Raw genomic sequence first — 72,089 nt, forward strand, 5'->3', positions numbered from 1 at the left:
GAAATTTTAAAAAGTGAGAGAGCCCATCAAGTATGGGAGAGAGGTGCTGGTAACTCCTACACTTGAGACTGGGACGCTGAAGGCTGCATTCCAAGCATAGGATGAAATGGAAGTGGAATAATCCTTGTTAAAGGGTGCCTCCATGGCTCAGTCAGTTAAACCTCAACTTCGGCTCAGGGCATGATTTCATGGTACATGAGTTCAAGCCCCTCATTGGACTCTCTGCCGTCAGTGCAAGCCTGCTTCAGATCCTCTCTCCCCCTCTCTCTGCCCCTCCTCCTCCTCTCTCTCTCAAAAATAAACGTTAAAAAAAAAAAAAAAAAAAAGAAGAATCCTCATTAGCGATGCAATCTAGCTTTGAATCACCATAATCACTGAAATTGGATTAAGGTAATCCTGGATTATGAGCATTCCTAGGTTCCCTCTTGGAGCAAATGGAATTCCTCTCCAGAGAAAGATTGAATTATAGAAAAACCTCACATTACTTCTACGATTTTTTCAAATAACAATGTCTGGCACATGATAAAAAAAAATAACCAGGTATTATGGTGACAGATGGTGGCTACATTTGTGGGGAGCATAACATATAGTATATTGAATATATAGTATATTGAATATAGTATATTGAACATATAGTAATATCATACGCCTAAAACTAATGTAACGTTGTGTGAACTATGTAAAAAAAGAAATAAAAACCCAGGTACTTAAAGAGACAAGACTATATGACCGATAACAACAAAATGAGGAGAGAAAGAAACAACAGAAACAAACCTGGAGGGTTCTGAATATTGGAGCTACTGGACATAAGCTTAAAAATAACTATGCTCACAAGGTTAACAGAGACCAGAGGCAGGCTGAATTTCAAGAGGGGATCTGAAAATATAAAAAAGGACACAGCAGAGTCTGTTTCTTTTTTCCTAGAATTTCTAGAATTCTAGAGTTTCCAAAAAGAATTCAGGATGTCCAAGGATTAGGAAACTGTGGGCTGACTCGTGATCATGGAGAGAGATTTTGAGGTCATCCCCACCGAAATCCCAGGACATGGGTTCTCCTCAAGAAAGACGAGTAGAGACAAGGAATGTCGGGTCACCAATAACAATCATTGCCCACCCGAAAGCTTTATAATGACAGTGACAGAGAGTGGATAGCTAATAAAATTAAATAAGGGGACATGGAAACTTTCAGGAAGTTTCCAAATTAAACTCATCCCTAGTAAAGAACTTCAATGACCTATATTTTCCTCTCTACTTAGCCATGTTTTTTTTTCCTACACAGCCCCTGCTTTTTGTTTTCTGTTTTTTGGTCTCTGGAAATGCCAGACCCCGTCTGCTCTCAACTGCTGTGCACTCAAAACCTAAGCTCCCACAACTTTCCCACTGAGTCATCCAGTGGAAGGAACTTCTGACTCCGCAAATGAGTTGATGGAACAAGCCCCTGGGCACTCTCTCCCACCCCAGGCCCAAAGATCTGAGGTTATTTCCTCACCTCTGGAAAGAGCAGAACACATTTCTACTCTTTCCTCCTCCTCTCCTTTCTTCCACTGCTTCTCTCCACCGCCCCACACCCACCAAGGGACACAAGGACTGAAGGCGCGCAGAGAGCTTTCCAAGGCTTCTGTGAGGCCTCTAACATTTAGGCGTATGGAGAGGATCTCCTCCCATCTCCTGAGGGAAGGAAAACCCCATAGGGCTGTGCTTGAGAGGAAAGGGGACTGGGTCCCCCAGGCCACAAGTTGGGGACATAACAGAAGCTCCTCAGCATGATGTGGGTATTTAACTTTAAAAATGACCCAGGTGGTATTGTAAATGTATATTTCTTCCAAAAATATCTATATAGAGGTGAATACAGAGCTAAAGTTTAAAGGGCTTCTTCACTCTCCCCACCCCCAACTCATTCCTACTCCTCAGGGATATTCGTTTCTAAGATTAAAAAAAAACAAGCCCTCTCCCATATGTATGTGCATACACGTGTTTATCTCCATCCATACCTCGACGCTACCATATCTGACGAGTGTCAAACGTGCGTTTACTTATTTCTTTCGAGAAGTTCCAGCTACTGCACTATTAGGCTACAACAGAAAACCACTTTTAGTTCTATTGCCATATAACAAACCACCGCGAAACTCAGCGACTTCAAAGCAACGACAAACTCACCATTTTAGCTAGTTCCCGGTAGGTCGGCTGTGCGGGGCCAGACGATACATCCCCGTGGGCAGCTGGTGGGTGACCTGAAGTTCTCATTCACATTTGGCCGGTTTGCGGGCTAGCAGGTGCAAGGGCCCTCAGTCGCACCAGCTTGTCCCAGCTCCACGCGGTCTCACGTCCTCCAGCAGGCTAGCCCAGGCTTCATCACAGGGCGATCTCAGAGTTCCCAGAGGCAAAAAGTGCCAAGCTGCCTAACGAGGGCTCTGGGCTTCCTTCCACGCACATCGTGTTTGCTAACGCCCCATTGGCCAAAGCAAGTCACACGACCAAACCCAGATTCTGGAGTGGAGAAACGGACTCACTGCTTGCTGGGAGGAGCAAAATTACATTGCGAAGGAGTGTATGGACCCGGAGGGAGGGACTTTGCAGCCTATTCAAGCCACCAGACTCCCTGAGGGTACATGGAGGGTACCTGGGAATTCCTCGAGAGGTCTCTCCTGGAAGCTGGATCTTCTGGTCAGAAGCACAAGCAGCTCCGATGTCGAGGGGAAAAGCACACCCTTCCTCAGATCCTTTGTGCTCTGGAAAATGTCTCTCAAGTGCCAGACTCAGGAGAGAAGGCTGACAGGAGTTCTGGGTCCGAGAGGTGGTGGATCCTGGGACCTGGTCTGGGGCCGTTATGACGGAATGAAGGGGCTAAGAGCTGTATGTTTATGAATTTAAGTAAGGGGCACTTAACCAGGGAGTGGATTATCCTCTCTGCAAAGCCCAGGGAGGCAGCCTCTGTCAGGTGAGTTAATTTCAGGGCTTAAGTGATTAACTGGGAAAAGAAAATGTGACCATTTTCACACCAGGTTTGTGCAGTTTATACTAATTATACATATTTTAGTTGACTTTTCATCATTAAAACTTGTCCTAAGGGCACCTGGGTGGCTCAGTCGGTTGAGCATCTGACTTCAGCTCAAGTCGTGACCTCATGGTTCGTGGGTTCCAGCCCCACGTCGGGTTCACTGCTGTCGGCACGGAACGTGCCTGGATCCTTTGCCCCCTCTGTCTCTGACTCTCCCCATCTCTCAAAACACACACACACACACACACACACACACACACACACACACTAAAAAAAAAAAAAAAACTTGTCCTGAAGGGTTTACTTTGAGAAATTTGCCAAGGTGTACACTTATCATTTGTACACATTTCTATGTGTATATTTTAATTACAAGCTTGTATTTTTTAAAAATTGACCCTAGGTTGAGCATAACAGCGCTAAGGACATTTTTGTGTTTTTGTGAAGATAATATTGCCCTGGGAGCCAGATGACTTGAGTTGTGGCCTTCATGTTGCCACTAACTAGTTCTGGGAGGAGAGAAACCACCAAGCTTCTCGGAGCCAGAGTTGTTCACCTGTAAAGTGAGAGATTATAAATCATACCTGAAACCCATTTAATTTTATGTGATCCACCTCCTTTTATTAAAAACCTACTAGGCCATCAGGACACATCGGAGGATAAGACAGATACGTTTCCTGCCCTAATGGGACTTACAACTTAGTAAGTACAGACAGAGAAGTACACAAGCAGAAACTGCCTGTGATCCGTATCATCTCCTGAAAGGAGTAGCACAGGGGAATGGGGGGGTGGGGGAGCCTTGTGGAAATCATGAAAGATGAGTGAGGTGAGTGAGCTAGGTGAGGCACAGGGGAAGAGCACACGGGTAGTGGGAACAGCATGCTACGGGTCCCGAGAAGAGAGAGATGACAGGACGCATCTAAGGAACGCAAAGACGTTGGGTAGAACCTGAATGCGGAGTGGGTAAAGGTCTTACAAGACACAGCTGGAGAAGCAGGGCCCTGCAGCTCATTAGATTAGCCTGCACCCGAACCCTGGCTGACCCGTTCGCCAGCAGAAGTCCCTCACAGGACAGAGTGAACATGTAAACACCACCCAGAGACCTGAAACACCCTCAAAGGATCTCTTTGATACAAAGTGGCCATATGCCTTACTCCCCACCCCCCATTAAACCCACAGTAGGAAATAAAGCAAGATTTTGAACCCCATGGCAAGCTACTGCTTGCATGTGTAAGGCCTGATGCATTATCAACAGTTACTTGAGTCAACGGATGAAATAAAAATGGTAATCCAAAAAATAACGAGAAAACCTGCCCATATCTCCCCTGCTCATAGATGTTGTACCTCCACAATTTTCCTGCATATAACATTCATCTAGGGTCAGCTGACATTTATTAAGTCGCTCATTTGCTAAAAACCACTGGGACAGGAAGGAACTAACGAGTGGATGAGAGTCTGATCCAACAAGCAGTTTATTATCAACCTGCCACTTCCTTCTCAGGCCATAAATACGCTTGAGTATTTATTATCTATACCTTTAAATCTCTCTTTTCTTGACCTCAATTATTTTTCAGATCACTGACAAGCTTTGAAAGAGGCATCTACATGACTGCCCCCACCCACAAGCTGTTACTGCATTCTAATTGCAAGACTAAAAATGTAAATAGAGGGGCGCCGGGGTGGCTCAGTCAGTTAAACATCTAACTCTTGATTTTGGCTCAGGCCAACATCCGGGCTCTGAGCTGACAGTGCAGAAACTGCTTGAGATTCTCACTCTCTCTCTCTGTCTTTCTCAAAAATAATAAATTAAAAAAAAAAAACTTTAAAAAATGTAAATAGTTAATGCAATATTTACAATGTGCCAGGAGCTGTTCTAGCTTATTACATAATTAACTCATTGAACCCTCATGACTGGCCTATAAAACAAGTATGAAGCATATTAGCGCCCACTTCATGGGCTTGTCAGGAGGATTAACGATCACTCCTGTTAATAGTTAACAGTCTCCGTGTGCAGACGGAGGCATGGAGAAGATAAGTGTCTTAGGTCACGCAGCTGGTCAGCTCCAAGGCGATGGTTTAAACCCAAGTAGTCTTGTTCCTCGAATCCATGCCCTTAGCCATTTTACTATTGTGTTTCTCAGTAACACCACCTGCCAAGTGTTCTGCGGAGCTCCAAAGAGTCCTCTAAGAAGGCCATGCCTAGGTTCCAGGAAAGGAGTCAGGGGGTATTATGAAGGGAAGGCAGACTTAAGCACGGCCATGACAGCCATGAAAATGCCCTGCTCACTCCCTGCTGCTAAGCGAGGGGTGGAGGGTGGCAGACTGATGGCTCCAGCTGCAGCACTGTGAATCCCATACCACAGTCGTACCTCCCAGCCAAAGACTGAGTGCAGTAGGGATACCAGGACAGGCCTATTCCTGCAAGATGCAGACTGCCTGACAGTCAACATTGGCTCGGGGACTCCCGTTGGCTTTGCCGAACTTCCAGAGAATTGTACTGCTGGCTAACAGTCTTCCACCTAGCCTGCCTGCCTTCCTTCCCCATCTCCTGCACAGGGTTCACACCTGCAATATAATTGGATGACTCTCCCAGCCTCTTCCGGCTCCTTCTCCCCTTTTCTTCTCGGACCTTTCCCCATCTTGCTGTTTACCTCTTGGAGAATCCGAACGAACACAAAGCTCCTGAAGGATGAGCACACTTGTGCCATGTCCCTGAAACTGCCCTTACAAACATCAGTAATCTAGTCACCAAGATCCAGTAGTCTTTTCTCAGGCCTTGGTCACCACCTCTGGCACAACGGCTCATCCGAAATCTTGGCTCCTTTGTTTCCTTCAAGGTAGATGTTGTGGACTGAATATTTGTGCCTTCCCCAAATCCCTATGCTGAAGCCCTAATTCCTGATGGTATCTGGAGATAAGGCCTCAAAGGAATCAAAGCTAAGTGAGGTAAAAGGGTGGGGCCAGGGTCCAATAGGATTAGTGTCCTTATAAGAGGAGACACCAGAGAGCCCAATCCCACTCCACTGTGCTCACGCAGCCAAGAGAAAAGGCCAAGTGAAGACCCGGGGAGAAGCAGCCATCTGCAAGCCAGGAAGAGGGCTCTCACTAGAAACCAAATTCGCTGACTCCTTGGTCATGACTTCTAGCCTCTACAACTGTGAGAAAATTAATTTCCGTTTTTTCAGCCAACCACTCTGTGGTATTTTATTATAGCAGCTCTAAGTGACTGATATGGTGGGAAAACCTAGTCCTCCAGTAGGTGAGAGGAGAAGGCTTTCCTTTCACCCAGGGTCAGAAGTCTGAAATGAATCTTCGGGACTAAAGTCTGCCATGTTGGCAGGGCTGGTTCCTTCTAGAGGCTCTAAGGGAGAATTTGGCAAAAATAAAAGAGGATGATGTGATGGAGGCCTGGGGGTGGCACTTGAGGTCAGACACGAACAAGGAGGAACCACACGTGCAGAGAGCTGAGGGCAGGGTGAGAGCAAGAGCCCGGAGGAGGAAACAGCTTCATGTATTGGTTTCCTGTTGCTGCTGTAATAAATTACCACAAACATAGTGGCTTAAAAGACTACTGATTTACTATCGCACAGATGGAATTGCTTATTCTTTTTTTTCATTCTTTAACGCCTTCTTGTAACTTCCTTCCAGAATATAAACTTCATGAAGGCAAGGGTCTGGTCGGTCTTACTCCCAGCTGTATCCTCAGAGACTAAAGCACCGAGATCAAGTATTTGTTGGATAATTCTCTAACTGGATGCAAAAAATTAGGGAGTCAACTGAGGTACATCTACTTGATGTAATATAAAAATTAAATGATGAGAATGTTTATGACATCATGTTAAAAGGATGGAAAGCATGATACAAAATTATGTATACTCACAAGATGTAAAACAAATATATGAAAAAAGGTGACCGAAAGAAAATACCTCTAAATGTTAATAGTGTTTGTTTCAGGTTGCTAGAAATATGGATAGGATTTGTTCCCCCTTTTGTTTTTATTTTCTGCATTTCCAGATTTTTCTGTAGCAGCATGTATTATTACTTCTCAAATATCTGGGGCTCTGGGTTAGATATAATCTACCAGGTCATACCGGGTAACGGCTGCCTCATTCCCGAGTGTCTCCTGATTCCCCTCCCCTTGATCCCTACCCAGGAGCAATCTGGTCAAGCTCTAGGACATCCTCTGTGCCTGTCTGGCAGTAGGCTACTTGTTTCAGCTTCTGGTATAGTTATTTGGGAACTTGTCACATCTCCCCTCTGTCTCTCCTTCCCAAAGGCAGAAGCCTGCCTTACTCGTTTCTGTATTCCCTGCAGTATTTCTTTGGCCCTTGGGCTGTACTTCAAACATACTGCCCATCACCATAACCTTTTATCTCTCCTTTTTCTCTTCTCCCTGATCTTGCTCTCCCATAATCTGTAGAGTCTAGCAGTCTAGTCTAAATGTAACCACGCCTTGCTCAGAGCCTCCAATGGCTCCCCATCTTCCTCAGAGGAAAAAGACAAAGGCCCTTAACAATTGATCACTTGCTTCCTTCACTCCAGCCACACTGCCCCCCTCCCCTCTCCCCACGCCTGAAACACTCTTCCCCCTCTTTCCAGAGATCCCCCTGATAGCTCCCTCGCTTACCTCAGGCCTCTGCCCTTCTAGAGAGGTCTTCTGTGCCCACCTCCATAAAAAGGCAACTATCCCTGCCCACAACTCTGCACCCCTCCTACACACATTCACTTTGTTTCTCCATAGCGCTTATGACCTTCAGACATACTATTTATTGTACGGTCCTCCTCAATCTAAGCACCATGAGTGACAGCAGAAACCATCTACACCGCTGCTTCCCCAGGGCCTGAAACAGTGCCTACTCTACAGCATCCCCTCGATACATATTTTTTGAATGACTGAATTACTGAGTATACTGAATGAGAATGAATGAATGGATGAATGGGGAGTTGCGTAGGAGGCAGGAAGGAAAGGGATGGCCCAGGAGTGGTTAGTTTCACCAAGGAAGGGCGTCTCCTGCCCTGTAACTGCAGGGACAGTCCAGAGACAAGAAACAAGAAATAGAATTAGGCTTACAGATTGAAAGGGATGGAATCAAAAGGGCTATAAAGCCAGGCTTGACCTCAAAAGAACACAGTGAGAAGATATGAAGCCAGGGAGGAGAGGGCAGGAGGATTTAGGGACTTAGGGGTAGAGAAAGTGTTTGCTACGGCACATTTCCCAAAGGCAGTCTCTGCAGCATGCATAGCAATCGGGGAGAGTGTTTGATATAAAATATTAAAGGGAAAGATAAAGTAGACGTCACTGCTAATTAAAAGGCATTAAACATGCTTTCAGAAATCATCTTGTGAAAGGAGCTTGTGGGAAAGGAGGGGGATCTGACATTTACAAAGATGCCCCTCATAGCTCATTATTATGGTCTGAATGCTGTGTGCTCCCAAAAGATCCTATGTTGACATACTAAATAAAGCCCAATGTGATGGTATTAGGAGGTAGGGCCTTTGGGAGGCGCTTGGGTCCTGAGGGTAGAGCCCTGGTGAATGGGATTTGTGTTCTTATAAAAGAGACCCCCACAGAGCCCCTTCCCCTTCCAGCACCTGAGGACAGAGCAAAAAAATCAGAGGTCTATAAACCTGGAAGCTGGCTCTCACCAGGCACCAAATCTGTCACTGCCTCAATCATGGATTTGCAAATGTTTAGAACTATGAGAAATAAATTTATGTTGTTTTAAGCCACTCAGTCTGTGGTATTTTGTTATAGCGGCCCAAATAGACAAAGACACTAATCAGCCCTCATCAAGGCTGTGGGTCTTTGCTATTGTTCCTTCACTGTGAATGAGAGCGATGCTTACCAAAAGCATTCTGAAGAGACCCTGTGCTTTCTTTCTGAACTGAGAGCTATCTTTGCATGCAAATATTGTTTGCACTGGGCAAAAATTCTCTCTCTTGCCTTTCTCAATGTGGATGTATTCATGGCAGTCTTCAGAGACACAATGGTAAATAGAAAGAGAAACAATATACCAACTGATGACAAAAGAGAACAATTACATAGAACTATATACTTTTGATAGGAGGAAAAAAAGTTTTAAATCAACTTAGCATTGGAAGCACCTAAAACATTTTAGAGATTACATAAAAGTGACAGTATTTTCTAAACAAAACTATGGGGGCCCGTAGGTAAAATACAAGATTCGTTCTTAATAAGAAAAATATTTTAATGATATGCATGTAATATAATAACAATAATAATTAAAGTTTATCTCAAAATAGCTCTGTGAATAAGGCAGATCAGAAATCTCAGATCAGGGGACCAAAGCCGAATAAGCTGAGTCAGTTAGCAAGGGGTGGTGCCTGGTTCTCAAATCCCAAGCCCCCAACTCCAGTGAGGAGGGGGGGAAGGGGAAAGGGGGGAGGGGACCAATAACGGCTCAGTGTCATCTTGTCTCTGATTGGCCAAAAGAGGGAATGATGTTTCATTACAGAAAATAAATTGTTCTTTGTAGAGTAAGTGGATCCAAGGGAAGGGATTCCTAAGACTTTCAGAATGGCCTTAACAGAGGGTCTACATATGGCTTCCTTAAAAATGAATTCACTGCACAATTGCAAAGATGCTATAGCAGCCACAGAACCAAGCTGGGTGGGGGGGGGGGGGGCAGACAACTCATCATAAGTGCAAGCGCTTTTACCCTTGCTCTCTCCAGCCCCGCAGCCACACCCACATACTGATTTCCATTCTGCTCTCTGAGGACCCTGGGAACAAACAAGCTTGCCTCCTCTAGAACAAATCACTTCCCCATGTACAAGTAGCTGGTGAATTTCATGACCTCTAAGGTCCCTTCCAGCATCAAAATGCTTTTATTGCCCAGAAAGGGTTGGGCTTTTTTTTCTTTCTTTCTTTCTTTTTTTTTTTTTAATACCACTTAACTTATTTGTACCTCGACCTCTCTACCGCACCTCCCTGTGCTGGCCCTCTTTCCCTGCCCTGAGCCCGGTTGGAATGCTTTTAAATGCTTCTTCCCTCCTCTCCAAACACCCACACTTTACCCTTCCTTCCAGAGCAGCTCAACTGTCTTCTCTCATCTGTACCAACTGCTCTGCTAGCCTACGAGATATCTCCTTCTTCCAACAATATTCTGTGCATTTTCTCTCTGACTCTCTAGAGCACATGGTTGGTTTTGTGCCTTCACGTGACCTGCTCCGCCCCAGCGCCCCACAGCTGGCCAGACTCCTGCTACATGCACAGGTACCCCTAGAGGTAGTGAAGAACCATGCCTCTCCCATTCACTGCCATGGCCTAGCACCAAGCAGAGGGCTAGCTCATAGTGCTCATGAAGTATTGGACAGTCATAAAATATTGCTCAGTGATTGCAGACACCTAACTTCTCACTTCCTGCTCCCTTGAGAGCCCTGTGAGTACAAGTCTTCTGGGCTGGAAAGCTCACACATAGAATTCCCTGATGCCATGAACCAACCCAATATTCACAGCTAGATCTCATTATTATTACAAGCTGGTCTGACACAGCCAGGCCATTTGGTTTTCTTGTTGGACAGAAACACTCTTGAAGAATAACAACCTCAGACAAGATGCTATAGTCTGAATGTGTCCTCTTAAAATTCTTATGCTGAAACCTCATTCCCATTAGGTTTGGTATGGTTCCCATCAGGTGATGGTATTTAGAGGTGGGGCCTTTGGGAGGTGATTAGGTCAGATGGGCAGAGTCCTCATGAATGGGATTTGTGTTCATATAAGAGAGGCCCCAGGGAGTTTCCCTTGTTCCTTCTGCCACCTGAAGACAGAGCCCAAAGACAGAGGTGTATGAGCCAGGATGCAGATTCTCACCAGACATCACGTCCACCCGATCTTGTTCTTCCCAGCCCCTAGAATTTCTGTTGTTTATAAGCCACACTGCCTATGGCTGCTGTAGCAGCCCAAACTAAGCAATACACAGGTTACTGGGACACCATGATAAAATGAAACAAAGCCACTTCATAACTTTGTCTAAGCATAAAAATAAGGTCACTGTGCCACGACCAACACTCCATGGTAGAATTGCCCCCGCTTTGACAGCATCCAACTTAGAGCAGAACCCTGCTTGCTTAGACCATCTCCCAAATCATCTAACCAAAGTCTAGACCCTGGAGGTTCTTTCTACCGTTTTCTTACTAAGACACCTTGCTGTAATAGGGGATAACTTATTTAGCTACCTGTGTGTTCCTGGTGGTCTTTGGCTGAAATGCAGTGACAGTTGTAGGCTGTCATTTCACATTCACGGATACCCACAAGCAAGTTAGGGGCCAAGTTGTACTAGTCCCAATTTACACAGAGGGAAAGCGAAGCTGAAAGACATCAGGTGATTCAAGAGCTCATACAAGGAGACTTCTAGGCCTCATACTGTTCACTTAACCTAAGAATCAGTCCAGGCCCTTTTTACAACACCCAGATATCTTCAGCCACAGAAAATCTTTGCTTTCTTTACCTTAGAAGTGAAGTCAAACATCAGCAACACAATCCCTCCCGCCAGGGACATTTCTCAGTCTTGAAAGGCCTTTGAAAGGAAGTTGAACTCTGCACTGAACATGTACATTCCAGTCTGGGTGGTAAGTAAACAGATGTCCATTATACCTTATACTGTGTTCCTCTTTGTGTGTGTACAAACATTTTAACAAAAATACAGTGAACTGGAAACAAAGACCCAGAAAGACACAGGTGTTACCTAGGTGCCAGATGTCTCAGGCCTTGCAACAAGCACGACTGGGTCTAGAGGGAGACACCCATCTCGGGCACAGAATTTAAACAGCATCAAAAATCTCATTAATCAAGATAAATAATGAAGGCAATGTCTTAAAAAAATCAAATCAGCAAACTCCCACCCGTGCCTGGTCTTATTATAAAGTTTTATCGTTAAGTTTGAATAAGCATGTGTCTACTGGAAAACCAAAGTCCAGCGTCAGCAATACCAACTGGCCTAACAGCGTCCATCTCTGGTAGCCTCTACCCCTACCCCAAAGAAACAACGCTCCAGAGGAGGGAGGAGGAAAGGGAGATCAGTTCGCCACATGCTGTGAGGGGTCTCCGTGACCCCGGAAAGGAGGTGAGAAAGAAGCTTGCAGAGGTCCTGGCTCCTTAGCGGCTCTCTGCCCCGACGCCCCGGTCCCCAACCCTCGGGTTCTGCGCTGCCGCTTTAAATCCCAGAGGTTTGGCGGCGCGCCGCCGGCCGTTGCCCGGGGAGACGGGAGACGCGCGCACAGTAGGGAGCTCGACACCTGGCTGGGACTGGCGGCTGCACCTGCCTCTGCGCTAGCGGCGACCCTGCTTCCCCCCAGCCATGGCCAACCCGCACCCGCGTCGCGGCTCCAGAAAGCCGGAGAAGGAGGAGGTCCCGGAGGAAGAAGAGGAGGAGGAGGAGGAAGAGGAGTTGTTGGTGGAGGAGAAGGAGGGGGAAGCAGTGGAGGGGAAGACAGGGGACGCGGAGGAAAAGACGCTGGAGGTCCAAGGGACGTTCAGCGAAGAGTACTTCTGGAAGATGATGGACATCGATGACAGCAGTGACGAAAACTCAAAGGCCTTCCTTCCCCGATTAACCAGCATCACCAGCCCCAGCCTGAGCCCGACCCCCACGTTCAGCGGGACGCTGTGGAGCGAGACACCGATCTTGAGCTCACACTCGAGCGTCTCCTCCCAGAAAAGTACATCCCCTGCCCGCCCCTTCCTCTAAGGCTTCCCTGGCCCTCGGACCGCTGGTCCCGCCACTCCAGAGCCTTGGTCTACCTGAGTGTCTGGTTTCTAAACACATGCACCACCCCCCACACAACCCAGTCTATCTTGGTCCCTTTATTCAAAGGCACTGAAATCTTGGCTGAGCGTTCTGTTGGCTCACGATTTAGGACATCGGTGTAACGCTTGGTGAGACTGGAAACTTGGGTAGTGCTTCACCGAGTGCATTTGCAATACGTCTATGTGCATTCAGGTCATGATGCTGTTCCCTCCCTCCGTCTCTCTCCCCCCACCCCCTCCCCTCTGTCTAGGCCTCTCTCGCACCTCCCTCTCCCTGGGTCTCCCCCTCTGTTCCTGTCTCCCCTTCCCAGTCCCTCTTTCTCTCTTTCTCAGAAACACACACAGGAACATGCCGCTCCTGGAAGAGCAGTCCCTTCAGGGTGTTGTGCTACCAAGATAGTCCCGTAAAAAAAAAAAAAAAAAAAAAAAAAATTGTGTTTAGGTTCCTATGCTAAAACCACTTCAGTCACTTCCTTAAAAAGAAAGACAGCACTTATGTTGAGTGTTGACACTTCCATCAGGACCATCTTTGTTGAGTAGAGGAAGGTGGGAGGGGGTGTCCCTGGCATTATAGGATGTTTACCAGCATCCCTGGCCTCTAGCCCTGGCTGTGCTGTGAGCCCCCACTCTGATCTGGGACAATCAAAAATGTCTTCAGGGGCGCCTGGGCACCTCAGTCGGTTAAGTGTCTGAATTTGGCTCAGGTCATGACCTTAGGTCATGATCTGAATTCGACTCAGTTCAGTTCAAGCCCCGCATAGGGCTCTTTGCTATCAGCGCAGAACCCACTTCCAATCTTCTGTCCCCATCCCCCCCCCCACCATCCCCGCTCACGCTCGCTCTTTCGAAAATAAATAACCATTAAAAAGATAAGAAAAAAAAATCTCTTCAGAGTTGCCAAATGTCTCCTGGGGGGCAGAAGTTGTCCTTTTGAGAACCACTGATATAGAAGGAATGGCTAAATTTGTCAACGTTTCATTCAACAGGTTTTCCTAAGATATTCCAGACATTTAGGAAAGACATGTCTGAAGCGGATTTAGATAGGTAAGAAAATGTTTTCTTTTCGTATAATTTCTTGAAGCTGATGATGTTTACTTTTACCTCGTGGATAAATATGTCTGGAAGTAGAGTAAAAGTAATCCAGGGCACTTACAACCAATTTATTAAAAAAGGATTTTTAAAAGTCTATTACTGTTAGACACTTTGGGGATAGAGACACAGTCCCTGCCCATCTGCAGCTTATTATCTACCTACAGAGAAGGCATGCCCACTTGATATAACATGAAATAATAACACTATACAATAGCAAGTGCTCTGAACGTTTAGAACATAGGTCTCTATTGGCGAAATGAGACCGTGATTAGACACACCTCCTGTGAAGGAAAGTGGAAATTATGGTCTTATTTTTTTCCTCTCTCTTTTTCTTGTTGTTATTGCTATTAGCCACCAAGCACAGGAAGACACCAGAGAAATACCTTTTGGAACATCTTTATAAATCTTTATAAAGCTGAGTCCACGATCTTGAATTACTGTTCACTTAAGCTTTGCTTTTACAAGCAACTTTTAAAATCCTAAGCATAAACAGGATTGTTCTGTCCCGCTCTTATGTTTTTATTTATCCTTTTAATTCAACTTAAAAAATAATATATGTACATGGTTCAAATATTAAAGTATACAAAGGTGTAAAATAAAAAAAAAATTCCATGCCCTTCTTCACCCCCACACTCCCACCCACCAGGGTTAACATATTGTTAACAGCTTATTTTGTTTCTAATTTTATGTTTATTTATTTTAAAGATTTTATTTTTAAGTAATCTCTACACCCAACCTGGGGCTCGAACTCACAACCCCAAGATCAAGAGTTGCATGCTCTACGGATTGAGCCAATGCCCTTCTACTTCTATCTTTCCTCTCACCCTTTCTTCTCCCAGTTAACAGCAAATTATATATTTTATAAATATATGAATAATGTATATTCATATAAAGTCATATTACTTTGCCAAGTTTTATTGTATTTGCATTATGTTTTATAATCATAATTAACTCAATACAGGTTAATTCTGAAAATTGAAAAACAATCAACAATGCTCACAATTTCATGCTAAGAAGCCAATAATGTGATTGGATTCTGCACAAAACCCCAGATTCCTATGTCCATAAAACTTGACTCCTAAAAGAAGAACTTTTCAACTCTCAGTTTTTAATGGTCTTCAGCTTTCCTGATTGGGGTTAAATGGCCACGCTTTCCTGATTCCCATATTGCTTTCTTTCTTTTATTCCTTTTCTCTTTGCTGGAGAAACTCCACAGGTGATTATTTCATGTAGATCTCATGGGTAGTCAGATTCCTGAGTTCTTGCCTGTCTGGAGATTTCTTCATTTTTACCATCATACTTAATTAATAACATAACCTGGCATTAAAGAATACATTTAAAACCATTTTCCTCAGAGCTCTGAAGACATTGCTTTTTTGCCTTCTAGTGTCCGGTATTGCTGATCAGTCGGATTCTGAAACACTTCTGATGTTTATTTCCTCCCCTTCATGTGTCTTCTTTAGAACTCCTACTAGATGGCTATCGGCCCTCTTGGATATCAAGATTTTTTGTATTTATGGTAACATGCAGCCCTTGTACAAAAGTTTTGATTTTCGTATTCATATTTGTAATTTCCAAGAACCCGTTCTCATTCTCTGATTCTTTCTGTTCAAATAGTTATTTTTAAATCTCTTTTAAGGGTACTTTTATACTAAGGTTCTTTTTTGTTGTTGTTCTTTGAAGTTCTTTTTTCGGGATTAATTCTGTTTATCTTGGTCTTTCTCTTTTATGCTATTGATTGCCCTTAAGTAACTGGCAATCCTTCATTATCAATTTGTGTTTATAAATGAATGGCCGGTAGGTAACCAGAATGGAGTCCTTCTGCAGCTGAGTAGCTCTTAACAGGGTGTATCTGGAAGGCTGACTGTGTCCTATGTGGGTGGATGGGGGATGTCAGAGGCGGCAGCTTGTGGAGCGTTGGTAGGAGGCAGGCAAGCTGCATACCCCACTATTACTGGAGTTTGGATAAGGACACTTCACTGTGTGGTTGGAGTTCTTCACGTATTTCACTTCTGGGCGGGATGTCCCCTCCTCCTTTCTCATCCAGGCCTATTGGGCAGCTTCTGTGTAACCTCATACTATGCTCTGCTTCTCTTTCACACCTACAACCTCCTGAGATAGGCTGACCACTCTTTGTAGGAAGCAGCTTGGGGGGCTTTATCTAGAAATAAAAAAGAACAGCTGCCTGGCCAGCTGCTCTGAGGTGACTCCCTGAACTCCTCTGATTGCAGTCTCCAGTCCCCTCCTCTCTGCATTTGGTTGAGTCTGAGCTAGGGACTTCCCAGAAGAATTTTACTTACTTCTCTTGCTTTGAGCTGTGGTGTTCTCCACCCTGGTTTTCCATCAAACTAAAGCCATTTATTTTCGTTCTTTTGGGACTTCAATATCACTTGTCTACCAATGACACCTTTCTTATTTTCCAGGGCTATTTGTTTGTTTGTTTGTGTTTGTTATTTCAGTAAGATCTGGGAAAGGAAGGGAAGGAGAATTGGGTGCTCAACTGCCATCTTGACCTGGACTTCCTATTAATATGGGAGCCTCTCTTTACTTGATCAATTACTTAATTTCTCCTCATAAATCTTCCTAAGATGCTTCTTTTATATTTCAAAGCATTCTCTGGTGAATTTGGTGAGATTGTGTTTTGAAGGAAACCTATCCTTAAATGTCATAAAAATACAATCAATATTGACTCACCTTCTATGTTTTATTGCCCTATTACTATTCTGGTTGAAAATGGGGCCAACTATACATGGCAGATAAATACGGAGAAACACAGGTTTTGAAGCCAAACAGGCCCAGGCCCCATTTGCATCTGGCACAATACCATTTTTCAGGGGTTCCCTAGAGTCTCAGTTTCCTTGCCTGTAGAGGAGGGAAGATGGATACATGCCTTGATTAGTCTTTGTTAATATCAATGAAATCATGTGAAGAAAGCAACTACTACGAATGTACCACTACACAGTCAGTTCTCAGGAAATGTTCATTTTGTTAGCCTCCGTCATCTCGTCATCTGCCATCCTTCCGCAGAATTTCAGAAACAATCTTTGGTGTCGGTTTAAGGAAGGCAGAGAGACCTAGAGGAGCCATGTAGGTCTGATTTTGTTAACCACTGAACTGGAAAAAAGGCCAAACGTTCAGTGTTGTCTAGGGATCGCTCCTTAATATTCTTTTTTACCCTCGGTCCCTGTAGCTTGTTTGGGAAGTTAGACAAACAGGACTCCCCCAGAGACTTGCACAGGTGGCTTTGGCTGAGTCGTTCTTCGCTTATTACAAGACAGAGTCATTTTGGAACTAAAGCACCCCGCCGATGCAATGTGCCAAGGAACAAAGCACCAAAAAAGGAAGGTGGAGAAAGAACTAAGAAAGGTGAAAAAGTGACAACCCTAAAATTGATTTAACCATTTGAAAAAATGTGATAATTTTAGAAGATCCAGCAAATCAACACAATTTGCTAATTGTGCAAAATAATTGAAATTCAAAGAGGCAAAGGAACTTGAAGCACTAGTTATTATTTACTTGTTACCAGTAACAGTCATTGTAACTAGTAAAAATCAGTACGTTTCTGCCTTCCTATCATGTCAATGACAACTCAAGTAACTGAACGACCTGCAGAAAGAATAAATAATACAAATTGTTTGATTACAGCGCATTTCACTTCAACTCTTAAAAAAAAAAGGTTTGGGTTACTTTTAGGCTACTTAATTGGGTCACCTGGCTGGTTTAGTCAGAGGCACATAGGGCTCTTGAACTCAAGGTTGTGAGCTCGAGCCCCATTTTGGGTGTAGAGATTACTTAAATAAATAAAACTTAAAAATACATAAAAATAAAATGAATAATATGTCTCATTTAAATTCAAGTATATGCTTAAATACACACACCATCACCACCACCATCAACACACATGCACAGACATAGTGGTCATAATTTACTCCCTGGAGGGAAAAATATGGTATCGGGAGACTCAGGGACTTAGAAAGGAGTACTTTCCCTATAATGCAAACACACTGTGCCTGACTTTACTGAGAGGCAAGAATGGAGGAAAATATTTCAAAGAAAATAGAAAGCCGGATCTTCTACCTACGTGTGTTACTTGATGGTTAAATGTGCTATATTTGGAAGAATGGCTAACAATTATGTAGGCACACTCACAATTAAGATTTTTGTCTCAACTTCAGGACTATGTATCACAGTTTGTATCCAGGAATTCCAACGTCAGTACAAACAGAAGAAAGCTGGCTTCAAAAATTTTCTGGCAAAAGGCAGCCAAGTGAGTAGTTTGATTTCTTAGCTTTTGCTCAGAGATGGGATTGCACATCGGAAAGAGCATGGCTGCAGGCACTGGGGGAGAGCCAGGTTTGAATCCCAGCCCAACACCAACTGACACGGAGATGAGGGCCTCATGGAGTCCCAGGTTCTTCCCCTGTCAGTAATAATAGTAATACTTCTGTCACAGAATTTTTATGAAAAGCAAAATGAGATTAAATATCGAAACCCTTCAGCATTTCGTCTGTAATAAATGCTGTTTGTGTTCTCATAAAAAAAAAATCTGCCATTCTATTTTGATGCATATCTTCATTTTTTTATCAAAGCAGTAACATGCACGCTGTAGTCTAAATGTCAACCATCAAGAGATAGATAATACAAAAATTAAAATTTTAATTTATCCCAGTATAAGGATTTATGAATAGACTTTCCTGGTAAGTTTTATATTTGTTTTATGTCACTTACTCATCAGATGTTTATTGAGCGCCTATCATATGCCAAGCACCCATCATAGTCCAAACCCTGTTCTAGGGAAATGGCAATGAAAAAACAAAAACAAAAAAACGAAAACGCCGGTCCTCGTGATCTGGCATGAAAGAGTGGAGGGTGGAGGTGATGGTGAGAGAGATCATAAAAAATAAGGAAAATAAGGAAATATATATAATATATAATTAGGTGATAATATACGTATTATATATACATTATATATATTACATATAATACATTAAGTGCTAAGGAGGAAAAGCAGAGGAAAGGATGGAAAATGTTGGGTGGGAGGGGTAAGTTTACACAGGGTGCTCGGGGAAATCCTTACTGAGAAGCTAAAATATTTGAGCAAAGACCTCAAGGACATGAGACAGTGAGCCAGGATGATCTTAGGGAAAGATTATTCCAGGCACACGGACTAGCAGGTGCCTCCCCCTAGAACAAGGAGGCAGTTGGTGTGGTTGCGGTAAAGTCATCAGGAGGAGAACTGAGGGGGGATAAGTTCAAAGGACTAACTGAAGACCAAATCTTTTTCAATGGGAATGAAGTAGAAAGATCCCTGAGGATTTGTACAGAAGAGTGACAAAATCGAACGTAAAAAGGGACCAAATATTAGGAAGATGCTAATAATTCCCAAATTAATCTACACAGTGTAATTCTGATGGGATGTTTCAATGGAATTTGACAAGTTGATTTGTCGCCCTTGCTTCGCAGTGTTAAAAGACAAACTGAGGTATTTTCAGATTTCTAAATTTGAGCAAACATGAATGGAATGGAGCAATGCCAAACTGGAAATAGGTGGGAGGGCTTCCCAGACAACAGTAAGGAGATTTTTACAGAGAAGACACCAGAGCAAAACGAGGAAATTTTTTGATTGGCTATGGCTTAAGGGGTTGTATTACTTGGGAAAGCCTGGTTGGCTGTTTGTGGTTGGCTGTTCCTAACCTTGAGGCATTTACAGAAATTGACTCTGGCTCAGGTTTCAGTTTGCTTTCCTAGGCTACACACGAAGGCATTAGGGTCACCTCATCTGATGGCCACTTGATTAACAGCAGGAACCTAGTGTACCTCTCCATTTCTTTCAGACCTTCTTTTATGGTCCCCCCCCCCCCCCCCCAGTTCTTACTAGTTTATAGTCTTGTATTGATGTAACAATTGGAAACTTTTTTCCTGTTATATTTACTAATTGATTATTGTCAACAAGAAGGAAATTATTGATTTCTATATATTAATCTTGTATCAGACCCCCTTGCTGAAATTTCTTATTCTAATAGTTTCTAAGTTGGAAGTCTAGGAAACAATTATATTTCCTGTAACGGCAACTTTATCTCTTCTTTAATTCTTTCACTTAGCAGTGTATCATGGATATCTTTCCATGTCAGGAAAGATTGATCGAATTCAATGAAACAACTGCATAATATTCCCTTATATACAGTTATTATGGCTTATGTAATAAAACGGATTGCTAGGTATTTCAGAGTTGGTGTGGTTTGATGTTTCGAGCTCGTCCCTATAACAAATAATGCCTTAATAAACATCTGTGTGAGTTAATTTTTTTTTTTAATTTTTTTTCAACGTTTATTTATTTTTGGGACAGAGAGAGACAGAGCATGAACGGGGGAGGGGCAGAGAGAGAGGGAGACACAGAATCGGAAACAGGCTCCAGGCTCCGAGCCATCAGCCCAGAGCCTGACGCGGGGCTCGAACTCACGGACCGTGAGATCGTGACCTGGCTGAAGTCAGACGCTTAACCGACTGCGCCACCCAGGCGCCCCGCGTTAATTTTTTCATACCTATACTGGCATTTCTGTTGGACAACATGCCTAAAACATATTCAAAATTTTTTCAGGTACTCCACATAGGAAAGCACATCACTTTCTGAAGCCCACCTCTTTCTCCAGTAGCAGTCCTTGCCGCCCATGGCTCTGGGAGGAAATGGGCCAGCTCCCCCCCCTTTACCCCTGCCCCCACTGTAGGTTGATCTCACTGGTTTTCGTCATTCCAATTCTATCAGCTTAAATCTCCTAGACGGTTATTCCAAGTTGCTGATGTCCACCTTCCCCACTTCTAATACTGCCCTGGAATCTGTGGAGGGAATAATCCTCCTGGTTGAGTTAACAGTCTTGAATTAGAACCTCTAGCACCCTTCTACCTGAAAAATCTTTTACAAAGTAACAGGTAGAAGGTAGACAACATAGTACTTTTAAAAACCAGAAAATGGAACACCTCGGTGGCTCAGTCGGTTAAGCATCCGACTCTCGATTTTGGCTCAGGTCATGATCTCACAGTTCGTGATATCCAGCCCTGCATCAGGCTCTGTGCTGCCAGTGTGGAGGCTGCTTGGGATTCTTTCTCTCTTGCCCTCTGCCCCTCCCCAACTTGTACTCTCACACACACTCTTTCTCTCAAAATAAATAAGCTGGAAAAAAAAAAAAAAAGCAGAAAACATAAGAGTCTGCACCAATGTTTATAGTCAAGTGAAGTATGCATCTCTGTAGTATGCTAGGACTAGAAAGGAACAGGGAAACCTTTTTCGATGTGATAGATCAGTGGTGCCTTCCCTCTGTTCCTTATTGTTGATAAAATGTTATTTGGAAAGAGCAAAAGAGTAAAAGGTCAAACAAACACAAATAAGGGTACTTACTTTTCCAAAAGGCATATTTTCTTTTGTATTAAACTTCTTTTCTACTTTGTCAGGATTGATGACAAGTGTATGCTCGTTTTACAGGGAAGAAAGCACCCTCTATAATTAAGGAAGCTGAACATGAAAATCTGGCTTCTAAGTTAAGAGGTAAATAGATAGAGTCCTTCCCTCTGCCGGCAAAGGCAAACCAGCCTTAACTCAGACAGTGCACACCCCCTCTAGAAAAGCCCTCCCCTAAGAATATGCTCAAGAAGGTGGTGAAAAGGTTTCAGGGCATTTAAACTGTGTGTGTGTGTGTGTGTGTGTGTGTGTGTGTGTGTGTGTGTTTGACACGGGGTAGTGGGTTAGGAGAAAATGGAACACACTGTACTAAGGTTTTAAACTTCCTTTCTAAATCGATGCTTTTCTCTGCAGAAAAATGGGTAATTAATCCAGAAGAGCGAAAACTGAATGTTTTATGTGAGTTGGAGGTAAGAAATGTTTATCAGTCCAATAGTACACAGGGTTCGTTGTAAATACCACTTATTCAAACGTCGATTCTCTCTCTCTTTTTAAAAATGTAGTTTAAAGAAGACTTCATAACACTGTTTGAGCCAGCTCTGAAAACACTGCCCAGCATTGGGCCACCATCCATTCTGAAATTCAAACAAGAGAGTTCCAATATAGGCATTAACTTCAAGGTGATTTTAATTCATATTATTTTTAAATTTGAAAATGTTTTTTATTGATAAATGATGTCATAAGCCACATGATGATTTGCACACAAGACAGTGAACATGCTTTTTAAAAAATACACGAAGAGCTCATTTATTTGGAATAGCACTTAGGGTGGCTGTGTTTGTTTCCTGGGGCTGCTGTATCCAAATACCGCAAACTGGGTGGCTTAGAAACGTAGCAACTTGTTGTCTCGTCGTTCTGACGGCTAGAGGTTCAAAATCAGTATGTCAGCGAGTCCAGCCTGGAGGGGAGCATCCCTCCTTGCCCCTTCCTCGTTCCAGTGTGGCCATCAACCCTTGGCTTTCCTTGGCTTGTGGCTTCTCCATTCCGATCTCTGCCTCAGTTGTCCTGGCGTTCTCTGCATCTGTTTCCAAATGTCCCTCTTCTCCAGGCACACCACTTAAATTAGATTATGTAAATTATGTAGATTATGTAAATTAGTTACAACTTCAACCTATCTTTTCAGGGGACAAAATTCAACACACCAGAGCAGTGGGGGACCGAATGGTGGTATGATTATTTGGTCATGCTCCCCAGATTGGCACCCCCTTATTTCTTCTGGGGTCTGCTAAAGGTGCAGGCTTATCCACTGGAAATAAGAGCCATCAACTGTGTGAGAGCTGCGCCCCACAGATGTGTACACAGGGTCGATGGGAACGCTGTGTGGACACAATAACGTGCTGCTCATTGCCGCTTTGTGCAGCACATTAAACTATGCAAGTCTCACAAGGAGTTGCACACTAAATGTCATGTAGTATCAGTCAATATTTGCTCTTTATATCTGTCCATGTTTCTAAACTTTATGGCCACCCTATAGACTCTTCAGGCTGAAATTCTTTTATTCAAACCTAGCTCCTTTCTCTTTCTGAACCACAGAAGTTTGTAGTCAAGGAAGTGTCTCGAGGGGCGCCTGGGTGGCGCAGTCGGTTAAGCGTCCGACTTCAGCCAGGTCACGATCTCGCGGTCCGTGAGTTCGAGCCCCGCGTCGGGCTCTGGGCTGATGGCTCGGAGCCTGGAGCCTGTTTCCGATTCTGTGTCTCCCTCTCTCTCTGCCCCTCCCCCGTTCATGCTCTGTCTCTCTCTGTCCCAAAAATAAATAAACGTTGAAAAAAAAAAAAAAATTAAAAAAAAAAAAAAAAAAAAAAAAGGAAGTGTCTCGAGTTTTCTTCTGCTGACACCCGGAGATGGTCCTAAACATGAGGAAAGCCTTGTAGCCTTTCTTCCAGGGAGTTGTGCCTGCATCGGCACCAAGGCAGGGCTGGCTTCTCCTGGATCTTGGGCAGATCCTTCAGGTCTGCCTAGATGGGGCTTTGACACTAGTGTAGTTCAGGGGCGGCAGTAGCTGGCTCGCCAGCTCTCCTCTCCAGCTACACACTCTCCAGGAGCAGATTCCAGCCCCCCTCATGGTCTTTGGAAGAATCTCCACCTTGCTTCCCCCACAGGTGAAGGGGTGAAGGGACCATGGGCTGAGGAGCTCATTAGCAAGACCCTCATATGGAAGGGTTGTGGATGGCCTGGAATTGCCACACTCTTTTTCTGCCTGCTCCGTCACTTAGGTGACAAACTACATGTGTCACCGCCATCTCTCTATGGTGGGGCTTTACTCTCCAAGGGTTCTGCTGTCAGCGATGTGTAGTACTTGCCATTGGGTAGTTTCGGTAACCTCAAGATATGGGCCATCACTCTGGTGGTGAATGCCTGGCTGCACAGGCCCCCTCGCCACCCTTTGGCCCCACAGTGGCCATTTTGCTAGTCCCAGAGAATGGCAAATTACAGCTGGCTTGCTAGTGTTCGTGACCTGCGACTCATACATGATGTGGGTTTTTCCTGGAGGCCTGTGCTAAGGCTGCTTGCTTGCCCAAGAACCCCTGCAGTCACAGTCGTGACCTCAGATCATAAACATGGCCATAGTGCACCAACCCTTGAGCCCCTAACTCCCCTGTGTCCTGTTGCTTCTCCGGGTCTCCCCCACCCCTTCTGAACTACCTTCACAGCACAGTCAGGAGAATCCAGAGCCCCAAGCTGGGGCTAACGCGTTATCCTCTGTCTCGTGCCTCTAGTTACACGCCATAGCGCCCCTCCCCCACGAGGAACTCCGCTATCAATAGTAAAGTCATTTGTGCAACTTTCTTCTTGCGATGAGGAGACATCCTAAGGATCCACAAGCTCCTGATGGGCTCAGCTGTGCTCTGGTGAACGGTGCCAGACAGAGGCCCTCAATACACCACCTCGGCCTCTTCAGTCCTCACCAGCCCTTGAGTAGAAATAATGTCTCATTACTGGAATACACAGATCTTGCTGGCTTGGTGCCTTCTGGTAGAGGATCTTAGCCCCCTGAAAGTTCCCCACCAGCTAGTTCAGGAGGCCCCGAGGGATTCCGGCAGGAGTTCTCAGGCAGGTTGGCACACAGCCCACCAGCCCTGCTCTCCTTCTGGACTTTTGCTGGCCCTGCCCAGAGTCCCAGCAGCATCTACTGCTCCCAGGGGCTCTGGGCCCTCTTGTGGGCACTCATTTATTCTTGTTTTCCTCTCTCTGAAGGAAGAAGAGGAGGAGAAATCACCCACGTGTGAATTTTGTGGAGGCGATCTAAAATCATTTCTTTCCAACATGGATGTTTACTGTGACGATGATAGCTCTAAACCAATAGAAGATGTGAGTTCTAATGCAGGTTCACTGAAGAAATGGTGTTATTTTTAAACACACGAAGTGTTTCCTCCCGCACTGCAAGTCTTAAAAGAGTTACATGTTAGCTGTTGGAGAAATGCAAATCATAAGCACAATGGGATACCATTCCATACCCACTAGGATGGCTATAATCAAAAAGACAGATAATAACAAGTGTTGGCAAGGATGCAGAGAAACTGGTACTCTCATATACTGGAAAGGGGGAATGTAATATGGTGTAGCCACTTTGAGAAACTGTCTGGCAATTCCCCCAAAAGTTAGAGACATAGTTACCTATAGCCCAGCAGTTACACTTCTAGATATATACTCAAGAGAACTGACAACATATACCTACACAAAAACTTAACACACAATGTTCATAGCAGCATGAGTCCTAACAGCCAAAAGTGAAAACAACCCGAACATCCATCAACTGATGAATGGGTAAATAAATGTGATGTATCCATACAATGGAATATTAGTTAACCATAAAAAGAAATGAAGGGCTGATACATGCTACAACATAGATGAACCCTGAAAACATTAGGCTAAGCAAAAGAAGCCAATCACAAAGTACCACAATTGTATGATTCCACATATATGAGCTGAACACAACAGGCAAATGTATGTAGACAGAATTTAGGTTAATGGTTTCCAGAGGCTGAGGGGAGAGATGGAGAGGGTTAACGGATAAGAGTTCGTGTTCTAAAAGTTGGCCGCAGTGATGGTTTTGCACAACTCTGTGAATACACTAAAAGCCATTGACTAGTACATTTGAAATGGATGAATTGTACGTTATGTGAACTCTATCTCAATCAAGCTGTTACTAGGTAAAAGCTACCATAGAATTGTTATCCAAATTTCATTAGCCATTTTTGCCCCCTGTAATTATCTTCCTCTAGGACTAATGAGATGAACATGACCTCTTTGTTTTCCAGGTCTCCTGTTGTAGTTATTTTCAAAATCTGATTGACTACATCTATGAGGAAAAACAAAAAACCCAAAGCTCTAAAGCTGAATTAATCTGTATTGACCCTCATGCAGCCCATGGCAATGAAGTTGATAGACTGAAGGCAAAGGAAAAAGCCCTGCGGAGGTAACATTGAGCCTTTGATATTGAAACTCAGGCCCACTTAAGCTTTTTGTAAATGAACCTTGTTTTTTAAACAATATTAAAATTAAATATTTTGGAGATGTGTTCTCAGTAACGAAATAAAAATTGGCCAAAGCAAACCTATAAAAATTCCTGGTGGGGGCGCCTGGGTGACTCGGTTGAGCAATCGGCTCTTGATTTCAGCTGAAGCCAGGATCCTAGAGTCATGGGATAGAGCCCCACGCTGGGCTCCAAGCTGAGCCTGGAGCCTGTTTGAGATTCTGTCTCTTTTCTTCTGCCCCTTTCCCCAATTTGAGCTTTCTCTCTAAAATTAAGAAAAAAATTTAATTTGTTAAATAAAAATAAAATAAAATTCCTGGTAGATGTTATTGAGATTCAGAAGTTCCCGGAAACTCTGGAAACTTACCAATTCAAAGTAGAAATTTACCAGGGTGCCTGGTTGGCTCAGTCAGCGAAGTGTCTGACTCTTGATTTGGGCTGGGGTCGTGATCTCACGGTTGTGGGATCAAGCCCTGCATCAGGCTCTGTGCTGAGCATGGAGCCTGCTTAGGATTCTCTTCCTCCCTCCCTCTCTCTGCCCCTCCCCTGCTCGTGCTTTCTCTCTCTCTGAAAATAAATAAACATTTTTTAAAAATAAAAATAAAATAAAGTAGAAATTTACCAATTGTGGGGCGCCTGGGTGGCTCAGTCGGTTAAGCGTCTGACTTCGACTCAGGTCATGATCTCACGGTTCGTGGGTTTAAGCCCCACGTCGGGCTCTGTGCTGACAGCTCAGAGCCTGGAGCCTGTTTCGGATTCTGTGTCTCCCTCTCTCTCTGACCCTCCCCTGTTCATGTTCTGTCTCTCTCTGTCTCAAACATTAAAAAAATATTAAAAAAAAAAAAAAAAGAAATTTACCAGTTGCAAATTCTCAGGGCAATTTGGAATTCCCATATTGGAGAAGTTTGTTGAATTTGTTGCCTGAAGAGAGTAGAAACTTCTATGTATGGATTAAATGCCTGGATTCACAAGTAATAATAGATAAAAATAATAATGGATAGTATGCAAACAGTTAAAATTTGTACTAAAATTCTGTTTTAAACTTCAAACACATTTTGGATTTATACAGCATATTTTTTAATTTTGTAGAAAACAGGAGCAACAAATGGCCAGACAATTTGCACTAATGACAAATGAACAGACTAATTTATCTGAAGACGGTGAGTTCCTCAATGCTGGTGTTATGGGTCAGTTGTTCATCAGAAAGCTCAGATGTTTGACCAAAAGCTACAATTGGTATTTAAAAAAATATATTTAAAATGTTCATTTCAGTCAATGTAGCAGTTAAAATGGCTCAGAAAGGCTGGTGTTTCAGGTTTCTGGCTTTCGAAGTTTTTAGTCTTCAGCTTACTATTGTTATTGACCGAAATAAATTAGCAACATCTATAGAACACTTTACAGATAGCTGAAAAGAGCTTACTGAATTCATTGTCTCTTGGTTTATTAAGCACACATTCCCTTCTGTTTTCAAGCTGGGATATGGAAAAATCCGTCAAAAATAAACCGCAATTGTTTCCTCATATGTGGACCAGTATGGCTATAGTGTGGGTGAAACGGAAAGAGCACTGATTTTTAGAATCAAGTTCTTGATTTATGTACTTGCTTTTCTCCTTAGAGGCTGTCCGATTTGGGGCAAAGTATTTAATCTTTCTGAGCACAGGCTTCTCCTCTACCACTCAGAGCTATTGAAAAGTACTTAGAGGGGCGCCTGGGTGGCTCAGTAGGTTAAGTGGCTGACTCTTGATTCCAGCTCAGGCCATGATCTCATGGTTCGTGAGTTTGAACCCTGCATCGGGCTCCAACTGACAGTGCAGAGCCTGCTTGGGATTCTCTCTCTCTCTCTTTCTCTCTCTCTGCCCCTTCCATGCACTCTCTCAAAATAAATAAACTTAAAAACAAACAAAAAAAAAATTAAAAAAAAAAAGATACTTAGGAAAGACGGACATTTGTTTTGGTTTAAACTAAATCCCTGGTATAAAGTTCCTTAATATTCAAGTATTTCCTACTAAACACAAGGCCAGAAAGTTCCACTTAATGAAAATCATCATTCTTTGCTTAACAAGGGAATGTATTTTTTAACAAAAGAACACACTCACTTCAATTTAATGAAAAGCCTCATTTTTCTGCCATTAAAAGAAGTCTGATGAATCAATACATTTGTAATAAGGTTTGCAATTTCATTTTAGAAGAGAGGTTTTGGAAAATTTAAAACAAATATGTGATTCTTTTCCCATTAGAGCCAAAGCACTTAAAAACAATTTCTTACCAACTTTCCGTGGATATTCCAGAAAAAGAGCTATTTGATGACAGACTACTTGATTTCCAACTAGAAAACAGAAACATATCCATTGTTTGTTGTGATGCTAGAATAGCATGTGGAAAGGTAATTATCTTGCCTTTATTTTTTTTACTTGCTACTCTTTAAAATCAGTTTTACCTGAAGTTGTAAAAGCTGTCATAATGAATATAACAGGTTGGCTACATGACACATTTAACTCTTTGTCAAGAAGAAATGGTACAGATGTGGCTTTTTAACTTCTACTAGACTTTAAAACAATGCTTTTACATGTTTTATGGTAGTCTATTTTGGTTAAAGCCTTTTTATTTTAAAATGTGATTGTTGTACATTAAAAAATGTTTGGAATGCTTAAAAACTAAAAAAGAAGGGGAGAAATATCACCAAAACCTCAAGCACTTTCCCAAAATCATTGTTAATATTTCAATATGAACAAACTGGAGAACACCAAAGGAAAAAAAAACCTTAAAAGCAGCACAGAAAAAGAAATTCTGTTTATATTTAAAGGAAAAGAGTTAGAGGGCTGCCTGCGTGGCTCAGTTGGTTAAGCATCCCACTTTGGCTCAAGTCATGATCTCATGGTTCATGGGTTCGAGCCCTGTGTCAGGCTTTATGCTGACAGCTGCGAGCCTGGAGCCTGCTTCAGAGTCTGTGTCTCCCTCTCTCTCTGCCCCACCGCTCACACTCTTGTCTCCCTCTCTGTCTCAAAAATAATAAAACATTAAAAAAAAAATAGAGAAACTGTCAGATAACCTCCCAACAGCAACACTGGAAGTCAGAAGACAGTGGAATGTCTTAAAGAAAATAGTGGTCAATCCAGAAGTTGATAACCAGCTAACATATTTTTCAAGAAAATATGGCCCCCCAAAACACTGTCTGGTAAAGTCAAAGATAATTTGTCACTAGTAGCCCTTCATTAAAGGAAATTCTAAAGAATGTACTTTGTGTCACTGGATGGTCTGAGATTCAAGAAGGATGAAAAGAAAGTGGTACATAGTTTTTATGGATAAAACTAAAAGTTGGCTAATAAAACAACAATAATAATAGCTTGTGGCACTTCAAAAAACAGAAAAGAATAAAAATACATTTAAAAATAGTACATGATGGGAAATAGGTTAAATGTAATTATGGTACTATAAAGCCCTTGGTTTGGGAGAAGGGCAAATATTAAAGCTTAACTTCAGACTTTGATAAATTAAGTTTGCTTGCTGAAATTTCTAGAGTAGCCAGAAAAAATAACAGAAGCAGAGAGTAGAAGTTCCAAATGCATAGAGACAGAACAGAAAATAGGATTATATATTTTAATTACCCCCCCTCCAAAAGACAAAATTGCATAAGGGAAAAAAAACACATAACAGGGAACATATAGAAAATATCAAGGAATGTTAGTAATTATATGTAAATAGACTAAATATTCCAGTTAATAGACAAAGAATGTCAGATTAGTTCTTTTTTTAGGGAAAAAATTCCAACTAGACAGTTTATAAGAGACACATCTAAAATATAAGGATACAAGAAGATTATAAATAAAAATGATATATCATGAAAATATTAAAGAGTATTACTAGAGATAAAGAAGATTACTTCATAATGGTAAAAGTTTTAATCCACCAGGAAGATACAACATTACAAAATATTTTTCCCAGTTTAAGATAGGCTCAAAATATGTAAAGCAAAATTTCACAAGAGGAAAAACTTTTAAATCCATAATTATAATGGGATATTTTAGCCTACCTGTCTCAAAAATTGCAAGGGTTATTAGATAAAAAAAGTAGTAATACAATAGAATATTTGAACAATCCATGTAATAAATTTGACCTAATATTTATGGATTGAAAGATTAAATATTTTAAAGATGACATCCTTCCCAAATTGATTTTTACATCCAATGCAACTGCAGTCTGTTGAAGTATAATTTATATACAGTAAGATTCACCTTTTTCGGATGTACAGCTCTATGAATTTTGGCAGTTATGTAGCCACTACTACAATCAGTATATTGAATCTTTCCATTGGGCAAGAGCTGGTTTGTAATCTCCTGTTTTGTTTTTACAGTAAGATGTGAATAAGGTAAAAATTAAAAAAAAAAAAAATTCAAACAGGTATGTAATGTCAGATCCCTGCCTGAGAACTTTTATCAAGTTATCTGCAGGGGTTAGGAATACTCTTTAATGATTCCTAAGGATTATTCCCGGTCACTGTTGCAGGGCCAAACATTTATTTATTTAAAAAAAATTTTTTAATGTTTATTTTATTTTAGAGGGAGAGAGACAGAGCGTGAGTGGGGAAGGGGCATAGAGAGGGAGATACAGACTCTGAAGGAGGCTCCAGGCTCTGAGCTGTCAACACAGAGACTGACACAGGGCTCAAACCCATGAATCACAAGATCATGACCTGAGCCGAAGTCAGACGCTTACCCAGCTGAGCCACCCAGGTGTCCCCCAAAAATTTAAATTAAGAAAAACTTTGTATCACTGTCTAGCAAGCAAAGGATGCTTGTTACTATCATAATTGATGTGTTATATCTGGAACAATTAATGGTTAAGGGTCCTTTCATTTTTCATGGTCAGATCATGAGGAATGAGCTCTTAGAGAAGCACTACAAACATGGGAGCAAGTTTCTGACTTCATTTCCAGATGGAACAACACAAATATTGTATCCTTTCAACAAGTTATTTTTATTAGTTTTATTTCTTTACAAAAATGATATAGAAAAAATATATAGAAAACTATAAAGAAAAAAATAGTTATACCCCAAATCCCACCACCCAATGAAAAGCTATTAACATCTTATATAACTTTCCTATTTCTTTCTATGAGCATATATATATATATTTCATTTTTATTTATTTATTTTTGAGACATAGAGTGTGTAAACAAGCAGGGGAGGGGCAGAAAGAGAGGGAGACACAGAATCTGAAGCAGGCTCCAGGCTCTGAGCTGTCAGCACAGAGCCCAATGTGGGGCTTGAACCCACAAACTGTGAGATTATGACCTGAGCCAAAGCTGGACGCTCAATTGACTGAGCCACCCAGGTGCCCCTATATAATTCTTTAAAAATCAATTCTTCAACTAGCTATTCATATTTTATAACTTTCCCTTTCTGCATAATATGTAATAATGTTATGAGTATATAATATGCAATAAATATAGAGATACACCGCCATTTTTATAACCATAAAGTATTTAATAATGGGGATGTATTATAATTCATTTAACCTAACCACAAAGGTTGTTTCACTTTTTTTTTTTTTTTTTGCTACTATATACAACAGCTAAATGAACAGCTTTGTGCAGACTTCTTTGTGTACTTATCACTTATTTCCTTGAATTAAATGCCTAGATGCCTAGGGGTAGAAATTCTGGGTAAGAAATTACAGATATTTGGGGCGCCTGGCTGGCCTAGTCAGTAGAGCATTTGACTCTGTATCTCAGGGATGCGAGTTCAAACCCCACATTGGGTGTAGAGGTTACTTAAACACATACACACACAAACAAAAAACCTAAAGAAATCTGAATAAATTATTAAAAAAAGAAATTACAGGCATTTTAAAACTTTGGTAGACTTTCTCCCCCCAGAAAATATGTACCGATTTACACATCTGTGAGCAGCACATTATTTTTTAGTACAAAAATTCAGTATCTGTTTTATGAAATGCTAAGTGATTCATCACTTGAACTTCTGCCTGATGGCCAAGCCATTTGCTATTCTGACATAAAGGCCATTTAATACTTTCAGGAAAGTAAAAAACAAACAAAACTATAAAATGAGGTGGGCTTTGTGGTGACTAAAGGCCCCAATTTTTAGGAGAAAGTCATGTTTAGTCATAGTTTCCTAAAAGTCTAGTCAAATCCCAATAATCAACCAGAAAAATAAACTTTCATGTCATAGGAATTATAATGAAGTTTTAGTCTGTAGGCCCTATGAGAAAGAGTGTAAGTTTTGTTTTAAATAAATACATTTAAATAAATACAGTACATTTTAAATAAATCCCCCCTTCTTTTATTATTATTATCAGTTAATTCCCTGGCTTTAATTCTTGAAGGCCATGGCTGCTTTTCAAAATGATTCAGAGTCAATCTTGTGTTTACTTCACCTCCGGGCTTCTGATCAGCTTAGATAGGACTGAGTATTAACGGTAAATTATCCTCAGTAGACTTTATTCTTTTTGATGCTATTGTAAATGGAATTATTTTCTTAATTACACTTTCAGAATGTTCACTGCTAGTATACAGAAATACAATTTATTTTTATATGTTGGTCTTGTAGCCTACAACCCTGCCGAACTTGTTTGTTCTAATATATTGTTTTGTGGATTCCTTTGGATTTTCTTTTTTTTTTTTTTTATTTTTTATTTTTTCAACGTTTATTTATTTTTGGGACAGAGAGAGACAGAGCATGAACGGGGGAGAGGCAGAGAGAGAGGGAGACACAGAACCGGAAACAGGCTCCAGGCTCTGAGCCATCAGCCCAGAGCCCGACGCAGGGCTCGAACTCACGTACCGCGAGATCGTGACCTGGCTGAAGTCGGATGCTTAACCGACTGCGCCACCCAGGCGCCCCCCTTTGGATTTTCTAAATACAAGAGCATGTCATCTGCAAACAAAGTTTTACATCTTTCATTTGCAATCTGGATGCCATTCATTTCTTTTTCTTGCATAAAATTTCCCTGGTTAGAACATTTAGTGTAATGTTGAATAGAAGTGGGGAGAATGGACATTTTTGTTTAGTTACTGATCTTAGCAGGAAATCAGTCTTTCACCATTAAGTATGATGTTAGCTGTGGGTTTTTGTTAGACACTCTATTAGATTGAGGAGTCTCCCTTTCATTCCTAGTTCACTGAGTTGTTATCATGAAAAGGTGTAAGTTTTTGTCAAATGCTTTTTTTTCTTTAAAAAAAATTTTTTTTAATGTTTATTTATTCTTGAGACAGAGACAGAGCATGAACAGGGGAGGGGCAGGGAGAGAGGGAGACACAGAATCTGAAACAGGCTCCAGGCTCTGAGCTGTCAGCATAGAGCCCGACGCAGGGCTCGAACACACCAACTATGAGATCATGACATGAGCTGAAGTTGGACACTTAACTGACTGAGCCACCCAGGTGCCCCTCAAATGCTCTTTCTGTGTATACTGAGATGATTTTTTTTCTTTTTATTCTATCAATATAGTATATTTCATTGATGGATTTTTAGATGTTAAGCCAACCTTGCATTCCTGGGATAAATTCCTCTTTATCTAATACTATATAATCCTTTTTATATGTCACTGGATTCCATTTACCAGTATTTTGTTGAGGATTTTTGTGTCTTGTAAATATACTTTGATCCCATAAAAAGCATAAAATCCTTTTTGTAATAACAGTAACTCCCATTCTAGGATGGTTTCAAAGGGCTCTCTCATAAATTTATACCCAGAATAGTCAAGGACCATTAGAACAACTCAAATAACCTTATCTAATCTCAGCTACCCATCTGGAAACCTAGCCATCATCCGAGTGCCCAACAAAATAAATGGCTTCACTTGTATAGTCCAAGAAGACATGCTCACTGAGCCTGCAATTTTAGCATTGCTAGATTCTTCTGGCAGAATTTCCTGCTATCATCCCAATGGAAATGTCTGGTAGGCTTCTAAGTTTCTCTTGCTGCCATTTGGCTGGGGCGGGGGAGGGGGGCGGTGGGGGTGTTGTGAAATTTTATTTTTTCTTTTATTTTTCCCAACTCTATTGAGATATAATTGACATTCAACATTGTGTAAGTTAAAGGCATAAAATGTGTTGATTTGATATACTTGATATATTTCAAAATGATTATCCCATTGCATTATCTAACATCTCCATCACATCACATAATTACCATTTCTTTTTTGTGTTGAGAACATTTAAGATACACTCTCTTAGCAAGTTTCAAGTATATATACAGTATTACTAGCTATAATCTCTATGTTGTACATTAAATCCCTAGAACTTATTCATCTTATAACTAGAAGCTTTCTTTTTCCTTTGAAATGATAAGAATGGCTTTAAGATTTATTTAAGTTAGTCTTTGGCAGTAATGTTCAACTCAGAGAAATTTTTTATTTATGTCATTCCATTTGCTTCCCAGTGGAAAAATCCCAGGCAACTATGTAAAACAAAGCTCATCATATTCTTTCTATAAACAGCAAGAAACATGAACTATATGATTTCAATATTAGAAAAAAACTCTCAATAAACTATATGGTCACCCTAAGGATTTGGGATATGAATCTAGTGATCTTCCTAGAGCCTGTGCCCTGATAATGTTATACTGACTCATCTATGGAAATAATTTACAATGGATAGCTGCTACACTGTGTTGTTATAGTTTGTGTTTGTGTGTGTGTGTGTTATTATAATTTGAGATATATTTGTAACTGTTCCTATATTCCTATAGCCACAACCAACAATAACATACAAACAAAATCTCTAAAGAAATTAAGATCCTGATCCAATTTTGACCTACTAACTTATATACTCTATGACTTCACATTATTTCATTTAACCTGAAAAAATGAAATTTGGGTCTTAATTTCATTTATTTTTATTTTTTTAATATTTATTTATTTGTGAGGGAGAGATAGCGTATGAGCAGGGGAGGGGCACAGAGGGAGACACAGAATCCCAAGCAGGATCCAGGCTCTGAGCTGTCAGCACAGAGCCCGATATGGGGCTCAAACCCACAAACTGGGAGAATATGACCTGAGCTGATGTCAGATGCTTAACTGACTGAGCCATCCAGGCTGACCTTCAAATGCAGTTCAAACTCTTTGAGTTTTCAGAAAGAGATATTCTCCCCCCTTTAAATTATTTACAGGAATAGCAATCTCATCTTGAGAAATTCTGTCAGTAATTGACAAAATTTGGACGTTCTGCCAGTATTTGAGAAACTTAGGACATTTGTGTTTTTTTTTTTTAATTCTTTTTTTTAATGTTTATTTATTTTTGACAGAGACAGAATGCGAGTGGGTTAGGGGCAGAGAGAGAGGGAGACACAGAACCTGAAACAGGCTCCAGGCTGTCAGCTGTCAGCACAGAGCCCAATGCGGGGCTCGAACTCACGAGCTGTGAGATCATGACCTGAGCCGAAGTTGGACGCTCAATCGACTGAGCCACCCAGGTGCCCCTGTGTTTTTTAAGTCCAAAGCAGCACTCAGTCCATTATCCCTATTTGTATTACTGGAGAATTTCTACTCATCCTTCCGGGTTCAATAGCGATGCCTTATTACGTTTGGTGAGGTACTGTATTGTCACCAAATATTCATTGGTTTCTAGGACTTTTCCCTTGTCTGTGAAGTCCCCTGATCCAGCAGCTCAATTCCTGGTGCTCTGATGGAACTTCCACATCCTCTCACAGACCCCTTCTAGCTGCCTCTTGTGCAGCAAGCCCATCCCCCTGCTGGACCGATGTTCTTTGCTTTATGTTTTTTAATTATTTTTTAACATTTATTCATTTTTGAGAGCCAGAGAAAGAGAGAGAGAGAGAGCACAAGCAGAGGTGGGGTAGAAAGAGAGGGAGACACAGAATCTGAAGCAGGCTCCAGGCCCTGAGCTGTCAGCACAGAGCCTGACGTGGGGTCAAACTCATGAACTATGAGATCATGACCTGAGCGGAAGTTGGACGTTTAACTGACTGAGCCGCCCAGGTGCCCCTAGAAGGATGTTCTTTGAAGCCACATTCTGAATCCTTACCACTACCAGCATGTGTCTGCACTCACAGAATATTTATCAAATGAACAATCTATGTAAATAATTTTAGCCAAATATTATTTTCATCCCCATTTCGAGATGAAACCAAGCCTTCCTCCTCCCAGATACAGTAAGATAATTACCTCAATTTCTCATTTGCACTTTTGTTATTAGATCACTACCACTAATCAATAGTGGGGAAAGAAGATGTTAGTTATCTTACTCTAGGGGCCGTCATGGCCAACTCATCTAGTTAAAAAAATAATAATTTGTTATCAAATTCAGCCAACTCTCTAAATACCCAGAGCTCAAGAAAGGGGTGGTGATCCAAGTTGGAAGAAGGTGAGAGAGCATGAGGTAGAAGGGCAGTCATTAGTGCCACCAGATCGCACACTTGGTCAGGCTTGATATGTATGTAATGACGTAAAATGTAGTGTCCACTGTGCTAAGAGACTGGAGAGGCCCCATTAGTCTAACTCCCACCTTGTGCTCCATCACAGGGCTTTTCAGCTGCGCTCTGAGCCATCTCAGAGATGTTCCCCGAGCCACTCCTGCCCACACCCGGCCCTGATGAGAGCCCTCCTGGAAGGACTCCGGGCTCCCAGGTGCTGGGTACTACGAAAACACACCCATCCTGTACTGAGGCCAACTAGGCCTTCCCCCGCTGCTCTGCATTTCGTCCTGGAGAAAATCCAAGCACTGTTCTTCTCCCCTCTTTCAGGGATCGCCTAGTGTCCTGTATGTCTGCTCGTCCAGACTAATCCTTTCCTGCTTCCCCTTCATTCTTCCCAGCGCATAGTTTTCCAGACCCCTTTACTATCCTGGTTCTGCCTTTTGGACCCAGTCTGGACCCACTACTTCAAATTAGCATAAAATTCAGTGGCGGTATCACCATGCCAAAGGTTACCTGCGGTTTTGCACTCTCCATACGCTACTGGCTAGCATGAACTGTAGCTCCCCTTGGCCAGCAAGTGACAGGGCTAATTTCAAGGTTGGATCATAACGTTATCGTTTATAATTTTTAATTTCCTTTCTGCCCAGGGTATACATCAATATCTTGGGAGGTCAATATTCAGATCAAGCTGGCAACAGAGTAAGGGCTTGGAATTGGTCCAGTTCTGCCCCTACCTCACCCTTTGTGTCATTTAAACCTGTCTTTCTGGCTTTGAATCATTACATTGGAGTTCGCATCTTAGAACAAGACAAGATTTCAATCGCCTTTCTGGCAATGGGCCAACAGGCAAGAATCAGTGTCGGGACCAAAGTGAAGGTAGGTACATTTTTGAAAACAGTTCAAAGCACTTAGAATAATAAGAGTAAATGGCTTTTGTCGGTGTTATTACTCAGATTATACTTGCGTGTAATCTACGGCCTATTAAGAGTTTTGGAATTCGATGAAAAAAAAACACATAGTGAAAATTTCAGGTGGAGATGAGGCAGCCTTATTGTTTGTTCTTCAGAAATTCCTTTTAGTTCACACTTAGATCCAACTAACATTTACTGTGTTTACTCTGAGACCAAGTAGTGTTGCTTTGGGGGTTTGGTTTTAGGGTTTTGTACTGTGTTTGTTTCTCCACTGTGCTATAGTAGAAAGCCCTGGACCGAGTCAGGAGACCTGGGTTCTCACCATGTGCAAGACCACACATACGTGCCATCTCCTTGGAGACGCTTCCCAGACCTCCTAGTCCTTTGCCCAATCATGGCCTTCTCTGGGTCGTGCACGTACTGCCCTTGGTCCCTATGCTCACTGAACCGTGCTGCCTTACCTGCCCTTATGGCTGCCTTTCCTACTGGATGGTGAGCTCCGGAAGCACAAAATCTCTGCCTTACTGATTCCTCTATCCTACCCAGGGCACGGCTCAGAGGACATGCTCAGTGACTGGCAATGGTTAATATCCTGGTCTTCGGGTTACGGCGATGTAGTTTCATACCTCAACCTTGCCACTTAGCTTAGTGGGTGAACTTGAACTTCACGGCCCTTCTCTATTAGATGTGGATAATGCTTCCCACCAAATAGATGGCTGTGAAGATTCAAAGGGAATGCAAAGTACTTGGTGTGGTGCTTGGCACCAACAAAGTACTCAGAAAATGATAGCTCTGTTAGTCAATTATACCTCAATAAAGCTGAAATGTAGATAGATATAAAGAGATCTATGGGGGACACTGGGTGGCTCAGTCGGGTAAGTATCCGGCTTCAGCTCAGGTCATGATCTTGCAGTTTGTGGGTTTGAGCCCTGCATCAGTGCAGACCCTGCTTGGGATCTTCCTTCTCCCTCTGTCTCTCTGCCCCCCTCCCACTGGTGCGTGCTCCCAGGCTCTCGCTCCCTCCCAAAAAGAAACATTCAAAAGTATGTATTTATAAAAAGAGAGATCTATGTAGCATATCTAGTGTGCGGCTCCAAACACGCCCCTTCACCTCTGAGGCCTTTCATTTCATCAATGATTAAAGGAAGAGATTGCTCCAGACCTCAAAGGTGTTGTCAACCTCTAAAAATTCTACACTTCTCGGTAAGTGGAAACAGGACCTCCCTATTCAGTACAGGCAGGCCTATCTCATCCACACCAAACAGAAGGGAGACTTCAGATCCAGCCAACAGGGACTGAGGATCTACGAAGTGCTCAGCACTATCCCCGCCACTTGCCATCAGTCCGGCCACCGCAGTCAGCTGTTCAGGCTCCCAACTATCCAGCGGCTTCTAATCCTACTCAGAGTAAAAGCCAAGGTCCTAGAAGAGACCTGCAATCCTGTACAGGCTCTGGACTTCCTTAATGTTCCCTCTGTTCTGCTCTCTCCTCCCTCGGCGTGCATCAGCCACGCTGGCCTTCTCACTGTTCCTCAACAACACCAGGCATATCCCTGCCACAGGGCTTTTGCACCTGCTCTTCCCTCAACCTAAAACACCCCTCCCCTACTTAGCACACAGCTGCTGCGCCACTTCTTTCAGGTTTCTGTTCAGAGTCCTCTCTCCAGCACCCAATCTAAACTAGTAGCGCCTCCTCCCCACCCCCACCCTGCCCTCTCTGTGCCTCTCTGGCTGTATGGAGTCCTCTGGTTTTCTTTCCCTTCTAAATAGTTTGTCCTATCTACTTTGGTTTCTTCAACTCCGTAGTTAATTGCATTTTCAAATAGATTTTTACAATTTGCCATCCTTCTCTTGTTCATTTCTACATGATCAAGGAACATGGCTTGCACTGTTTTCCCTGCTGTTCGAAATGTATTGATCATTTTTATTGGTGGCCGAGTCCAGAATTTTTGTGACTGTTCCATGTATATTCGACCCCCCCAAAAAGTGCACTGTTGTCACAAGCTTGTGTATGTCTAATGGTCCCCTTGACACTTCTCTATCCTTTTCTTTTTATATTATTGGCTTACTTCTGAGCAACGTATGAAAGATGATTGCGAACTTGTTCATTTCTCCCACTATTCCTATCCGGTTTTGCTTTCTGTATCTTTAGAAATATAGGTTAGGAAATTACAGATGCTGACCATCTTCCTGGGGTTTTCCTCGCTTATTTGCTCTTCGGCTGCGCCCATTATGTGAGTCAGTGTATCAGTGAAGGTTTTTCTTTTTGACAACAACAACAACAAAACGGTAACATTATCAATAGGTGTTATTCCCAATTTCCCTCCTGGTGACCTTTGCCTTAATGCTATTCTACATGGTGTTAAATTGCTACACCTGCTTTCTTTTTAGTTAGCATTTGCTTGGTGCATTTTTTTTTCATTCTTTGATTTTCAGTGTTTTTATACAGTTTTAGACGCGTCTCTTGCAAACAGTATATAACTGGATTTCGTTGTTTTCCTCAGCCTATTAGACTCAATCTCTTAATACATTGTATTTTAATGGTCACTCTAAAATTGTTAACACATCTTTTTTTTTCTATGTGCATAGAATTTCCAAGTCTTCTAGTTATTTCTTCTCTTTGACAACCGTTCTCTCAAAGTCCTCAGAAAATATTAACCATATATATTCCAAAGCCTCCCTCTGGCTACGAATGCTGTCTCCTTGAGTATTAGTATCCCTTATAAGTAAATCTGTCCTCTCTTTCATGGCCTCAATTTTCTTCAGATATTTGTGTTCATTTTGTAATTGAGGATCCTGGCTTTCCCGCATGTTCTGCTTACTGAAGTTAGTTTGTGGGGACTGTGGGAAAGTAGATGTACTGCAGAGGGGCAGAAGGCTGGCCCCAGTGCCAGACTTCCAGCCCCAGCCTGGGGGCGCCATGGTTCAACGTGGAGGGCGAGGTGAGGGCTGGCTCCCAACTGGTCATCCTAATATTTACCTCAGGGCCCCTCCTGCTTCTCACTTTTATTAACGTTGATCTCAGATTGTGTGTGTTTTGGGTTAGTGGTTTCATTTGGTCATTTATCTCTCTGTGGATATGGTCCTGTTTGCTTTATGATTTTCAGGAATTCAATAAGATTATTCCTGCTGATCAAATTCTTTTCTATTTCCTTTTTAAAAATTTTTTTATTTAAAAAAACGTTTTTTAATGTTTGTTTATTTTTGAGAGAGAGAGAGAGAGAGACAGAACACGAGCGAGGGAGACACAGAATCCGAAGCAGGCTCCAGGCTCTGAGCCGTCAGCACAGAGCCTGACGCGGAGTTCGAACTCATAACCCGCAAGATCATGACCCAAGCTGAAGTCGGACACTTAAACGACTGAGCCACCCAGGCGCCCCAAAAATCTTTCCTATTTCCTATAGCCATTGTTGATTTACTCTCTTAAAAAGTTTTCTGTCATCTTCTGGAATTTCGGATTGAAGGGAAGTTAAAAATGCTGGTCCATTCCTGTTATTCATCCATCTCATATTGCTCTGTCCCTCCCTCCCTCCTTACCTTCTGATGCAGGGAGGGATGAAAATGCTGTGAGTTCTTGTATCCCTTGCAGGTAAGTGGTCACTCTGCTTGCAGAACGTAGCAGTTCAGCTTGTATTTAGCCCACCCACTGAGGCCGGCCCTGAATCCAGGCCCTGGAAACATTCAGGCAAGACCGTCCTACAGAGCCATTTCCCTACCTGCCGCTGCAAGGAGACCATCAGCCTGAATCACCAAAGGCTGTGAGGAGGGGTCACGGAGAGATTAATGTGGAATGGCCTCCTGGTGGGAGGGGCACGTTCTGGAAGGAAAGGAATTTCAGCCATCCGGGTCCTTCTTGAAAACTCGGCTCAGCTGCTACCTTCTCTGAGGAAGGCTGCCCACTCAGTGCCTTTCCTAGCTCCAGTCCAGCACGGACCATGCTCTCCCCACGGGGCATCTCCCGGGGAAGGGACTGTGTTTGCGGCATCTTTGTGCTCTCCTCAGCATATGCTCATAAATTACTTGCATAAGTTGTAAGCCCTTGAAAGTACCCAAATTCTATGTGCTCTGGCCTGCTCTGGTCTCTCATATCTCCACAGCATTTCAGCCCCTTCCTCCTCCGGGTTAGAATAACACCACCACGGCCCCCTTGTGTAGCTAACGAGACTCGAGGGATTCCAACTCCAAATTAGTACCACCCCACACCTCCTCCTGCCTCCCAGTTTCCACAGATGGACCCTGAGCTTCTCTTTCTCTGTGCTGAAAAGCTACCTAACCCTGAGGAGATTCCAGTTCTCCGATACCTGAATGGGGATGACCTTCTTCTGCTGGCCCATTTGATAAAGATTCGACGCCTGTTCCACAAACTTGAAGGATGTGTGAATTTCCCCTCCAGCCAGGTTTGGGAAAAGCTGAAGCTACCTTCCTACCTGTCTTCACTTTCTCTAAAACTAATTGCCCTTTGTCACAATTCCGGTGTAAAGCAAGATACAATAAGAACAATAGCGGCTATAATAAACGAAAATATTTAATGCTGGCACTCCCATTTGTTTTGTTTTTCGGGGGGAGGGTGTGTGTGCGAGATTTCAAGTAAGTGTAAGGACCAGGAAATACCAAGAAATACGCTCTATTATACATTTAGAATACCGGCCGAGTCATCACTGGCTTACATCTGTAGTTGGAAAACGAAATCCGCTCTTCAGGACGCCAGAGGAGGAGCAAATGAGCATCAGTGTCCATTCTCGGTTAGAGTTCTGTCAGGAAGACGGAGAGCAGGAGGATCCGATGGCTCCCAAACCTCCAGGCAGGCTCAGGAAGTGAAGGTCAAGGAGAACCCCTGCTGACCTCCGGGCAATCTGGGAGTGAAGGAGTCTCGGGAAGCCGTGAAGCCAACAGCACCAAAGTGAGAGGCAGGAGCTCTTCGGGCAGGCTGCAGCCTCACCCAGGAGCGCAGGGTCACAAAGTGCCATTTACCCCACGGGCGCCCCGCCTGCTGTCAGCCAGGCTGCTGCTTCTCTCCCACCTAGCAAACCTCAGGTCTCTCCCCAGAAGTCAACAGAGGTGCCTAGACTCATGGCTTGATCAGTGTTAGATGCCTCTCTCTCTTTTTTTTTTAACTTTCGCCTTTTCCCCTCTCTTTTCACTAGTGAGTGAACTTTCAGTTTCTATCAAGTGAGACAAATATTAAACTAATTGGAATAATGTGCATCCATATAGCTCTGGAAAAATAGCACACAACAGTACGCCTAACAGTGACAACAAAGCCTTCACTGAATCTGTTTTTGTACGACAGTAAGAACTGTTTTGGGGTGCGGAACCCATAGTGGATACTGAATAAAGCCTTGGTTAATTGGAGACTGGAGAGAGAACGAGATGCCATCTTTTCCCTCGTTGCTTCATGTTTAGTGACAGAAGGTTATTTAAAAGTATCTTTACTTTAGGGCCATCTGGGTGGCTCTGTCCATTAAGCACCCAACTTTTGATTTCAGCCCAAGTCACGATCTCAGGGGACCAAGTCCCATGTTGGGCTCCCTGCTGAGTGTGGAGCCTGCTTAAGATTCTCTCTCTTTCGGGGGGCGCCCAGGTGGCTCAGTCGGTCAAGCTTCCGACTTCAGCTCAGGTCATGATCTCACGGTTCGTGAGTTCGAGCCTCGTGTCAGGCTCTCTGCAGACAGCCCGGAGCCTGGAGCTGCTTCAAATTCTGTGTCTCCCTCTCTCTCTCTCTCTCTCTGCCCCTCCCCTGCTCATACTCTTTCTCTCTCTCTCAAAAATAAATAATAAACATTAAAAAAAATTAAAAAAGATTCTCTCTCTTTCCTTCTGCCTCTTTTCCCCACTCATGCTCTCTCTCTCTCAAAAAAAAAAATTATCGTTACTTTAAAAATGATAATTACATGTAATAAAGAAATTGATGCTGCTCCTTTAAAAATGTATTAAAAATAAAAATGTTTCCAAGTGAAAAATAGTTGTATCTGTATCTACTATTCTATTAGGGCCATATTTCAAGGCAGTTTTATTTAAAGGATTGAGTTGTTAAAAATAATAATAAATCTTATTTTGAATATCTACATATATTGGGGTATGCCACACATTTTATGTATCAGTGTCAGCTTTCCTATATGTCTATTTTAGGTAATCTCAGTTTTTTTTTTAATTTTTTTTTTCAACGTGTATTTATTTTTTTTGGGACAGAGAGAGACAGAGCATGAACGGGGGAGGGGCAGAGAGAGAGGGAGACACAGAATCGGATACAGGCTCCAGGCTCTGAGCCATCAGCCCAGAGCCTGACGCGGGGCTCGAACTCACGGACCGCGAGATCGTGACCTGGCTGAAGTCGGACGCTTAACCGACTGCGCCACCCAGGCGCCCCAAGTAATCTCAGTTTTGAATAATCCATTCTGCTAAATCATGGGTTGTTTTTTCTCTTCTCAGTTTTTCACAAAAGCCTCTTCAAAAAAATTAAACGCTTAGGGCCACAAGGTTGTCATATACTAGTACTGCATAAATTGAGGGAGAAGAAAACACTTTAAATGTGTAGGTTTCTCCAGAAGTAAATGTTAAAGAAACTACTGATGTACTTAGAGCTTAAAGCAGTGCTTCAAATCTTTGTCTCTCTTTATTCCTGACCTCAGGATTACTTTTTTATTTTGTTTATGCATAGTTCAGATCTTACACATTTTTTGACAGATAAAATGATCACCTTTTAAGAAGATACATATATGCACTTCAATGAAACTGATAAGTAAAGGGATTAAAACACTCTGCTCCAGGTAAAGTTGGCCGCAAAGTGTGCTCAGCAAAGCCCTGCCGGGATCAAGATGTAAAAAAACATGTCCAGAGTATTAGCCTAAGCAAACCTTTTCCACTGTATGAGCCAAATATTTTAAAGTACATTTTGTTGGTGGCCTTTTATGCTAACACCATAAATGGTTAAAGTAACACCATCTCCTTGTAGAAAATTTGGGAGATCACAGAAAAGTATAAAGATTTTAAACGTGCTCATAATCCGACCACATGGTGATGGCCATCTCTAATATTGTGCTCTATTTATTTCTAGGCCCTTATCTGTATTCATGTATGGGTGTGTTTTTGAAGAAAAAAAAAAATCAAGCAGAGAAATCAGTCATTGCCAATAAGAATTTTGAAAGATAGGAAGAAAACTAAACTTCTACTCCCCAAAGAAAGTTATAGAAAATTAAACTCTATTTAAGAGAGAGATACCAAATAAGCCAAATAAATTAAATGCACATTATTTGTTAGTAAAGAAACAAGTGTCTTCTGGAACTGTTAGTATTTCCATTTTCACTTACAAATTTTCCACCAGCTTATAAAAAAACTAAATGAATAAAGCAAAATCTTTTAGAGTCTAACTTTTAATGGAGGTGCTAAATAAAATTGGCAACATTTGGGATGCCAATCACATATTTACGAGCAAATGTTATACTTAATAATTTTTTAAAAACACAGAACTGCACTGCATTTTTCTCCAACTATGTTAGATAATACACAAAAGAAGATTTAAAAATAGATTTTCATTCAAATTAATTTATTATGATTATTCTGTTGTTTCATTTTCCTACAAGACAACAAATATTGTGTGTGTGTATTTCATGCTCTACCTTATTCCAGACACAAGGTATGGAATCCTTCAGGAATAGATTCAACATAGAAAAATAAAATCATTTTAAAGAACATAAATACGATTGAGGCAATACGGAATGAGTTGAACTGTTTCAAACACACCTCCCCTAATCCCCTTGCTAAAGCTGGCACAAGACAATCTGTAATGAAAAGATAACCCTCTTCAAATTATGCGTTTCCTTAGAGGGAGGGTCTTATCAGACACTACACTTGATCTTAGCCAAAAGGCTCAGAAGCGATGGGGACTGTCTTTTCAGTTTTTCCACTACAGCACAGAGTGAAATCCAGAAATTAGGAATACCCGCATTTGAGCCAAACTAGCAAATCAAAAGCAGGTGATAAAAAGACTGTATGTGTGTCCACAGCCAGAAAGAGAACCCCTGAAGTTTCTCTGTCACACTTCGTGGTGACCCAGCAGTAGACAACGCACACAAGAGTGTGGGCGGAAAACAACACCGCTATTCGCATCCACTCTTTACATACTGCTCTACAGGACTGGCCCCGGGAAACGAAGATGACAGTGCCACGTCTATCCATATTCTTCAGAGATGATGCTCAGTTGAATCACTGTCCAAATAACACAGATGCTTTCTCTGTGTCACACTATGAAGCAAAGTGACAACACACTGCTTTTTGCTCCCTTGTTCACGTGAAAACATATAAACACTTAACAAATGTTGACTGAATAAACAAAGTGAAATCTCTGCCGGGGATATACACGGGGGTGGAGCAGAATTCTGGGCGTCTGGTCACTGCTCTATCCATGCCTGATAGTGCGGGATGTGGACAGACTAACGGTGCCTCATTCAAAGTCTGGTTCTTACCTCAACAGTCTGTGGAAAACCTGGTTTTCTCTGGAGCTGAGCGGCCATGGGTTACAAATTCCTGTCAGACACACGGCTGGCACTGTCTCTCTATACCCTGAATGTCTTAATAAACCAGGTTTTCATTCCAGGTCTAGAATTCATTCCATCTACTTACTTGTTCATCTGCTTAATAAACACTTATTAAATGACTCCTGTGTGCCAAGCACTAATGATACAAAGCTTAAAAACATATTTCCCTCTCCTCGGGGAAAAAGAGACCATGACAAACAATGAGGTTAAGGGCAGTGACTGGGAGTAGTACAGGGAGAACGCCAAAGAGACCGCCTGTCCCAGCCCAGGAACGAGGTGTCATGAGGGGTGGAGGGCACAAAGGTGAGTGAATCAACTGATCAGTCTCAGAATAATCATCGTATATTCTCCCAGAAGCAACAAGTAATCCTTTAGTAGGTCAGCTGGATTCAGGAATCACAGGTGATTCAAGTGATGCTCACAAAGTCGCCACTACCCAGATGAGGAGTAAATGCATATATGCTCGGCCCCTTGAGGAGTCTTCCACACCATCAGTTGGCAAGAAAGGGCCAGAGATGACTAAGGCAAACCCCATCCTCTACCAAGCACTTACGGAAGCCACGATGACCTCCAGAAAGACGGAGAGAGAAGGATGGTGGTCATCGGTTCCAGGCACTGAGGCTAGAGGGGGATGGTCTGACTGTAGTCCAAAGAGAAAGAGAAAGATTCAAGGGCACCTGGGTGGCTCAGTTGGTTGAGAGTCCCAACTCGATTTTGGCTCAGGTCATGATCTCACAGTTCATGCTGAGAGCAGGGAGCCTGCTTGGGATTCTCTCTCTCCTTCTCTCTCTGCCCCTCTCCTGCTAGCGCTATCTCAATCTCTCTCAAAATAAATAAACATTTTTTTAAAAAAAGGAGAAAGATTCAACTGTGGATAGATTCAACGCATGAGATCTTGGGACGTCTCAGAAGGACATAAATAGCACTAGACAGGGTGTCTATATAGGATACTATCAGGGTCCTCTACATTCACCCCAATCTATACACCAGTGGTCAGCAAAATACTGGGACAGTGAATGCGAGAGAAGCGATAGGAAGGGGTAACAAGTTACCAAGTAGAGAAAGCGTCTATTCATTCACTCAGTAAAGATTTGGCACGTGTCAGGCATTGTTTGTGGCTCTCATGGCATTTACATTCCGGTGAGAGAAACAAAGTAAGCAATTTCAAATTGTGATAAATACAATGAAAAAACACACAAAGTAATGTGAATGAGAGCCATGGGATAATTAGGAAGACAAAGAGGGGGACTCCTTTAAATTGTGTGGTCAGAGGAGGCCTCTCAGAAGGGCTGATTTTTAAAGGTTAAGAAGAAACCAGTCATGCAATGAACTGGGAAGAGAGTGTTCCAGGCAGACAAAACGAGTTCTGAGGTGGGAATGAGTTTGCCTGTATGTTCCAGTCATAGAAAAAAGCCACCCTGAATGAGGGGAGGCCGGGGAGGGTGGCCAGGTAAGAGGAAGCCAGATAAGGCAGGGCTGTGTATGCCATGGTAAGGAGTTTGGATTTTATTCCGCAAACACTTGTCCTTTTCTTTAAGGACAGTTTCAAGTCTGCAGAGTTGATCTAACTGCTCATCGCCCTGTACTTTTTCTCTGTCCTACCCAGTCCTGCCCCCTAGCTGGGGGCAAGGATGAAACGCAGTAACACTCAAATACCTTTGGAGAAAATGTAAATTGGTGGCATCATTCTGGACAACAATCTACACTACCTAGGAAAGTTGAGGATGTGCGAACCCAACACATGGAAGTTCCAGCCCTACACAGATAAATCCTAGAGAAACACACATTTACACAAGAGGACAAAAAACAAGCTTGTGCTTGCAGCATTGTTTGTAATCACAAAACAAAATGTCCACCGACAGAAGAACAGGTAAACTGTGTTGTTATGGGCTGAATGTTTGTGTTCCTCCAAAACTCATACGTTGAAATCTAATTCCCAGTGTGGTGGTATTTGGAGGGGGTGGGGGTGGGGGCTTTGGAGATAAGTAGGTCATGAAGATAGAGAGCCCTTAAGAATGGGAATAGTTGGGGCGCCTGGGTGGTGCAGTTGGTTAAACGTCTGACTCCTGATCTTGGCTCAGGTCATGATCTCATGGTTCATGAGATCCAGCCCCACGTTGGGCTCTAAGCTGTCAGCACAGAGCTCGCTTCAGGTCCTCTGTCTCCCTGTCTCTCTGCCCCTCCCCACGCCCTCTGTCAAAAATAAATAAAATAACCATTAAAAACAAAACAGAACAATGGGAATAGTACCCTTATCAAAAGAACCCAGAGAGTTAGCTCACGTTCCTGCCTCCATGTAAGGATGAAAGGAGAAATCAGCAGTCTGCAACCCAGAAGACAGCTCTCACCAGAACCCGGCCATACTGATACTGTGATCTCAGACTTCCCAGCTACCAGAACTGAGAAATAGATTCATGTTGTTGATAAGCCATCTAGTCTGTGGTGCTTGCTTCACCAGCTTCAACTAAGACATGGTGTATTCATACAGTGGAATATCAAACAGCATTGAAAGCGAATGAACTAGACTACCTGAATCAACACAAATAACCCTCAAAAACGGTCTCACTTTGAAGGAAAAAATCAAAAGGGCAGACGAATACTTCAGTATTATTCTATTTGTATAAAGTCTCAAAACATGCAAAACAATGCCATATATCCTTTAGGTAGACACACCTATGCAGGAAAGTAGAAAGAAAGGGATGGGAGTGATAAGACATCAAGTTTCAGGCTGGTGCTACCACTGAAGCGTAGGTGATGGGGACAGGGGGGACAGGAGCTTTGACTAGCTCTCAAGCAAGGTGCTAATAAGTTCATAGGCCTTCGTTAATTATTCTTTATATATATTTTTAATATCCAAAGTTGATCTTTTTCACTTTTTTACAAGACTAACCAGAAGTAGGTGAGCAAACACAGAAGGCATTTGAAGCAATTTTTTTTAGGAGAAGCAACAATTCTTTGAGTCAGCAGAAGCTTTAGCTGGGCTCTTGAAATTAGAGTAGGGAATCAGGCCATGTAAGCTGGAACTTAGAAATTTCTTCTCTCCTCATCAGAATAAGTGATGTCCCTTTAATACAAATGGTATTCTTGTTTTTTTCTTTAACTCAACCCTTACACGACTCTCCAGAGACAGAGACCAGCTTCAGAGCTTAACGTGAACAATTTAGGCATTCTCTACTCAAGTTCATTCAATTCGTGGACTGTCTGGAATGCACGCAGGTGATATTTTTCTATCTAAAAAGATGTGCTACATTTTCCTGTGCCCATACCACCTGATTCATTTGCCCAATGCCAAGATCAGGCAGGGATGCTACACACACCCATGCACTTGCAAGCTTTGACAATCCATTCACTGCGCCATTCAACAGAGACGGGGGAAAACAATCTCATTCCCAATTCCACAAAACCAAATGATGTTTTATGAACTCCTCTGTGATCAAAAGATGGTATGATGGTTTTTCACTAATTCTACAACAAAATAAGAACTAGGAAACAGGACAAATGAATCCTCTGTCTTACTCTTGTACTGATTACAGTTTAAATCTCACATGATGCTGCAAATTTTGAACAACACGGCCTGCAAGATGCTAAGTGACTTACTTAGGTCTCACAGCTAACCAGGCATTGGAACTAGAAAGCGAGCCCTGGTCTTTAGATCCCATCCAATGTTCTTCCTTCTGTTACTCACCTGGATGCTCTTCACCAAGAGCCAGAGCCCAGAGAGGTGTGTGCTGAAGTAGAAATCATCAGTTAGACAATCCAGGGGCAAGTCCCACCTCCCCACAAGTAACTCTGTGCCCTTGGGCTAGATCCTTAACCTCTTTAAGCCTCACTTCTCTCAGCTATAAACTGAAAAGAACAGAATCAACTTCCCATGGCTGTAGTGACCACTAGACAGAACATGGGTACAGCTACCCGGCCTGCTGGTAAGCTGTGCTCAGTGATGGGAAGGAGCCACCGTGATTGTTACAAAGACCCAGAATTAAACGTGCACAGATCCCAGAAGTCCATTCACATGGTCCTTCCCAAACCAGGAAAGGATCTCACCTCTCTTCTGAGGATTAACAGAACTAGAAATAGATCAGTTAGGTGAGATAATTTTATTTTTTTTAAGATTTTTAAAAATGTTTTTATTTATTTTGTGTGTGTGTGTGTGGGGGGGGTGGGAGCAAAGAGAGAGATAGAGAGAGAATCCCAAGCAGGTTCCACGCTGTCAGTGCAGAGCCCGACATGGAGCTTGATCTCACAAACCGTGGGATCATGACCTGAGCCAAAAACAAGAGTCAGATGCTTAACTGACTGAGCCACTCAGGCGCCCCACAAGATAATTTAAAGTACTAACGGGAAGTGAAAGATGCCGTTAGAAGAGAATGATTTGATTATTACTATTAAAATAAGCTATATTAATACATTTTAACAATAGTAAAAGTAACCTTGTGCCACAAAGACATACGTGTTTCTCCGTTGCCCACAGATTATATATAGAAAGTGCCATGTCCGAAACACCCACACAATTCTGCAAACACACATTTAAGTTTCTGTAGTGCTTACTGTTCATCAATCATAAAACAGATGAAGTTGTAAAGCACAGGTCCACTTCTGCTTCACTGAACTATAAAGACAAGGTTTGAAATAAATTATATCCTAGTGAATGGCCCTTGGGCCTCCAGAAGGAAGAAAGCAATCCATCTAGATTGGTGATCTTCTAACTCTTCCCTTCTCCTGCCCTTAAAAAAATGTTTCTAATACATGTTCTCCCTTGCACAATTTTCATTTGATATCTATAAGGACTCATAATAAGTTTAAGTGGTTGTGAAGAATATAATTTATAATGTACTGTAAACCTGGACATTTTGAAGTAAAACATTACTTTCTAAAATGAGACTGATGGACTCTAAATGCTATGGCAATATGATGCCCACCTTTATTCATTTAAAAAAATACATAAACTCACTCTTCTTTAACATACTACCTGTTTGAAAATCACTATTCTTTCCACTTTGTTATATATTTTAAAAGACCCATGTGATAAGAAAAAATAAAATAAATCAATAAACAAACAAACAAACAGGGCACCTGGGTGGCTCAGTCGGTTAACTGTCCGGCTTCGGCTCAAGTCAAGATCTCACAGTTTGTGAATTTGAGCCCTTCATCGGGCTCTATGCTGACGACTGGGAGCCTGGAACCTGCTTCGGATTCTGTGTCTCCCTCTCTCTCTCTGCCCCTCCCCTGCCCACACTCTCTCTCTCTCTCTCTCTCTCTCTCAAAAGTAAATAAAAACACTACAAAATCCCAACATACAAATACCTATACATACATATTTTATATACACATATTTTTTATATTTATACACACACATGCACGCACAAAACCAGAGGGCCTGGTTCCACCACTAGATTCTAAATTTAAATCGGTCTGGTATGTGGATGGGCTTCAGCCTTTTTTTAATGCTTCCCAGCTGATTCTAAAGAACAGCCAAGGTTGATAATGACTGGGTTAGGGCTAAACTAAGCGAGAAAAAAATTTCCTTACAAGCATCATGATCAGCACAGACTTGTGCCTACACTGTGGGTAGTATCGGCAGGACCTATTAGTTCTGTTCTTTCCCTTTGTGCCGGAAAGAAAAATCACCACCTCCACTATGAAGAACTCAGGGACACGGTGGTTGTCTAGGAATTCAGGGACGGAAGAAGCGTTTTTCCTGGTAAAGCATACGGTCTCATGCAGACATCAAACTGACAACCTCAGACTCAAAGAAAATGTGATTTTTTGTTTGTTTAATCAACTTTTAAAAAGAATCAATGCATCCATTTTAAGTGTAGTGCTATTATATTATCTCCTATATTGCAAGGCTACCTCTTCCTCTATAATCAATGTGTCTTGTTTTCCACTGGCTGTTTTAAAGACCTTTCTCTTTATTACTGGTTTCCACAAGGTAGAAAAGCAGTAGAAAAAAAAAATCAATGAAACCAAAATTTGGTTCTTTGAAAAGACAGACAAAATTGACAAAACTTTAGCTAGACTAGCCAAGGGAAAAGAGAAGGCTCAAATTACTTCAAACAGGAAGAGAGGACATTTACCAAACTTACAGAAATAAAAAGGATTATAAGGGAAAACTACGAACAACTGTATACTAACATCAGGTAGTTTAAATGAAATGGAGAAATTGCCAGGAATACACAAAATACTGAAACTGACATAAAAGAGGCGCGCCTGGGTGGTTCAGTCAGTTAAGCGTCTGACTTCGGCTCAGGTCATGATCTTGCAATTCAAGAGTCTGAGTCCCACATCAGGCTCTGTGCTGACAGTATGGAGCCTGGAGCCTGCTTTGGATTCTGTCTCCCTCTCTCTCTGCACCTCCCCCAATTGCGCTCTGTCTCTCTCTCTCTCTCTCTGTCTCTCAAAAATAAATAAACATTAAAAAAAATTTAAAAAAAGGAAATGGAAAATGGGACTTGGTTTATAATAAGTAAAGAGATCAAATCAGTAATTTTTAACTTTCTACAAATCTCAGGCCCAAAGAAAAGAGAGCAGCACTGGTAAATTTTTACCAAACATGCAGAGAAGAATACGAATTCTTCACAAGTTGTTCCAAAAAACAGAAGAGGAATAGACACTTCTTAACCCATTTTATGAGGCCAGTATTACCCTGATAGCCAACTGGACAAAAATTGCACAAGAAAAGAAACTAAAGATCTATGTGGCTTGGAAATACAGATGTAAAAATTCTCAGCCAATGCTAGCAAACCGAATCCAGCAACATATAAAAAAGATTATACATCGTGACCAAGTGAAATTTATTCGAAGAATATAAGGTTGGCTTAACATCTGAAAATCAACGTAAGAGACAATAACATAGAATAAAGAGAAAATATGATCATTTTAATAACTGCAGAAAAAACAGGCACTTCCTCACCTTGATAGAGGACATCTCTAGGTACTTCACAGCTAGTATCAGACTTAAAGGTGAAAGACTAGACGCTTTCCACCAAAATCAGGAATATTCAAGGATGTCTGCTCCAGCCAGTTCTAATTATCATCGTATTGGAGGTTCTCTTGAAGGTGATGAAATTACTCTAAAACCGACTGTGATTGGAGGGGATTTAGCGAGGACAAAAATGATCTAAAATTAGGTTGCAATGATAGTTGCACAAGCCTGTAAATACACTAAATGACATCAACTTGTATAGTTTAAATAAGTGAATTGTGTGGCACGTGAATTATATTTCAACAAAACACAGACTTTTAGGAACATTTTTCACCATTATTTCTCAAATATTTTCTTCTCTCTGCCCCAAGACTGGTTACTCAAAAATTCTCTCTCATAATATTGTCCCACAGGTCACTGATGTTCAGTCTTTTGTCTCTTCCTTCAGTTTAGTTTCTTTTGCTGTGTCAAATTCACTGACCTTTTCATCAGTGTCTAATCTTCTCATAAGCTTCTCCAGTGAATTATTCATGTAAGATATTGCATTGTTCCGCTGCTAGAAGTTCTATTTGGTTCTTTTTTTATACATCCAATTTCTCTTGTGATTATATTCATGTTTTTAAATATTTGAACATATGTATAAAAACGGCATTGGGGTGTCTGAGTGGCTCGATCAGTTAAGCATTTGACTTCAGCTCAGGTCATGATTTCATGGTTTGCGGGCTCAAGCCCCGCATCTGGCTCTGTGCTGACAGCTCAGGGCCTGGAGCCTGCTTCAGATCCTGTGTCTCCCTCTCTCTCTCTCTGCCCCTCCCCTGCTCATTCTCTGTTTCTGTCTCTCAAAAATAAATAAATGGTAAAAAAACAAACAAACAAACAAACAAACAAAAAAAAACTGTATGAAAATCTTTGTCTGCTAATTCCATCATGTTAGTCATTTCTGGGTAGCTTCCATTTATCAGTTTTTTTCTCCTGGCTATGACTCACATTTTCCTGAGTCTTTCCACGCGCAGTAATTTTTTGTTAAATCAGCATCACAAACTCTATATTGGGGATTGTTAAATTTTATTGTTTCCTTTACAGGGCGTTAGGGGCATTCTGTGAGGCAATTAGGTTAATTTTGGATCATGGTGAGCCTTTCAAGGCTTGTTATTAAGCTTATTGGTGTGAGCTGAGGGCAGTCTTTACTCTGGGCTAGTTCAGCCCCACTGCCAAGGGGTAACCTTCTGGAGTCTTGACTGAATGTCCTACATGTATAAATCTCCATTCTAGCAGCTCAACACATGAATGATTCTCAGCCTTTCTGAGCTCTGGGAATCGTGCTCCTACAACCCTCCATTCTTTGTACAGCCTCATGGGGTTTCAGCATTACACTCAAGAGAACTATGGAGACTTCTGGAGGTCTTTCTTCACATAGCTCCCACCTCTGTGGTTTCTTTCCTAAAATTCTAGCCACTTCCTTGAACTCCAATCTGCCTCCTCAGCTTAGAAAAACGACTGCGCTCTGCTTGGGATCTCTGCACGTTGGTCTGGAAAGTGCCTCTGTTACCAACTCAATTGTGTTCCCTCCAATATACTGAAGCCCTAATCCTTAATGTGACTATATTTAGAGACAGGGCCTTTGGTAAGGTAATTAAATGAGGTCATAGGAGTGGGGTCCTAATCCTATAGGACTGGTCCCCCCCCCCCCCCCCCCCCCCCCCCGCTTAAAGAGAGAGAGAGCGACAGAGGGAGACAGAGAGAGAATCCATGGGGCTTGATACCACAACCCTGAGCTGAAATCAAGAGTTGGATGCTCAACTGACTGAGTCACCCACGTGCCCAGGCTGGTGTCCTAAGAAGAGACACAGGGTTCTCTCTCTTTCCATGTGGGCAGAGAAGAAAGATCATGTGAGGACACAGTGAGAAGACAGCCATCCACAAGCCAGAAGGGAGGACTCACCAGGAACCAACCCTGATTGCACTTCGATTTTGGCCTTCTAGTTTCATAAGTGTAAGAACATAAATTTCTGTTTTTTAAGCCACTCAGCCTATGGTATTTTGTTATAGCAGACTATGTCAGTACGGCCTCCAAGAGAAAGCCTACACCATTGTATGTAGCTCCTTGTTATTTCCCTCTTAGGGATCAAGGTCCTGCATTGCCTGCTGTCCAATTTCTGAAAATAGTCATTTCACATATCTCATCTTTCTCTAGTTTATTCAGGAAGGTTCAGTTCCAGGTAATCCCAATTAAATGAATTTCTGAGAAGAGAGAAAGATGGAGAGTCACAACCCCACCATGAGGGACACTTGAGAAATCTTCAGTCACCACCCACTACTCTCCAGGAAAAAAACAAGTACATTATGCCATTTTGATTGGGGTGGGAGTTAGGATCCTAAATGTATCAGGCAGCCCGGCAGAGTCCTAGCAAGATTTCAGACTTCATCAAGATAACACTTCTGGTCCTGTTCATACTTGTATTGACATGGAGTTCTCATTCAGTTCAAGGGAGTAATTAGTTTACTTTCCATCATACAATTTTCCTTGGAATTAGTAAGAAAAATTAACCCCCCAAGTGAAGGTCTAGGCTCAGTGTCCTTCCTGAAATCAGTACTCACATGACATGGACTGTAGATGTTAATTAAGATTATACCCTGGGCTGGGCCACAGAGGGCAGTGAATTTCATGCTCTCAGGGCAAGAAGGGAGGCTCCTTAGGCAATGAGCAGAAAATAGATACCGAGAGGAATGTAAATGATACCCAAGGGTTAAAAGCTGTATTGTAAACATGAAACTTTAGATTTAAAGGAGGAGAATTCTGAGGGAGTCTAGTTTCAGCGTGATAGGGAACCCTAAAGTAAAAGAAAACTCGTATACAAAGGGACTGTAACCACAAAAGCTCACACTGGTTTTTTAATTGAATAAATTACAGTATATATTTCCAAGGTCAAAGAAGTCTAAAGAGATACTAAGAGAATGCCAGAATAATGTTTTTGTTAGAGCCTCTGGATATTTCTTTCCCCTTCCCAGCCTCCCCTCCATTCCCACCCCGTATCCTCACTACAGCCAGAATCCCTTTTTTAAAAAATTTATCTAAATTCAAGTTAGTTAACATACAGTGTAATATTGGTTTTAGGAGTAGAATTTAGTGATTCATCTCTTACATAGAACACCCAGTGCTCATCCCAACTGGTGCCCTCTTGTAATGCCCATCACCCATTTAACCCATCTCTCCACCTATCTTCCCTCCAGCAACCCTCAGCTTGCTCTCTGTATTTAAGTCTCTTATGGTTTGCCTCCCCTCTGTTTTTATTTTTCCTTCCCTTCCCCTATGTTCATCTGTTTTATTTCTTAAATTCCACATGAGTGAAATCATATTGGTCTTTCTCTGACTTCTTTCACTTAGCAGACTACACTCTAGTTCCATCTATGTTGTTGTAAATGGCAAGATTTCATTCTTTTTGATCGCTGAGCAATATTCCATTGTGTGTGTGTGTGTGTGTGTGTGTGTGTGTGTATACACACACATATATATATATATACACACACACATCGGTATATATCCAGTCCTCTTTATCCAGTCATCAGTCGATAATTTCCATAATTTGGCTATTGTTAATAGTGCTACTACAGATATTGGGGTCCACGTGCCCCTTCGAATCAGAATTTTTGTATCCTTTGGATAAATACCTAGTAGTGAAATTGCTAGGTTGTAGGGTAGTTCTACTTTTTTTTTTAATGTTTATTTTTTTTATTTTTTTTTTATTTTTTAAAAAAAAATTTTTTTTTTTCAACGTTTTATTTTATTTTTGGGACAGAGAGAGACAGAGCATGAACGGGGGAGGGGCAGAGAGAGAGGGAGACACAGAATCGGAAACAGGCTCCAGGCTCTGAGCCATCAGCCCAGAGCCTGACGCGGGGCTCGAACTCACGGACCGCGAGATCGTGACCTGGTTGAAGTCGGACGCTTAACCGACTGCGCCACCCAGGCACCCCTTTAATGTTTATTTTTGAGAGAGAGAAAGAGACAGAGCATGAGCGGGAGAGGGGCAGAGAGAGAGGGAGACACAGAATCTGAAGCAGGCTCCAGGCTCTGAGCTGTCAGCACAGAACCGATGCGGGCTTTGGTGAGTTCACCAACAGTAAGATCATGACCTGTGCCAAAGTTGGTCATTTAACTGACTGAGCCACCCAGGTGCCCTGGTAGTTCTACTTTTGTTTTCCAGAGTGGCTGCATCAGTTTGTGGAGAAAGAGAAATACTTTTGCACTGTTGGTGGGAATACAGCCAGACTCACTTCTTAAAATCCAGATCTGATCTCACTGCTCACCCACACAAAAACCTTCTGTGGCTATCATCCATAGAACACAGCCCAATTCCTCAGCTCTTAATGCCTTCAATCATCTTTCCCCAACCCACCTTTCCAGCCTATTTCCCACTGTATCATCCCTCGTCCCCTGCCCCTCCTCCATATGCTATGCTCTGGACCCCTTCCCCTACAGGAATTAGCCACAAAGACCCTGTGCCTCTGTGCTTTCTGATCTCTAAAATGCTGTTCCTTCTGTGCCATTCCCCCTCACACCCATGTATTGAAAATTCTACCTTCAAGGGCTTAAATCCAATGTCCCATCCTTCTCTGCTCCCGGGGCCCTCTTGCGAGGCTTCTTGTATCAGGATTTGCCATGTTTAACATTTTTGTGTGTCTTCTGTTCTAAGCTCCCTGAATGTAGAAATTGTGTTACACATCTTCACAACTTTTATCCTTCCCGTTACCAAACACACAGAAACCCCTCCAAAAAAAGCTTTTAAGGGACTAAATGGAAGTGTTATTCTGAAGCAGGAAAATTCCAAGAATAGGATTGACTTACAAGTGCGGATTTGCTTGGCTCTCAGTGCAGACTCTAAAGCTACTTCCCCCGCCTCAGTCAGCCTAAGGAAAGGTAGAGGCCCAGATGATTAAAATACATTGTAATTATTGGAAAACATTTCTGGACTCCAGTGGTATGGAATGTTATCACTTCTTACCATCCAACTAATTAATGCAAATACTTCAGGGAGGAGGAGGGGGAAACCTCCCCAAAGTCAATCTCCCCGCCCACGGGCACCCCCACCCCCCCACCTCCTTAGGTTATGTATTTCAAAGCTTTGCTTTAGCACACATTCCAAGGAAACAGGAACTTCCATGGGAAACACTGAAGCCTTTCTGTACCCCCTTCTGTCCTCCGGGGTGGGCCACTACCAACAGTAAGCAAAATTCTGTGACATTTTTTCCTATTCAAAAAGAAAAAGGATTTAATAAGGGCAATTTCTTCGTTGGCTTGTTACATTTGACAGTCTTTCCCATGAAAATGTTTGTCACCTCCAATTTAGCCTTTATTTCATTATTGAAATGAAAGGCTTCCTCTGTGAAGGTAATTTTAAATGTAAACACAGAAAACATCTCAAAGAGGCAAAGGGGATGCTCTGAGAGCACACTAGGCCTCGCTGACAGCAAATCCCTTTCAGGCTCGGTTAGAAAAGGGCTGTCCTCCCCCACCCCAAGGGGCTGGCTGAGCTAAGGCACTTCCCCTCCCAGGTCCCAGCTGGAGGCTGTGGTTGTGAGGCTCCATTCTGAGTCACTCTGCACGAGCGGATGTCCCCGAGCGTGTGTCTCCTGACTAGTCTGTCGCTCAGTCTTTTTCTTTGCATTTCCCAGCACCCTGTCCCACTCTCCTAACTGTAACCCAGAGTTCTCAACACCGGCCCTACTGACATTTTGGACCAGATTCTCTGTTGTGGTGGAAGCTTGCCTTGGACACTGTGGGTTAATCTGCGGCATCTCTGGCTCTGCTCACAGCTGCCGGGAGCAGCACACCCTGCCTCCCAGTCGTGTCGGTCATCAAAAGTATCTCCTCACCAACGTCCCCTAGCGAATAAAACGCCCACAGTCGAGAACCACTGCCTTAACAAAATTCATTCATTCATCCACCTCCTCATTCATAGGCAGCACTTATTGGGCTACCATTTTTGCCTCCCTCAAGGCTTTCAGAGGCTTTTCTTCCAGCGTGTTTGTCATTACGTTGCTCTGTATGGTATTTACTTAGCTTTTTGGTATCGTAACTCTCTTCAACATTTTATAACCCGGAGTTGTGCTTCTCAGGATCTTTCCACATGCGTCTTCTGGGTACAAATTTCCTGGAACCTACTCCTTCAGTCACTATAGTAATTCTTAAGCATGGCGCTTTACTACAGACTGGACAGAAAGTTTATAGAAGCTTAAAGGAAACGAGCCTCTAACGTAGCTCACTCTGTTTCTTAGGATGATGTGTACACACACGCACGCTCCCCCAAGAGAAATAAGATGCCATGGAGGAGTTACACACAGCCTCAGGAGAAACACAATTTTTTAAGGGGATGAATTTTGCTTGAAGCTTTAATATTCTTGTTAAAACCAACATCAACAACTTGGAGTGAAACGAAATCTTTCACATGGATTTTAAACTAAAAGAGGTCAACAAAATTGTTTTGCAATGGGTCACATCAAGCCCCGGTCCCAGGCAGACCTGTTCCTCAGCAGAAGCACTGAGAACGGAGAATTCTCGTGGAATGCAGAATCTTTCGTGAATTAAAAATCCAAGAACTTGAAGAGAACATACGATCCAAACTCCAGCTCAGAGGCAGGCGTGGTGTTTTTAAACTCATCTTATGGAGGAGGTAACCTCCTTCCCTAGGACACGTAAATGGAAATCTCTCCATATGCTTTGCAATTATCACATAAGCAGTGAAGAGGGTAAGTGGTCAGAAAAACTGCAATTCATAAATCCACTTTTAGGGAAGGTGGGGAAACAGGCTGAATCAATCTGTGGCTTGCATCTGTTTATGTGAGGGTAAGAATTTGTCATGCAAACTTGCCTTTCCTCCTGGTGTCTCCTGCACTCCCTGGCCTTTTTATTGGTTTGGGTGATTTGGAAAATTCCGGTGCATCCTAGCTGAAGTAAAAGTAAAGAAACAGTTGTGAAGCGAAAGGGAGATTACATTTTGAAGTTTGCTTTGTTACAGGTCTCTTCTGACCTGGGGCAATTTCTAACAAAGCCCTCTTTGCTTTTTCTCGTCCTTCCCCAGGCCTCACCAAAGATGGAGCTTGGGGGGCGGAGGGGGGTTGTTCCTTTTCTTTTCCTTGCAGCACTATCTCAAGCTAAAGAACCATGGCCGAGATACTTAACCTCTCTTCATCTTCCTTTGAAGTATTGACGTAGATCTGAAAATCTTTCACAACACCAAATTTCCATATATCTGTACATTACAGAATTTTACTGGGAGAATCACAATAGGTAGCCTATTGTTTAAACATACATTTTTATACCATTTAGTGTCTCATCTCTAAATTCTGTGAGCTATTAAGAGATGAAATCCTGTAGATTTTCTAACAGTTCGAAAAAGAATGTTTAAGGGAAAATGTCATCAGCACACTCACCTGCAAACAGATGTGGTCTTAGCAACTCAAGAGTAACAATAAACAAAGGAGCAGTAGTTGTTTTTTTCTCTGCTAAGAGTTGCTAGTACACAAAGTAAATGAGCATTGCCAGTGGCCTGAGGGAATAGAGCGAGCAACCTGCTGCTGAGACTCTAATACCTTTATTAACCAAGCCAAGCGACCCAATGCTGGCTCTATCCATTCCAGATTAATTCCCAAACAGCTAAGCACTTAATCTGAGCAGCTTATACCTACAAAGTCATAAACTTGTCTTAAGCAATTATAATCCTGAATAGGAAGGAGGTTGCATGGAGGGAGAAAAGTCACTAATTAGAGGAAAGGAAGGGTTAACAGAGGACAATATTTTTAGAGTGGCTTCAAAATTCAAAGATAGGAACGTGACCCCAGCTGCACCAGAGCAATCTTCTGAGACTTTATCTGTGCTCTCATTCCTCCCTCGTCCTCCCCAATCCCACAAAATCTTCTCCCCAGTTTTGGTGAAGGCTCATGGAGAAATGAGACCAACTTAGAGAGTTCTGATAATCACATCTGAATCCCTGAGGCCAACTCTACACTGGATTTTTCATTTACATGAACCAGTAAATCCTTTGCTTTGGTGGAGGGGCTTAATTCAGATTGGGTTTCCCTCGTGATTTTAAGAGTTCTATTCTGATTACTACAATAAAACTAAAAGTATGCATTTTCTCTACTCAGAATTGTAAGAATTTAAATAGATTTGTTTTATGTAAAAATCAAGATCAGTAGTCACTATTAAATGTAAGCATAATGCAGGCATGTTGCCTCTTTTGCACTAAGAAAATCTGGCAATTAAAAACAATTACAGACCCAAAGATTTAACATTTCCTTTTAAAACATCTATCTAAAAAGTTAAAAAAAAATTCTTAATGTTTATTTATTTTTGAGACAGAACGTGAGCAGAGGAAGGGCAGAGAGAGACACACACAGAATCTGAAGCAGGCACCACGCGCTGAGCTGTCACACAGAGCCCAATGAGGGGCTTGAACTCATGAACCGTAAGATCGTGATCTGAGCCGAAGTTGGATGCTTAACCAACTGAGGCCACCCAGGTGCCCCTAAAAAGTTTTAAAATACGAACCCAACAAAGGATAACTACACAACTTTGCCACATAGATAAAACAGATTACTTGGGACAACTGAGTCCTCAATGTTTCTTAGAAACATAATCTCCTGCTCCTCGCATTCTGTTTCCTCTTTGAGTTCCCATTTTACTGAATTCTTATTGAGTCACTCTATAAACATGAAGCAAATGGACAACATTTTCTTCTGTTCCATGTGGTACACTTTCTTGCAGGTTCAGTCATAAGTCTTCTGCATTCTGCTCTATGGCGCAGTGCTCCTCAGTGTGGACTACAGACAGACAGCACCAGCATTATCGGGAAGCCTGTCTGAAATGCAAATTATTGGGTCCCATCTCAGATCAACTGAATTCGGATTTCTATGGATGGCATCCAGGAATTTGTCCCAATGATTCTTAGGCACACAAAAAGTTCTGAAACTAATGCTGCAGTATATTTACATAGTTATCATGTTCCTTTTTATTTTGCTCAAGCTCAACACAGGCAACAGAAAACATTCTAAAAAGCTTTGATAGAGAGCAGGCAACTTAACACTCTTCCCACTCTGAGACCAGTTTATATTTTTCTTCAAGATACAGTTCGGAACTAAGTCCATATCTATTCGCTTTTCTGAAGCCTAGGGAAAAAGAGCCCAGGACCACGGAATGGAGAGGCTCACCAGAATTTTTTAAAAATATCTGCACTTTGTTTCCTCTTGTGAGATCATTAAATTGCCTCTATCAGTCAAGAGGGGACGTCCTCATATTATTTTTCTCCAGATTTGGGAATGTCACTTTTACTTTCTCAGAAGTTCTGGAGGTTGGGGGTAATGATGGACAATGATGTAAACTGCTGCTCTCTGCTCCAACCCAGCACAGAATCACGCTACAGACCTGTTGTTAGTTCAGCAACACTGAAACACAAAGGGACCATAAGGCTTGAGAAGCAGTTTACAATCCAAGAGCAGGAAGACTTGAGTACCAGACCGAGAGGGAGGAGGTGAAGTGTTAGCACTGGCTGGGTTAAAAAAGCATTAGAAAGAGAACATGCTATTTGATACCAACAATTTTTACAAAATAAAATTTCCTAAATACAGTTGTTATGTGAAGTGTCCTAGCATAGATTTAATTCCACAAAAGAGGGGTTCCTTTCACATCAGCTCAACGTAAGTTTATTTTCACAATGCTATCGTAGTAAGCCACTAAACTTTACAAACCCTCGCGTTTCTCTCGAGATTTTTTTTAAAGCCTTAGTATTGAATATCATCAAATCATGCTTTAGAAATCTGCAGGCTAGTTTTAAAATCTGAATTATTTAAAATTATGACAGTGATAAAATACCAACCAATCAAGGTCCCAAACTAATAACATTCAAAATAAGAAAGAATCATCATTGGACTCCTGCTGGATTTTGATAATGGAAAAGGCTGACCAACTGCTGTCATTAATGTTAATGCCATAAAAAATGTATTTATATTCTGAAGTATATGTTTTGTATATCTGGATACTGAGGTATAGAGCCATATTTTGCCAACAGATTTTTTTTTTTATTAATCTAACAAGTAACTTCATCCACAAGAGCAACTGTGGTAAACACACCAATAACATTAGCCAAGCTGCTGTAATGTTCTATGGTCTTCTAATTGACATAGTACATAAACATTTATAAACAACACAGCCACACCAGTTTGTAAGCAACTAATAAATTCTGAAATGTTAGAAATATAATAAACTAATTCTAAATACTTTCTTTTTAACTTTCCCCCTTTCCAATATTCATGCTTCCCACTAATTTTTTCACTAGACTATTAAATCCTAGATTTAAATACGGTCAAAGATAAAACAATATTGAGATGAGTGTCAACAAAATAAGACACTGAGTTTTATCAGCATCTAAGCCACTTAAAGCTATCCTCCAAAAGACAAGTTATTCACCCAAGACAAACATGAAAAAAAGTTAAAATTTAATCATAGGTTCTTCAAGGTTAACCTGTCAGATACATGGGAATACCCAAGGCTTGAGTTTGGAAGGTCTAAATGCCAAAAGGTTAACTTGTCACTAGTGGAATGGCCATCAGCTGAGGAAAGACCCTAAACACACTGAGCACTGTGTTCACTTTACAGGAGACAGGAAGTCTGGGCTAGTACTAATTAAGTTAACAAGGTTTTAAGCCCTAGGCAAAGATAAAATATTACACCTGAATAATAACCTCTTAGTAACTTCCAGCTTAAATTGTATTGACTCTTGCCATTATAGGAACTTAGGTTAACAGTTCTGCAGTCTTAATTAAAAGGATAAGCCATTAAATCAATTTCCTGAAGTGAATTATCAGACTAACTTCCTGTTAGCTAGAGATTACAGTATATTCCACCTTGAGGCTGTAAAATCATGATGATTACCAGACATCAGTTCAACAAATATCCAGTGATAAATGAAGTATAAGGTTGTGCTAAGTGTTCGGTAGACCAAATGTTGAATTAGCTCATAATTTTTCCTCAAATCACTTTATTTCTAGTAACAAATCTAGACCTATCATTCCTATTCCCATATGGAAGCTAAAATATGTTAAGACTGTTGCTATAGGACTATTTTTCTACATTATGATCCTATTTCCACTAAATTACTCTTACAGTCCATCAGTTTACGTTTTTTGTTAAAAAAAAAAAAAACTATCTTTTTAGAACTCTGGAAAGATATGAAATTCACTGAATAAAAAACTTTTCAATTTTGTTCCTTAAATATAATAAAATTCTGATATATGATGGTAAACAAGTTAAATTATTAGGCAAGTAGTCTCCATTCACCTAAAATTAATGTTGTAAAGAGGTTCAACTGAACTTTGAAATGAGTGAGTTTCAGTTATCCTAAAAATGGTAAATGACTTATTACTGTGTGTGAATCTAAAGTGTGTTCCTTATGAAATAAAAATTGAGGAAGACAATTTTAAATATAAGGTTAATAGGTACGCTGGGCAATAAATTCAAACTTTTTATTTAACTTACATCCGCTTAGTTTTTTATTGAGTTAGGTATAAAGGCCCAGTTAATCAACTCATTAGATTGGTCAAGGCAAGACACTTGAACTACATAACAGTATTTAAAAAGCAGTTGGTCTTTTAGTAATTCTCTGGTAATCACACACGCACACACGCACATACACACACAAATTGGTAGAGTACTCTAGATATAGGATTTCCCCCCATTATCTCATATAATGCACTGTTCACAATCTGCAGTGTTTTGAAAACTATATAAATTGGACATGACCAAATTAAAGATGCCTGATAAACTCTTATAAAGTTTTTGGGAACTTCAGCTGTATTCCCAAAAAGATCAATTTTAAACTATAAAAAAGGAAAATTCATATAAAATCACAACAGATTTAACAGACATCTTTGAAAGAAAGTCAAATTGTAACTCAATTTTCTACTTTTCCAAGTATGACTAAGGAAAAAAAGGTACAAGTAGTAATGTCTACATTTTTTAAAAACTATTAACTGAGTGAATTTGGGGAAGAAAAAAAAGCTATACAGTATTATTGCACTCCACGAATGTGCAGAATTCCAAAATGTGCCAGCACTGAAAAACTGTCTTGCATTGAGGTTTTCCAAGAGGTACAACGAGCCTGCCAAGAAAGCATCTGGTCTGTACTAACAGCTTGCTGTCTTCAGTACAGGCCTTCATAATGTCAGTCACGCTGCTCTTGCAAAAAATCCCTTAATGTCTGAAAGACATAGACAAAAAAGAGTATTTTATTTCAAACTTCACTCTTATAAAATCAACTTATTAATAAGAAGAGAACAGAGAACATCTCTGCTAAGCAAAAGTTAACTAATATTCACCTCTCTGTGTTCACACACATTTGCTTATAACTTTTCTATCTTGACCATGTTAAAAGAATCTGCACACTCTTAGCAACTAGTTAGTTGCAGGTAAAGGGAAGATATGTATATAAATATTCTAGCGTAATATACCAATTCTGACCATTAGTAGGAGTTCAGAGTCCAAAAAATGACGTTACAGGCCCAGCTTTTAAGCCTTGAAGATAAAATTATTAGCACAACCTTACCTTGTTTTGGCAGGTCCAAAATGCTCTTGATCACTTAATCAATTTTAATAAAGAAAACATCCATCTATTAAATCTTAAGTTGGAAACTCAAGTGATAATAGACACTAGAATATCTAGTACCTTGCTGATTTGTGATGAGAATGATACCTATAAATAGTTATTGTATTTTTAAACTACTTACAAAAGAGTTTTCAGTGCTGATAGGTGGGGCTATGATCGGTGATGTGGGATTGAATCCATATGCACATTGAGCTTCATTTCATTGTCAAGAATTTGAACAAGCTGTTGCATGGATGGGAGGTGACCAGATTCCAGCTTGGACCACACAGGCACATCTATAAAAATAAACAGTACCACCCCCTAAAATTAAAGATGAGTCTATAATAAGTGTTCATTCTACAAATATTTATTGTCTATATATACAGCTGAGGATACAGAAGTGAAGCACAGAATTACACTTCTGTAATTACACCGTTGTATAGTTTACATTCCAGTAGGGGAAATACAGAAAGTACTATACAAAATAGCTACAAATCACAACTGTGTATTAAGAATTAAAAGTAGAAGATGCTGAGGGACACAGGGGAGGCTACAAAGGAGCCTTTGCAATTATTATCAAAAGTGAGAGGTATTATTAAAATTGAAAGGTATCATTAAAAGTAAGAGCTGAAATACAGGAGAAGAGTGGTGGTACAAGAGAGGCTGGATAGGTGAATGGGGAGTAGATCAGAGTCAACAAACTATAAAGAGCCAGGAAGCAAGCATTTTCAGCTTGCAAAGACATATAGTCTATCACAGCTACTCAACTCTAATTGTAGTCTGAAAGAAGCAACAGGCAAAACAAGGGCATGGTTGTGTTCCAATAAAATCTTATTTAAAAAACAGGCAGCAGGACAGAGAGTGCACATGGCCATGGTTTGCTAATCCCTAGTCTACATCATGCAGGACCTTTTGGCTATGTTAAATGTTCTGGTCTTTATCTTGAGGACAATGTAAAGCCACTTAATGAACTTGAGGCAGTAAAGCAATGAGACGAAAATGATGTGCATTAAAAAAAAGAAAAAAATCACCCCACTGTTTGGAACAGGTATCAGCAGATTTTTTTGTAAGAAGCCAGATAATAAATGTTTTAGGCTTTACAGATCAAGAGGCAAAATCCAAGAAATCACAAAGGTAACCAGAGAACTAAATTTCCACAAATTTTTTGACGGAACTCAAAACTTTAGGTAATAAACACTAAATTTTGAATTTCATTTAATTTCCTTGTACCCTAAAATATTCTTTTGATGTTTTGGAACCATTAAAAAAGTGTAAAAACTACTGTTAGCTCATAGGTCATATATGACAACCTCTGGTTTAGAGAATGTATTAGAGGGTAACAAAATAATTATGGCGTGGACTAGAGTGGTGGTAATAAAGATAAAGAGAAGTAGATTTTTGAGAAATGTAGACGGCAGAATTAAGAATCAGACTTAGTAATCCATCAGATATGGAGAGTAAGGGAGAAACTGAGGTTATCCTAGGATTCTGACATCGGTAACTGGGTAGAATGATAATGGTGCCATTATAAATAAACAAGAATGCCATGGAAGGAGCAAATTGGAGTACACAAGAATTGCAGGAAGCAGAGGCAATCAATAGATTGGGAGTAGGAGTTTAAGATTCCCAAGTATAGCACCTAGAAGAAAGATCTAGAACTCTGTTGAGTAGAGTCATCATATGGATATAATTCAGGAGTCATCATATGGATATAATTCTCAAGCCAGGGGAGATGAGGCCCATAGAAAGTGATAATTTTGCATATTATGGAAAACAGAAAAGCCTAAAGGTCATTATAAATCATTTAAAATGTGTTACAAAATTCGGGGCGCCTGAGTGGCTCAGTCGGTTAAGCGTCCGACTTTGGCTCAGGTCATGATCTCACGGTTCGTGAGTTCAAGACCTGCGTTGGGCTCTGGGCTGACAGCTCAGAGCCTGGAGCCCACTTCAGATTCTGTGTCTCCCTCTGTCTGCCCCTCCGCTGCTTGCGCTCTGTCTCTCGCATTGTCTCAAAAATAAATAAACATTAAAAAAATAATAAAAAAAATAACAAATAAAATGTGTTACAAAATGCAAATTATTCAGAACCCACCATTCAAAGTTATCTCAAATGCACCTGTTGACATACACTGGTTCTCAATCATGTTGCTCAAGAAGAAAACCATCATACATGCATAGACCTAAAAGAAAATATAATTAAGTACAACAGGCAAAGTTATTTTAAAGACAAAACACTATTACAACTGAAGACACAGTAATCTTTTAAATATACAGACTCATTTTTATTTGGTAATGATTGTTTTTAAATCTACTTTAAAAGTTTCTATACAGACTATCATTGCTCTTCTATATGTTCAGATAACATATACAGAATAAGAAAAACGCATTCATTCACAGCCATATACACACTGAAGAATATACATTCATTCACAGCTGTATACACACTGAAGAATATATATTCATAATGCAGAGACAGAATTTCTCGAGATCTTGTAATAGCCTTAATAAGTTAAACAAACGAATACCAGCATAAGAAGGGTTTATTTCACCATTTTTATAATGTAAGGTATGAATTCACAAGAGACTAGTGATGCAATAAAGAGCAACTCCACGTATTCAATACAACCTGTCCACGTTCCAAACAAATCATTTTGAGTCAAATAAAAAAACTGGTAAGAGAAAGCACTTGCATATTCAATTACATTCACTTCCCTTTTGAATGCATATCTATACCCTTTCCAAAGAGAAGTTCCTTGGTGGACAGAAAAGTTTTAATAAAATCACCTGACTAAAAAGCAGGATGTAGTGAAGATATCAATTCACAGCAAGTTGTTTCAAAAAAAGTTAATAAAAATGCTCATAGCAAAAGAGAAAGAGCTCTCCTCCCAGTCCCACTTGAACTAGGTAGGCTTTAATTTCTTAAAGGTTACTCTCGCATTTGGAAATGTCTATTTTCATGCAAACAATACACAAGGAAGTTGCATGAAAACTACAGCTTTCAAGTATATTCCTCTTCCATAGATCAATAATGTTATACGTCTTCAGAAGTAAAATGCACTAAAGATGGAATCAATAGAATTAATAAATGTAACACAAAACGTCATGAGTACTTAACTTCTAATTCTTAATCTTATGCATAGCAATCTTACTAGTAACAGGGTAGAGACACAGTTCAGTGAGAGGTAGCACCTGATGATGTTTATTTTAAGAAGCCTTGCCTGTTACTGGAAATAAGTTTTTTCCTAAGGAAAAAAAAAAAGCATAGCTATGTAGGAGTCCACTAAAAGTAGTTTCAGCCTAGAACTAAAGAACAAGACCAGAAACCAGAATACGTCTCAGAAGGAAACCTAAGAAGCAATCTCATCCAAGAGAGAAATAAAACTGTATTTCTCATAGCAGAAAGACCCTCCAGAAAAAGATGATTTTAAGTGAAACAAATGAAAGATATCTAAAAAGAATGTATGCTACAGCAAGACCCTACAAAGGAGAAGAGACAGCACAAGATTTGTATGTCTATTTATACTGATTGAACAGAAGAGTCAAAGGACAAGTAATAAAAACAGAAAATTTTAATAAGAACAAATCAGCAGAAATCCCATTTTTAATGTGAGTAAACCCATTAATACCCATATTGTTTGGTATAAAAGCCTTGCATTCTATGTATGTTTTTTGTATATGATTTGACCTAATCTATATAATCAATATCAGGTATTAAATTATTTTGTGCCCAGGTTCTACTAAAGTCACACCTCACTATTCTTCAAATAGTAAAAAGATGTGGCGCCTGGGTAGCTCAGCCTGCTAAGCGTCCGACTCTTGATTTCAGCTGAGGTCATGATCTCACAGTTCTTGAGTTAGAACCCTGTGTGGGGCTCTGTGCTGACAGTGCGGAGCCTGCTTGGGATTTTCTCTGTCCCTCTCTTTGTCCCTGACCCTTACCCTCTCCCACCATCAAAATAAATAAACTTAAAAAAAAAAAATAGTAAAAAGATAAGAGCTAATCATTCTTAATACATAAACATAAAAACGAAGGCCAAGAAAAGAAAAACAAATACAAACAAAAAACTAAGTCCAAAAACGGTTAAGTGTCTTGCCCAAAGATTAAAAAATGATTGAGGCTGAAATAATACACGTGGACAGGTGAATCAGCAACGAGTACACAACAACCCAGTAAAATATTTCCATTGACAACCTAAAAACCTACAGCTACCAAACTATTAAGTTACATACCTTATTTTCTTGGCCCCACTGCCAGATGCTAGGAGCTTGCATGCCAAAGAAAGCAAAAGGATCCTTGCCAACAATTATTAAGCCTATTAATACTAGTTTGAAGACTGACAGGAAAGATGCTATGTGTCTATCAAAAGAAAAAAATATATATAAATTCATCAGAAGCCACAATTTCTCACCTAATTCAAAAATTTCCTAACTCAAGTATATGTATACAGACATTTTCTAGACACCAAATCTGGAACTTACTAATTACAACTAGTGAAAAAGATAGTAACTAAAGTTCATTGTGGAGTTTTAAAACAAAACTAAATATCCTTTAAATGAATAAAAAATTAACTTGTAAAATTATACAGCATTAGCCTTTAAAAATCCTATTAACAGCACAGAATTTTACACCATTGACTTTGTATAAAAATTTGGGTGTTCTTCATTTTTTTCCAAAATAAAAATTATATAAGAAAACACATCTTTAAAAGATTGCCACCTCTGAAAAAATCCTCCTCTTTTCCTTCTTTCAGTAAAATTCTTCTAAATTTGGATCAAATAAACTTGCTATTTATAAAAGAGTTTCTCTGTACATTATAACCAACTAAGAAGTTATAATAACCAATTAATTGAACCAATTCACAGAAGTTTACTCACCGAAGTGAAAAAAAAATTCATTAAAAAAATTACTTTTAAGTTACTGAAATTTACTTACCTATATATGGGTTGAGGGAGGTAATTTTCTCCTTCAATGCGGATGTCTGGGTACCGCTGGCTTATAACCCGCATGTACTCCTCAAACACCCGCCTATAACCTCAGGAAACACTGTAGAAAAATAAAAGTGCTTCCATTAAGTGCTTCATAATATGCCTACACTTATTTTGCATTTAGACAAAGCCTAAAAATTGCCAGGATTAAAAGTGTTTCTAATGAACAGTGACAAAGTAATAATGATTGATGTTGGAGGATGGCAACATGGAGGTTTTTTCACAAATTTCACATATTTAAGTTACCTTCCCCCATGTATATCCATCTATTAGAACATTAAACATTACAGACTTGGGTTACTGTTGGGTAGCAGCAAGTATCTATTCACATATGTTAGCATACTTTGAGCTCTCAAATCACCTTGCTTTTTGGGGAGCTATCATTAAGTATAAACACTGAAATGAAAACAACTCTTACACATCTAAAATAGAGACTTGCAAAACTGGGGCACAGAAAGCTTACAAAATACCAAGGCATGAGACATGAAACTTTGGCTCTTATTCCTACTCTGCCCCTAACTGGGCAAACATGCCTGCTCAATCACAATAAAAGTAACTTAAAGAACTCTTAAATCCCTTCTTACTCTACAGTTGCTTCTACTTTACAAAGAAAAACAAAGACTGGGAAGATAATTTTCAACAATATGACAGCAATCCATATCATTAGCAATTAAGTCAACAGCATCCAATATCGCCATTAAAATTTCTGAACACTAAACTGTGGATATATGACAGGCTTCCCCAGCAAAAAAAGGGAAAAAGGCCACCAGAGTGCATATACAGGCAAAAGGAAAACTTTATGACATTGATGAAAAAAATTAAAGACACAATAAAAGACATCTCATTTTCAGGGTTCAAAATTCATATTGTTGGGGTGCCTGGGTAGCTCAGTCGGTTAAAACATCCGACTCTTGATTTCAGCCTGGGTCATGATCTCACAGTTCATGAGTGAGGTTGAGCCCCACGCCAGGCTCTGTGCTGATAGTGCAGAGCCTGCTTGGAATTTTCTCTCTCTCTCTCTCACTCACACACACACACACACACACACACACACACACACACACAAAATAAATAAACTTAAAAAAAAAATAGTCAAGACATGAAAACAACTTAAGTGTCCATGGACAGATGAATGGATAAGAAAATGTGGTATAAATACACAGGGGAATACTATTCAGAAAAAAAAAACAAACTACCATTCGCAACAACATGGATGAAACTTGAGGGCATTATGCTAAGTGAAGTAAGTCAGAAAGAGAAACACAAATTGTATAATCTCATTTTTGCACGGAATCTAAAAAAGCCAAGCTCAGAGACATGGAGGCTGGTGGTTGCCAGGGGCTGTGGAATAGGCAAAATGGGGAGATGTTGGTCAGAGGATACAAACTTCCAGTTGCAAAACAAATAAATTCTAGGGATCTAATTTACAGCAACGTGACTATAGTTAACAAGACTGTATTGTATACTTGTAAGCTGCTAAGGGAATAAATATATGTTCTCACCTAATAAAGGTAATTATATGAAGTGATGGATGTGTTAACTAACCTTATTGTGGTAATCATTTCACAATATACATGTATATGAAATTATCACCTTAATTATACATAATTTCTATTTGTCAATCATAGTTCAATAAAGCTGAGAGAAAAACAGGAGGCGGTACCGCCAAATCAACAGAAGAGCTTACAAACTCAGGTAGGATTGTTAAGCATTTAGGTACATTAAATTCTAAGTTAAGGAACACACAAATATAAAGCAATGAAAGTACAGAGGAAGCAGAATCAGTAATTAAGTGACAGTAAAGTAAAATGTAAGGTGCCAGCTTTGTCAATCACACTGTTATCAAGGAAAAACATACCAACCACCAGCACAGCCGTCAGGTTGATATGTGACAGGGCATAACAGTCCAAACACTAGATCTCA

General features: G+C 41.1%; 2 protein-coding genes across 2 annotated transcripts in view; one reads left to right on the forward strand and one right to left on the reverse strand.

Annotated features, from left to right (window-relative positions):
- The first annotated feature begins 12,168 nt into the window (after positions 1–12,168).
- Positions 12,169–41,623, forward strand: ERICH6 (glutamate rich 6). Its single transcript, XM_045503283.1, has 14 exons — positions 12,169–12,675; positions 13,750–13,807; positions 18,031–18,122; positions 21,333–21,395; positions 21,663–21,718; positions 21,812–21,928; positions 24,504–24,617; positions 25,568–25,725; positions 26,872–26,942; positions 28,020–28,165; positions 30,649–30,734; positions 33,544–33,699; positions 36,824–37,052; positions 41,352–41,623. The coding sequence occupies exons 1-14, from the start codon at positions 12,315–12,317 to the stop codon at positions 41,613–41,615; spliced, it is 1,971 nt and encodes a 656-aa protein (XP_045359239.1). The 5' UTR covers positions 12,169–12,314; the 3' UTR covers positions 41,616–41,623.
- A 22,425-nt stretch (positions 41,624–64,048) lies between these two features.
- SELENOT (selenoprotein T) overlaps positions 64,049–72,089 on the reverse strand; it is a 21,585-nt gene continuing 13,544 nt past the window's right edge. The window contains exons 2-6 of the mRNA XM_045503284.1: positions 70,114–70,224; positions 69,411–69,537; positions 67,273–67,360; positions 65,323–65,476; positions 64,049–64,796 (exon numbers count right to left, since the gene is read on the reverse strand). Of these exons, the coding sequence (XP_045359240.1) occupies positions 65,352–65,476; positions 67,273–67,360; positions 69,411–69,537; positions 70,114–70,224 (451 nt within the window). The 3' untranslated portion in view covers positions 64,049–64,796; positions 65,323–65,351. The remainder of the gene's footprint in view (positions 64,797–65,322; positions 65,477–67,272; positions 67,361–69,410; positions 69,538–70,113; positions 70,225–72,089) is intronic.

This window comes from Leopardus geoffroyi, chromosome C2 (genome assembly GCF_018350155.1).
Source record: "Leopardus geoffroyi isolate Oge1 chromosome C2, O.geoffroyi_Oge1_pat1.0, whole genome shotgun sequence".
Lineage (NCBI taxonomy): Eukaryota > Metazoa > Chordata > Mammalia > Carnivora > Felidae > Leopardus > Leopardus geoffroyi.

Coding starts and splice junctions, on each gene's coding strand:
- ERICH6 (XM_045503283.1), top strand. CDS start 12,315: ATGGCCAACCCGCACCCGCGTCGCGGCTCCAGAAAGCCGGAGAAGGAG. Junction 21,929..24,503: donor ATATAGGCATTAACTTCAAG/GTGATTTTAATT, acceptor CTCTCTCTGAAG/GAAGAAGAGGAGGAGAAATC. Junction 37,053..41,351: donor GTGTCGGGACCAAAGTGAAG/GTAGGTACATTT, acceptor TGTGCTGAAAAG/CTACCTAACCCTGAGGAGAT.